Source organism: Alosa alosa, chromosome 15, assembly GCF_017589495.1.
Source record: "Alosa alosa isolate M-15738 ecotype Scorff River chromosome 15, AALO_Geno_1.1, whole genome shotgun sequence".
NCBI classification, from domain to species: domain Eukaryota; kingdom Metazoa; phylum Chordata; class Actinopteri; order Clupeiformes; family Clupeidae; genus Alosa; species Alosa alosa.
The window spans coordinates 30,474,920-30,547,008 of NC_063203.1; the positions used below are offsets into that span (position 1 = coordinate 30,474,920).

A 72,089-nucleotide genomic window follows, 5' to 3' on the forward strand; every position below is an offset into this window, starting at 1 on the left:
TATGTGTAGAGATGACAGGTGATATCTGTAGAGATGACAGGTGATATGTGTAGAGCATGACAAGTGATATGTGTAGAGATGACAGGTGATATCTGTAGAGCATGACAGGTGATATGTGTAGAGATGACAGGTGATGTCATATCTGTAGAGCATGACAGGTGATATGTGTAGAGATGACAGGTGATATCTGTAGAGCATGACAGGTGATATGTGTAGAGATGACAGGTGATATGTGTAGAGATGACAGGTGATGTCATATCTTTAGAGATGGCAGGTGATATGTGTAGAGATGACAGGTGATATGTGTAGAGATAACAGGTGATATATCTTTAGAGATGACAGGTGATATGTGTAGAGATGACAGGTGATGTCATATCTTTAGAGATGACAGGTGATATGTGTAGAGATGACAGGTGATATGTGTAGAGATGACAGGTGATATCATATCTTTAGAGATGACAGGTGATATGTGTAGAGATGACAGGTGATATGTGTAGAGCATGACAGGTGATATCTGTAGAGATGACAGGTGATGTGTGTAGAGATGACAGGTGATATCATATCTTTAGAGATGACAGGTGATATGTGTAGAGATGACAGGTGATGTCATATCTTTAGAGATGGCAGGTGATATGTGTAGAGATGACAGGTGATATCTATAGAGATGACAGGTGATATGTGTAGAGCATGACAAGTGATATGTGTAGAGATGACAGGTGATATCTGTAGAGCATGACAGGTGATATGTGTAGAGATGACAGGTGATATCTGTAGAGCATGACAGGTGATATGTGTAGAGATGACAGGTGATATGTGTAGAGATGACAGGTGATATCTGTAGAGCATGACAGGTGATATGTGTAGAGATGACAGGTGATATGTGTAGAGATGACAGGTGAGATGACAGGTGATATGTGTAGAGATGACAGGTGATGTGTGTAGAGATGACAGGTGATATGTGTAGAGATGACAGGTGAGATGACAGGTGATATGTGTAGAGATGACAGGTGATGTGTGTAGAGATGACAGGTGATATGTGTAGAGATGACAGGTGATATCTGTAGAGATGACAGGTGATTTGTGTAGAGCATGACAGGTGATTTGTGTAGAGATGAATGTAGAGATGAAAGGTGATGAAAGGTGATATCTGTAGAGCATGACAGGGGATATGTGTAGAGATGACAGGTGATATCTGTAAAGATGACAGGTGATACGTGTAGAGATGACAGGTGATATGTGTAGAGATGACAGGTGATGTCATATCTTTAGAGATGACAGGTGATATGTGTAGAGATGACAGGTGATATGTGTAGAGATGACAGGTGATATCTGTAGAGATGACAGGTGATATGTGTAGAGCATGACAAGTGATATGTGTAGAGATGACAGGTGATATCTGTAGAGCATGACAGGTGATATGTGTAGAGATGACAGGTGATGTCATATCTGTAGAGCATGACAGGTGATATGTGTAGAGATGACAGGTGATATCTGTAGAGCATGACAGGTGATATGTGTAGAGATGACAGGTGATATGTGTAGAGATGACAGGTGATGTCATATCTTTAGAGATGGCAGGTGATATGTGTAGAGATGACAGGTGATATGTGTAGAGATGACAGGTGATATCATATCTTTAGAGATGACAGGTGATATGTGTAGAGATGACAGGTGATGTCATATCTTTAGAGATGACAGGTGATGTGTGTAGAGATGACAGGTGATATGTGTAGAGCATGACAGGTGATATCTGTAGAGATGACAGGTGATGTGTGTAGAGATGACAGGTGATATCATATCTTTAGAGATGACAGGTGATATGTGTAGAGATGACAGGTGATGTCATATCTTTAGAGATGACAGGTGATATGTGTAGAGATGACAGGTGATATCTATAGAGATGACAGGTGATATGTGTAGAGCATGACAAGTGATATGTGTAGAGATGACAGGTGATATCTGTAGAGCATGACAGGTGATATGTGTAGAGATGACAGGTGATATCTGTAGAGCATGACAGGTGATATGTGTAGAGATGACAGGTGATATGTGTAGAGATGACAGGTGAGATTACAGGTGATATGTGTAGAGATGACAGGTGATGTGTGTAGAGATGACAGGTGATATGTGTAGAGATGACAGGTGAGATGACAGGTGATATGTGTAGAGATGACAGGTGATGTGTGTAGAGATGACAGGTGATATGTGTAGAGATGACAGGTGATATCTGTAGAGATGACAGGTGATTTGTGTAGAGCATGACAGGTGATTTGTGTAGAGATGAATGTAGAGATGAAAGGTGATGAAAGGTGATATCTGTAGAGCATGACAGGGGATATGTGTAGAGATGACAGGTGATATCTGTAAAGATGACAGGTGATACGTGTAGAGCATGACAGGTGATATCTGTAGAGATGACAGGTGATGTGTGTAGAGATGACAGGTGATATCTGTAGAGCTTGACAGGTTATATGTGTAGAGATGACAGGTGATATCTGTAAAGATGACAGGTGATGTGTGTAGAGATGACAGGTGATATGTGTAGAGATGACAGGTGATATCTGTAGAGATGACAGGTGATTTGTGTAGAGCATGACAGGTGATATGTGTAGAGCATGACAGGTGATGTCATATCTTTAGAGATGACAGGTGATATGTGTAGAGATGACAGGTGATATCATATCTTTAGAGATGACAGGTGATATGTGTAGAGATGACAGGTGATGTCATATCTTTAGAGATGACAGGTGATATGTGTAGAGATGACAGGTGATATGTGTAGAGATGACAGGTGATATCTGTAGAGATGACAGGTGATATGTGTAGAGCATGACAAGTGATATGTGTAGAGATGACAGGTGATATCTGTAGAGCATGACAGGTGATATGTGTAGAGATGACAGGTGATATCTGTAGAGCATGACAGGTGATATGTGTAGAGATGACAGGTGATATGTGTATAGATGACAGGTGATGTCATATCTTTAGAGATGACAGGTGATATGTGTAGAGATGACAGGTGATATGTGTAGAGATGACAGGTGAGATGACAGGTGATATGTGTAGAGATGACAGGTGATATGTGTAGAGATGACAGGTGATTTGTGTAGAGATGACAGGTGATATGTGTAGAGATGACAGGTGATGTCATATCTTTAGAGATGACAGGTGATATGTGTAGAGATGACAGGTGATATCTGTAGAGCATGACAGGTGATATGTGTAGAGATGGCAGGTGATATGTGTAGAGATGACAGGTGATGTCATATCTTTAGAGATGACAGGTGATATGTGTAGAGATGACAGGTGATATGTGTAGAGCATGACAGGTGATATGTGTAGAGATGACAGGTGAGATGACAGGTGAGATGACAGGTGAGATGACAGGTGATGTGTGTAGAGATGACAGGTGATGTGTGTAGAGATGACAGGTGAGATGTGTAGAGCATGACAGGTGATATGTGTAGAGATGACAGGTGATATTACAGGTGATATGACAGGTGAGATGACAGGTGAGATGACAGGTGAGATGACAGGTGATATGTGTAGAGATGACAGGTGATATGTGTAGAGATGACAGGTGATATGTGTAGAGATGACAGGTGATATGACAGGTGACATCCGCGTGTGACGAGTGTTTTTCTCCCTCCGGTTGGTACAGGGTGTGACCTCACCCATGACGCTGCAGAGGCAGCAGAGTTTCGCCCCGTGCATCACGGACAGAGATCCGCTCCCTGACCCCCCCCTGGACGCCTCCCTGGACAAGGACTCGCCCACCTCCTCCCCCCGCCTCAGCGACAGGCCCCCGGCCTCCCCTCGGCTGCCCAGCAGGGACAACTCCTTCAGGGAAAAGAAAGGTCAGTGTGGGACTTTGAGGGAGAGAGTGTGTGTACGTGTGTGATGTGTGTGTGTGTGTGTGTGTGTGTGAGAGAGAGAGAGACAGAGAGAGAGAAAGACTTAGAGAGGCTTTAAAGGAGCTATGTAGAACTCGGTAGGCTTTCATTTGTCTTGAGCTGCCACACATACACTCTTCAATTTGTTTGCATTGTATTTAACACTTGTAAGAGAGTCAGATGTTTATGTATATTTTAACATTCAACAGCACCTTTAGTAGTAAAGTTTTGTACTGTACACTGGGTCTTGAGCCCATGGCTGTGAGTACAGACTTACACTGTAGGTCAGAGAGTGTGCAGTTCATAAAGGGCCATTCACGCCAAGAACGATAACTAAAACGATAATGGCAAAAAGATATCGCCCTAGCTGATATGAATGACGACGACCACACATAAACTATAACAACATGAAGAATGAAATCGTTGGGGATCACTTTTCAGAAAGATTTTGAGAATGATTGAATGATGAATCATTTTAACCATCACATTCATCAACACTAGAAGATGCTTTCATTATTGTTGGTCAGTGTGGACGCTTTTATCGTTATGGTTAGTTATCTTTACAGTTATTGTTCCTGGTGGGAACTGCCCTTAAGATGCTTTTATCGTTATAGTTAGTTATCTGTATAGTTATTGTGCCTGGTGGGAACTGCCCTTAAGACGCTTTTATCGTTATAGTTAGTTATCTGTATAGTTATTGTGCCTGGTGGGAACTGCCCTTAAGACGCGTTAATCGTTATAGTTAGTTATCTGTATAGTTATTGTGCCTGGTGTGGACTGCCCGTAACACATGTCCTCCCGTCCCCCAGGTCCAGTGCGCACTCTGCCCGTAACACGTGTCCTCCCGTCCCCCAGGTCCAGTGCGCACTCTGCCCGTAACACGTGTCCTCCCGTCCCCCAGGTCCAGTGCGCACTCTGCCCGTAACACGTGTCCTCCCGTCCCCCAGGTCCAGTGCGCACTCTGCCCGTAACACGTGTCCTCCCGTCTCCCAGGTCTAGTGCGCACTCTGCCCGTAACACGTGTCCTCCCGTCCCCCAGGTCCAGTGCGCACTCTCTCGGTCCGCAGCGGCTCCGTGGCTCCACCGCATCGCTCTGCCGACTGCCTTCGCCACGGCAACAGCAGCGATGCGCGGGCGGTGCGTGCCGTCTGCCTCCTGATGGGTGGGGCGGCCGCCACCTCCGCGCTGGGCTACCTCAACTCCTGCGCCGTGGCCGGACAGGCCTCCACAGGTGCCACTGGAGCCGGGCACGCCGGCGCCGAGCTCGGACACTCCGCCGGCTTCTCCGAGCTGGGTGGGGCCGGCTCGGGATACCACGCCTGCGGTCAGGCAGCCGACGGACCCCACTTCAACAGCTTCGACTTTGAGGGTGACTCCGACTTTGATGCGTTCGACTGCGGAGGGTTCGCTTTTTAGTCTGTTCTGTGTATGAGTCCTTTGTGTGTCTGTGGGTGTGTGGGTGTGTATGTGTGTGTGTGTGAGAGAGAGAGCAGTTGTATACATGTGTGTGGCTGTGTTTATGTGCACATGTTGGTGTGTGTGTGTGTGTGTGTGTGTGTGTGTGTCTGTGTGTATAGATATAAGTAGACTAAATATTATTATTTACAATCAGTAGTGCAGTGTTGAGGGAAACAAAAAGTTTTGTTGCAAAATCCTGAATGTTTCTGTAATGTATATATATGGTTATCCTCTATACATTAGGTTGAATTTATGTCAGTGGAGACTTGTCAATGATTCAATGGAGACTTGTTTAACCACCTTGTGAGAACTTTATACAGTTTTGTACAAGCCTCAGGTAGCTCTGTGTTCCTTTTGGCTATTCAGAAATCCTGGTGTTGACAGGTTAGTTGTATATTTTAACCCCAGTTTTCAGTGTCCAAATCTCCCATGTGTGTACCAGAAATTACAGTGACTGTGTATCATGTTTTGTCATACAGTTCAGTGCATTTGTCAATCTCCTGTAACAGCACAATTATTCTGCTCACAACCTCAACACCCCCCATACACCCCCAGGTCTATTTAGATAGGAATCGTCGTGTGTTACTCCTTGTTTCTCAGGTGTGCTAACATGAGTAGATGCACTGTGTCCCAGGGTACCCCCAGGGTGTTCCAGTGTAGTTATTTGTATTCGTAGTTATGTTATGAGGAATGCCACATCAGTCTTTGGAGAGTATAATTTCTTACATTAAAAGTAAATATTGTGTTAAAGTAAATATTGTGTATTATTGAAAAATAGATCATTCCCTTTGCTTCTTGGCATGTGATATGCACACTCTATATTATTGTAGAAAGGATGCATGTTTTGGAGGTCAGTACTCTATATTATTGTAGAAAAGATGCATGTTTTTTGAGGTCAGTACTCTATAATATTGTAGAAAGGATGCATAATTTGGAGTTCAGTCTCTCGCTGTCATTGCCGGTTCTCTTTTTCATATCATCACTGCATTCTGTATTCTGACCTGTTTGTTTGGCATCATCATCTGAGTGTGTTTAAGTGTGTTTACTTGCTCTGTGCATTAAACAAAGGGTTCAAAGGTAAAAAAAAATAAAAAATAAAGCTGCCAACACAATGACTTTGTCTCTAACTGCACTCTGCCATCTGTTGTTTACAATCACCACCCCGCTCACAGCCAGAGCGTGTGTTACAGGGGGATATGAGAGAGAGAGAGAGAGAGAGAGAGAGAGAGAGAGAGAGAGAGAGAGAAGGAGAGAGAGATAGATGGGCAGAAAGATATTAACCAGATTTTGATCTTCTACTCTCTTAGTTTAGGGTGCTTACAGAATGTGATTTTGAATGTAAAAAATGTGCCTGTCAGTGTATTCATGTGTGTATATTTGTGTGTGTGTGTGTGTGTGTGTGTGTGTGTGTGTGTGTGTGTGTGTGTGTGTGTGTATGTGTGTGATATGATGTGTGCATGCATGAGTGTGCTGTAAGTGCGTGTGCTAGGGCATTAGTGCATGGGTGTAAGTGTGTGTGCTAGGGCATTAGTGCATGGGTTCGGCCTGAGATCTTTACATGGTGACTCTGAAGGCCTGGCCATGTGACTCTGTCTCTGTGACATCAAATCCAGATGTTAATCTGAACAGATTATGGCTGCTTTTCACATGCACCCTAATCCTAAACTCCCTCTCTCTCTCTCTCTCTTTCTCTCTCTCTCTCTCTCTCCTCATCCCTCCTGTCCCTGGTGAACTATGCCACTGTGTCCAGGGGTTGTGAGGCTTACAGTTTTTCACAATTGCTAAAACACTAAACCCCATTCTCTGATTTCTTAAATCAATCACTCTTTTGGCAAAACCATAAACAGTTTTCACATATAAAACACAATTTCTTGACTCCTTTTGCAAAGCTCTTAACACAACATCATGCAATACAACACATTTTGCATTGTGATGCACGTGTGATGCATAATGGTAACCTCAAGTAGATGAACACAGATGTCATACAGAATCAGTGAGGCATTCAGAGTACATTGTGGATTGTAGACGCAATGACAAGTGCAAAGCACTTGTCATTTACACTGAAATATCTGTCTTTTCCAGTTATCAGTTTTTCACAATTGCTAAAAAGCATTTTTGGAAACCTGCCACCCTTTTCTCAAAACTGTAAACACAAACACCCTTATTCTCAATACTTTATTGTTACTGGAATTTTTACAAAAATATATATTTTTTGCTTTGTTTTGTTTAATTTTATGTTTTTACATGCAACATGCATTTACTCTATTTTAAACAAGTGAACATTTCTCCTGGAGCTATATGCTACATCGAGCTATATGCCCTACCCTATCCATTTTTTGATAAGTTTGTGTAATGACTACTGTTTTCATTTTGACTGCTTTGTGAATGATTTGAAGACGATCTGAATTTACAACAATTAAAACGAGAGCACAATTTAGTAAAATGAGTGCACTATTTAGTAAATGAGCGCACTATTTAGTAAATGAGCGCACTATTTAGTCAAATGTGCACACGACTTAGTACAACGAGCACACAACTTAGTAAAATGTGCACACAATTTAGTTAAATCAGCGCACAAATTCTGGATATATACCAAAAATATCTTTCTAGGGTCCTGTACAAGACCTGTAGGAAGAAAAATTCCATGGCTTCCTTGTCTGGTATCGTCAAATCAGCGCTGCGCAGATAGTCACACTCACATACTAAATGGAGTTTACAAACGGAAGTTCAGGAGTAGCGTGACTGAAATCAGCGCTGAGCAGATAGTCACACTCACATACTAAATGGAGTTTACAAATGGAAGTTCAGGAGGAGCGTGACTGAATTTGCCATGCCACCTTCTTCATCTGCCAGGTAACTTATTTCAGTCTACCTGCCGAAACAGCAGCATCGGCTTAACTTTGCTCACAACCCACCACCTACGCAACTAGCACAAACACAATGATTAACCATTATGACTTTCCAAAAAAATGTCAAACTCTATCTCTCACCACTGCTCAGGCTAGTGTCTACTCCCACAATGACAGCAGAGCTCAAGCGTCAATTTAAGACGTTTACCTTCTCCTGTACTGTAGGCTACTTAACCAGCTAGAGTATGTAGGCAGCTAGAGTGTGTAGGCTACTCAACCAGCTACAGTGTCAATTCAAGTCAAATCAACTTTATTTATATATAGCGCATTTCTTTTTTTTTTTTTTTACTTTATTGCCAGTACATAACTTACAGGCAAACATAACCACACAATACACTAAGGGCAACAACAACAACAACAACAACAAAACTAAGATATAATAATAATAATAATGATGATATAAAAACAAAACAAAACCAAAACAAACAACAACAACAACAACAACAGCCACAAAAAAACAGACAAACATACACTCAGCTAGACTGACAAAAAAGACCTTGATCGTGGATCACATAATATTTATAAATTACATGGGCATATCCATCTTTCAATTATCTGTTCACTTTCAACCCATGTATAGAGTAACAAGAGTCCATCTCCTTATAAACAAAGGCAGTTTCAGCTGTAGAATGGCAGTCATATTTTCCATCATTTGGACATGTTTAATTTTCTGTATCCATTCAGATATTGTGGGAGGGTCGGGCTGCATCCAGTGAATGGTTATCATTTTCCTAGCGGTCATCAAAAGGATATGTAAAATATAACATTGGTCTTTGGTCAAATTTTGTTCTGCCATGTTGTCCAATAAGAACAACACAGGGTCCAGAGGTAAATTAATACCCATATTTTTTTCCAATTCGTCTTTAATGTTTCTCCAGAATGTCTGTATTTTGGGGCAATCCCAGAATATATGGGTATGGTCTCAAACCATCCCACAATCTCTCCAACACTTGTTATTACATTTGTTATTAAAAACACTGACTTTTAAAGGGGTCCTAAAAAACCTCATCTTTACTTTCCAGTCAAATTCCTTCCGGAGTTGGCTCCCAATCCCCTTATGACATTCAGAGCATATAGAGCATACATCCTCCCACTTATCATCCTGTATGGTGACATTAAGCTCCATTTCCCATTCCACTTTGATATGTAGAGTGTTATCAGATGTGTCAGCCATTAGCTTTTTATAGATGAGAGACAATTGTTTTTTTGTTGTTAGGAGTTGTATGAAATGCATTTCAATATTAGTGGGGCCTTACTTGATAATGTCCCAGTCAGTGTGTTTTGTGATGTAGTGTCTGATTTGCAGATATCTGTAGAGATCGCTTTGGGGTAAACCAAATTGATCCTGGAGTTGTGAAAATGATTTGAATACATTTCCTTCAAATAGCTGATTCATTATTTTTAATCCACTTTCAGACCATCTTCTATAGACTCTGTCAACTATAGATGGGAGAAACTCTATATTTCCCAATATGGGCATGGCCTCTGACAAAGCCACCCCTCCCCTTAGTTGCTTTTGGACTATATTCCACACTCGAAGTGTGTGCTTAAAATATATGTTGCTTATTTTAGTTTTTTTTTTTAGACTGCTGACTAAGAAATTAGTATTTAATGATATTTCTGATAAGGAATTTCTTTCAATAGACACCCATCCAATCTCTTCATCTCTGGCTACCCAAGCTACCATTGCTCTGAGTTGGGCTGCCCAGTAGTACATTTTGAAATTGGGTAGACCCAAACCTCCTTTCTCCTTACTTTCCATTAATATTTTCAATCTTATTCTTGGTCTTATATTTTGCCAGAATGTGGACTGTGGAACCTTAATAGGTAAGGACTGAAAGAGGGAAAGTAGGCTTTTGGTAGAACATGCATTCTCACTGTCTCTACCCTACCAAACAGTGAAAGCGGTAACATATCCCATCTGCTTATGTCTACATTGATTTCTTTTATCAATTTATTATAATTTGCTGTAAATAGTTGCTCGGACCTTGGAGTGAGCATAACACCCAGGTAGCGAAATCCCTGTTTGGGTCTTCTAAAAGAGACCCTATCATCTAGCTGGGAGGGCCAATCACCTGCTATCATCATGGCTTCAGATTTGTCTGTATTGACTTTGTAGCCTGAGACAGCACTGTACTCGCTAAGGCTATTCAGTAGTGCTGGGATAGAGGTATTAGGGTTCTCTAGAAATAATAAAGTGTTGTCCGCAAATAGCGCTATCTTATGTTGAACTTTTCCTTCATCACATATACCTTGAATGAATGGATTGGTCCCAATCAACTCTGCTAATGGTTCAATGCTTAGTGCAAACAGAGAGGGGGGGCAGAGAGTCTCCTGGTTCCCCTTCCCAGTGGAAAACAATTGGAACAGTGTCCATTCTAACTCTAGATCTAGGATTTCTATAGAACATTTGAATCCACTTAATAAATGTATCATTAAAGCCCATACATCTAAGGGTCTGCTGGAGGAAGAGCCAGTCAACCCTATCAAATGCCTTCTCAGCATCAAGGCTGAGAAGCACTGACAGGGCATTTCTTTTGGCTGCAATTTCCTGTAAATTAAGGGCTCTTCTAATGTTGTCTACTCCTTGTCTATTGTTGATAAATCCTGTCTGATCTGGTTTCACAAGTTTATATATATATTTCTGTATCCTCTTCGCTATTATTGACATAATATCTTAAGGTCTACACACAGGAGACTAATTGGGCGGTAGGATTTGCATTGCGTTGGATCTTTATTGTCTTTATGGATTACACTAATTATTGCTTCTGACCATGAGCCAGGTGGGTCCCCTTCTTTAAGTGCATAGTTATACACTCTGAGCAATAATGGTGTTAATTCATTTATAAATGTTTTATAATATTCTCCTGGAAATCCGTCCACACCTGGTGATTTATTATATTGGATGGAATCCACTATCTTGAAATCTCCTGGCTTCTTCTTCTTCTTATTATTATAACCTTTTCTTTTTACCTTTTCAAGAATAAATGCGACTCTAACCGCTTAACGTACAGACTTGTTGAAATAACCGTTGTGAAGGTCTATTTTTAAAAAAGTTTATACTTTTTGAGAAATAGGGGATTAAAAATGTTAAAAAGCTCATTTTCCCCCCTTAGACTTCAAAGGCTGTGATGTCATAATGGCCTAAAGGCAGCTGCACTTGTTAAGCTCCCAGAGTAGTTCCCGGGCTAATTAGAACACTGACACAGGTGTCACCTGTGAAATCAACTGTCTCAGCTTCTAATGCATACAATCTGGTGCTCCCTAAAACTACACATCCTGTTTAAGTGTTTCCTGTGTGTCAAAATAAAAGTCACAGCCATATCTCATGCTTTGCGCATTATATCTCCAGAACGGTTTGACGTACTGTATATGCTTCAAATTTGGTACAAGTGTTTGTATGGACTCAAAGATGAAGTGAGTTGATGTTGGAGGTCAAAGGTCAAAGGTCAAGTCAATGAACACTCTGAGGGCGATATCAAGAATGCCTTGACATACATGCCTGAAATTTGGTATGAGTATTTGTATGGATTCAAAGATGAAGTGAATTGATGTTGGAGGTCAAAGGTCAAATGTCAAGGTCAAAAACACCTTGAGTGTTATATCCATGGAGGTATTATATATAACTGGAGTGAGTGAAAGTCCCGCCCTCCATACAAATGAATGGCAGAGGCTAGGCTAGTAAATCCGGCCAATTCATAGTCAACGCCATATTGAACAATGGGGCTCGGATCCAGCGCCAGTCGGCTCTGACCCTGCGCCAAGTTCTAAAGCTGGAAATGACGCATGAATCAACGTCGATTTTTATTGGATATTCTGTAAAAAGAGAGTTGTCCTCCAGTAAAAGGGAGGCGATAATGCACATACTTTGCTTGCCACGTAACAAGAAGAAGAAAAAGTTGCTCGGGAACGCGCGTGGAGTCCAGTGGAGTCGCCCTGAAGCGAAATTAATTTCATTGGATAACAGCGGCTCTAACTAAGAGCGGTCTGCCTGACGTCCTGCTGCTGCAAATATGCATTCGAGCATGACGTGAAATATCCGTTGTCGAACTATAAATAAACTATTCGGTTTTTAGTGCCATGTGTAGCGCATTTTTACAGTCTATGATTAGTTTGTTTTTTATTTTATTGTTTGCCAGCATGAGCGGACAATTACGTCCCCAACTCATCTAAAATGTGGTGTCTGGAAATACTTTGGGTTGTACACGCAGATGGTAAAGTAACGTTAAAGAGAATGTAGTCTGCATATACGATAGCCAATCTTCGCGCTCACCTGTCGAGTTATGCTACCATCCAAATGAGGCAGCGGAGTCAGAGGCACAGTAGCCAGGCGTCCAACATCATATGATTGCATACTTTCCGTAAATCATACATTATGTCCGGGGTCTGCTATTTACTTAGGCTTCGCAAAGCACAGGTATTTATTTGGGGTAGGCTTATTCGAGGCAGAACTTTGTTTCTTACATTGTGCGTTTTATTGTGAGTTGTGAGATACATGCGTTTTGTTTGGAGCGGCATACTAGGCTATCAAAAGCAGACGATTTTCGGTTTTGGTATGGGATTTAATTTACTTTTGGACTTTTAATATATAGTTAAATGTTGAGACTGATGGGCACTTAAATCTACAGGGTATTTGATGATCACTGTAAAGTTTCGTGTAGTAGAAAAAGTGTTGGAATTTCCAGCTGTTTATTGTGAGACAAGGCAGTCCCTTTCACTCATTCATTGAACATGCGCTGTGCTCTAATGGAAACCTTATTGCGTAGCGAAGTAGCCTAAATTGAGCTATTTTTTTTAATTATGCATGGTTTACTTTTATTAAATTTGTAGGCTGGAATGCCTCGCGGCAATAATTGTGTTTCAATGTAGTAGCCTACTGATTCAGCCTCTGCACTGGGTGAAAAGGCTCTGAATCAGGGGATATACTGACCGGATATTTTTTATGACATGCAGCATATCAGGAGCATCTTTGATCATATCCTGAGTTTTTAAGAATCAGTGAAAATATTGATTTATTTTTACTCCTGACATGCCAATGAGATATCAGGGGTATGCATACCCAAATCACAAGTCACACACACCATTTCTGGATATCTTTGGGTGGGTCTCCACCCTTGGATAGGCTTAGGCTATCATATTAGATAGCCTAGGCCCAAGATCTGCCTAATTAAGTCACGCATGCCCTACGTCAAAAACGTACCATAAAACATCACTGAGGCTATTTGCCGTTTGATTTCTATCTAATTTCGGGACATTCAAAAATAGACTATTTACAGTGTAAAGACTACCTTTTTCAGGTCAAGGCTAGCCTACTTACCTAATTATTTTGGTTATGGTTCAATTTCAATGATATCTTTGAGATTTTATAGTTGCTATAGTCTGTAGGTCTAGCCTACTTTTTATGTATAATATGCATGAGATCTGTTGGAGGAATAGTCCACATTTTAAATGATCTGCTTTCCCCTTGTCCCCAATGCTGTCTGCCAAAACGAATTCGGTTCAGCTGGAGTTGCCACATAACAACAATACAAAGTTAAATTTAACAGTAGCCTAAACAATTTGAAGTAGGCCTACATTAAGAAGAATAGCAATAATAAACAACAATTCAATCAATAGCCTATAATGAAAATAAATACATACTATATGCTACAAACCATAACACATAAGAAAGGCTTATTAAACTTGTTAAAGTTGAGCATCTATAATTTCATACTATTTTAACATTACAAGCTTCCTTGTGGGCTAACGTAACCATGGATCAATCATTTTGTAACTTGTCTATAAAACGTGGGTGACTGATAAACCAATGTTGATTTAATTAAGGAACAAGGCTTCAAATGAAATTGACGTCAAACTATATGAGAACCAATAATGTTAATCAGAATAGTAGTAATAGCCCACTTGGCTACTATGTTTTGACACTTCTACAAAATCAGTTTGGTAGTCATTTTAATGTAACTAAAATATGCAGGCCACGATTTCTTATGCTTTGCCTCTCGATAAGCGCGCATGCTACACACAGCATACCCATCCCCACCCCTGACTGACTTTTCAACGAACTCCTTGCCACTGGTGGTGACTTCAACCGTCACTTTTCTGTCATGCATCTGATGGCAAGCTGTACAAACTCTGCCGTCATCATATCCAAGGTAAGAACTACAGTACTTTTGTATGCCAATTGAAAACTGGAATTAATTAGGAAAATACTGTTTTTAGCATTAATGTTAACCAAAACCGTTTGTTAACCGTCATGTTAGAATCAGCTAACGTTTGCTAGCTTGCGAGCTAACATCGCTAACGTTAGCTCACACGCTAGCTGTTAATGTTAACTTTTCCAATAACTAACTTTACTATTGTGTGGAATATCTGGAATGGTAGTAATATCATATTCAACAATAAGTCTGTCTGAGATTTCGTTATGGATGTAAAGTTTTAGTTTGAATGAAATGGCCAAGGCTATCAGGCACGAGTAGGTTAGCTAACCTAGCTATAACTTCTAGAAGCTACATTTATAGTGGCTGCTAATAACTATGCAGGCTAACGTGAACAGGGGGTTGAAGTACCTCAATATGATGCCGACAAGTGAAGGGATCTTTAGTTTGTGAAGGGTAACGTATAGTGTTATATTAAGCCATCCTTACACCTGAAGACTTTACCAGATTTGGGTAAGATTATTGAAAGATTGTAGTCTTTTGAGTAAAGCTTGAGAGCCAAATCTTGTCAAAGGTTTCTGATGTATGGGTAGCATTAGGCAAAATGTTCTTCATTTCATAGCCCTTATTTGGTTGTACCTGACTTGTGCCAAGGCATGTGTTTATTTAAGATGCATGTGAGGGCATTAGTGCTTCAGTGATAGTCTTTTCACGTTATGTGTAAGATTATTTTGCAATTTATTAATCTTAATTTCCCTCTGTTCTCTGTTTGCAGGCAGTGAGTTGTGAGGACTGCTTCCCTGAGAACACTGAGTGCATTCTGGAATATTCCAAATGTGTGCCACTAACATACAAAATAAGTTTCAATCCCGCAAGAGAGTTCACTCACCAGGTAGAGACAGACAGACAGACACACACACGTAGAATAGCAAATAACATTATAATGTGTGTGCATGTATTTGTGTCTGTTGCTGTGTTTAGTTTATCCCCTTTTTTCATGTGTCTGTTTGTTGTTATGACTGTAGTGGGCTCCATCAACAGACCAGGGCAAAGTCGGTCTGTCCTGCTACTACTACATGCTACTTGACTATGTCTGGAAGCCATGGCTGCTGCCCTCAACATGCTGTAAGTGTTTGTGTGTTTTGAATGAGGGCTATGTCACTGTGCACACTCTAATTTGTTTGACAAATGTGCAATGTAATGCATTAATACAGGAACTAATCATCATTATTGTCGTTTTTAATAATAGTCTTGAATTTTGAAGTTTAGCCATGTTTACCATTATGTTGGTGGTAATGTAAATAATGTGTTGAATATATGCCAAACTGAGCATAATCATAATTTAGTTAAATCTTATTTTCTATTTACAGAAACTGAAACCCTCACAAATAAACTGATATCAATAATTAACATTGATGGTGATGGTGGCAAGGGTGCCTTCATAAGGTAATTATCATTTTTGTTTGAACACCTGATTGACTTACCAACTTATTTTTTAATGTTTGATTTTTATCTTAATCAACAATAACATAATGTATAGCAATTGCTGTTTTATTTTTTTAGGTGCCATCCAGCAAGTCCCAGCCTGGAGCCAGAGGCTGGCACTGCACGTCAGATGGGGGAGGATCTATGTTAGGCATCAGAAAGGTGGTTTAAGCAAGAAGGAAAGAGCTTCTGCAGACAGTGTTGCAATTAGGTATGATACTTTTGGAAATTGATCTTAATGCCTTAATTAGGAAAAATCCAACCTTTAAGGACAGCAATTTTCTTTGTGAATGAATAATGTATCGTAAATAAACAAGTGTTCCTTAAAGGTTGGATTTTCTCATTTTTTTTTATTAAGACATTAAGATCAGATGATTTTTAAATGTATGTGTATGCTAAGGTTATGTAAACTTACGAGCACAACTGTAATACATATCTCCATTACTTCTAACTACTGCACCTGATGTCTAGGCTGCTATTGTGGGTTTGCTTTTATTTGTCACACAAGCTGAGTTAATTATATTCACGGACAGGGTCAATTGTAACAGATACTTTCTTTCTCTTTTTACAGACACCTGACTTTTACTGCCAAAGGGACCATCAGAGCACCTCTCCCTACCATCTATACCAGAAGAGTACGGACAAGGGCCCAAAATGTTTTAAAGGACGTTGCACGCCCAGACCATTGACTGTTTAAACCACTGTGGTCAAGCAGAAGTCTCTGTTCTCACTCGAGGCAGGTCATTGAGAGGGGGCGAGTGTCACTGCGTAAGCCCCCTACTGCAGGCGAGAAAGCCGTGTTGATTTGAATATTGATTGATAAATACAATAAAGGCCATGTAACAAATGTTATTGCCTGTCGTACATTATATGAATTTTCATGGTAAAGTAACATAAGTCATTGGGATTTAGCAGGTGTAAGTAAATAATGTAATTAAGTGTATGTAAAATTAATGTGAAATATTATTTAAGTTAAAGATGCACAATAAGCTAAGTGATGGTTATGTACTATCTCACATTTAAAACCATTACATAAATCACCATATATAAATCACATGATTAATTTTAAAAATAAAGGCATAAAGCCTATCGAAAAGCAAATAAAGGCATACACATAAATGCCTGCAAAATTAGCTGTGTCTGGCAGTATATGTGTAGTTCCATGTTTGACATATCAGGGGGTATATGGGAACAAGAACAAGAGGTGTCCGGGGTCATATAAGTAGCTAATACTTGAAACATGGATCATATTAGGTGAGAATATGAAGTCTGGATATCTTGCATGTCGTCGCAGTCCCATTCAGGACTTTTGATATGCTCCTGATATGGTAATTGGCACTAAAATATCAGGAGCATATCAACCAATATATTTCCTGATATTACACATATCAGGAAATATATCACTATGAATATTCCCTGATTCAGAGCCTTTTCACCCAGTGCTGGCAAGCTCAAAAGGGGGCGGCTATGGGTTGACAGCAACGTGTGACCATGGTGTAACGAGACAAGGGCTTGATGCCACTGTTGTGTAATTTATTGTATTTAATCATGTTTAGGCTATTTTTGTTCGGGACAAACAACAACGAAACAAGATCAATACACTTTCTTTATTTGTCATATGATGCATAAATAACCATAATATACACGTCTTCTCATAGGCTCCTCAAGAAATACGCGACTGAATAATGTTTGGCTGTAGCTGCCGGATAGGTACCATACCACCAACATGTACTGCTGGCGATGAGAGCTCGTGCCCAACACGGATTTTCGTGCATGGAGCTGGTTCCAAATGCCCCATGCGGCGCCATACTTTAAAATGGCGTATGCTAACATGCCGAAGCTAATCTGCACGCTCTTGACCCCCTGGTTATATCTCAAGAACGCCTTGACACACAAGGTCTTTTGGCACGAGGGTTTGTATGAACTAACATCAGATGATGTTAATTTAGACATTGTAATTGAGTTAAAGAATATTTCCATCTTTTCTTTGGGCATATCTGTGGGCCCCTCTCTTCCTCATATAGCTTTTCATAGTATTTAGCAAATGCCTCTGCAATATCATGTGGTAGCGTTAGCATCTTACCATGATATGGGCACTGTATCTTGTGAACAATTCTACTAGATTGTTCTTTTCGGAGTTGGAAAGCCAATAAACGGCTTGCTCTATTTCCAAATTCATAATATTTTCTTTTGTAAATCTTAATGCTCCTTCTGCTTTAGAAATTAACAGGTCATCCAATTTTTGTCTAGTCTCCTTAAGTACTGTATAAGTAAGTAAGTATATATACTTTTTTGATCCCGTGAGGGAAATTTGGTCTCTGCATTTAACCCAATCGGTGAATTAGTGAAACACAAACAGCACACAGTGAACACACAGTGAGGTGAAGCACACACTAATCCCGGCGCAGTGAGCTGCCTGCTACAACGGCGGCGCTCGGGGAGCAGCCTTGCTCAAGGGCACTTCAGCCGCGGCCCACTGGTCGGGGCTCAAACCGGCAACCCTCCGGTTACAAGTCCAGAGTGCTAACCAGTGGGTCACAGCTGCCCACAAACTGCTAATACTTCCTGGTTATTAGATAGCTTGTGCTCTGTCTCTAGTTCCTTAATTTCTTTCTCTAATTTATCTTGTTGAGCTAATCTTTGCTTTTTCAGTCTTGAAGAAATTGCAATAATTTTGCCCCCCATCACCACTTCGGCTCCCTCCCACAGGATAGAGGGAGATACAGCTCCATTATCATTTAATGTTATGTATTCTATTAAATCTTTTTTTATTTCTTGTTTAATTAAGTCATCATTTAACAAGGAAACATTCAGTCTCCAGTATTTAAACTGTTTACTAGGCCCTATCCTCACCTCCAAAGTCACTGGTGCATGGTCCGATATAGTGATGGGTTCAATACTGCAGTTCCTAGTCCTAAAGAGTTCTGTTCCAGATATCAAAAACATATCTAATCTCAAATAGCTCCCATGCACTTGAGACATAAAAGTGAAGTCTTTCTCCCTAGGGTGTAGGTGGCGCCATACATCCACCAACCCCAATTCACACATCATTGCCTGAAGAGTAGTGGATTTTTTTGGACAAAGGCCCCACTGCTACTGGGAGTCTATCCATATTCTGTTTCAGGACACAGTTGAAGTCCCCTCCTATTAAAATAAACCCTTCTGCTTTATCCGCTAATTTAGCTCCAACATTTTTGAAAAATTGTGTGTCATCCTCATTGGAAGCATATATATTCAGCAGAGTAACCTTTGTACCCCCAATGGTTCCCACTACCATAACATATCTCCCTTCTTTATCTTTAATAGTCTGTGTGTGGTTAAAGTTAAAACTGATTTGCTCAGTAAAATGCCCCCCCCCCCTTTTTTCTCCCGCTCTCAAAGGAAGAGCGAAATCCCTGGTCCACCCATTCTCTTTTTCATTTTAGGTGTTCTAGAGCTAAATACCTGGTCCACCCATTCTCTTTTTCATTTTAGGTGTTCTAGAGCTAAATCCCTGGTCCACCCATTCTCTTTTTCATTTTAGGTGTTCTAGAGCTAAATCCCTGGTCCACCCATTCTCTTTTTCATTTTAGGTGTTCTAGAGCTAAATACCTGGTCCACCCATTCTCTTTTTCATTTTAGGTGTTCTAGAGCTAAATCCCTGGTCCACCCATTCTCTTTTTAATTTTAGGTGTTCTTTTTCCGACAGATGAGTCTCTTAAATCATTGCTACAGAACAATGTAATTTCTTAAGTTGATTAAATATCTTTTTTCTCTTGATTGGATTGCCCAAACCCTTCACATTGTAACTAACACAGATTAACCTGTCCATATCTCAGCCTGTATGTCACTGCATCTCTATGTACCCTATCTTTTATCTCCACAAAAGTTTCACACAATACATAATGACAGCCCCGCATTTAACTCAAGGTGAAAAAAGCAAATTAAAAATAAAATAGAACAATTACCTATACCTAACCTAAGAACAAAGTTATGAACCATAGACTTCCACATACCCAGCTGGTAATCAAAAACTTGACAAAATTGTTTGGTCGTTAGACTGAACAAACCAGCTCCTGGTGTTGCCTAGGCGAAGGGTGGCGACAGCTCCTCCGCGGGTGACACACTCAGTGTGTTTGGGCTGCTGTCGTCCGTCTCGTAGAACGATTGCAGTACAGTCTGCACAGCCTCGCGTTTCAAAAGTTCCGTCCAATATTGCAAAAACGATTAATGTCCTAACGTTGTAGCCTTTAACATATCCAATTTGTAGAAGAAAACTCGGCGTAATCAATGTCACTCTGCTTCCTCAAAGAAGGCCCTTATATCCGCATTCGCCAGCGTCGCTGAATCTCTCCTTTCTCCTTCCTGCGCTTTTCCACCTGTAGCGTCCCATCATCTCCCCTTCCATCTGCTTCATCTATCTGAGGTTGGACATTACAGTTTTTTTCTGATTGCTTAAGCACATTTTTTGTAACTATGGCTTTTTTTTGCAAAACTCTACACACAAATGGTAAAACCTCTCACCCAATCAGCAAAACATTGTAGTTCTCTTGCAAAAGCTAACACACCTTGCTTAACTCTTCACACCTTTGTAAAAATGGTGTTTTCGTATCTAACAGTAAACACAAGCCATCACAATAGTAAGCACACAATGTGCCAACAACACACTGATGGTATGAATAAAAAACACATCTGGCTTTTGCTTTCTCTGTGCACAAGGTAGACTATGTCAGTCTGAGGTCATACTTTTGTCATAGTTCTGTAAACATACAGGGATCCCAACTTCAAGTACTAGTGTTTATTTACACACATCAAAAACAAACACAAAGTGTGTTTTTTCCAAGTCAAAACACAAAATAGCATTTCACTGAGACAAAACAAATCAGTCTACATCGGGTCGTCTCTCTCAAAATTTCGTCTACATCACATGCAATGTCCTAGTCCAAGGCACCGGGGAAAATATATTCTGGAATGACGTATCCAGGCCTGACATGACAATATCCCCACATGTAGACTGTTTTTTTGTCTGTTTTTTTCTCTTCTCACTCTTCCTGCTCACTCCATCGTGCCCATTGTACATTACCTGTGGCTTATTTATAGTGCTTAGGCTGATTGCAAAGTGAACTAATTATCTAAAACAGTTTTCACATGAGAAAGTGTGCCAGAGAGTTGGCAAAATAGTGTAAATAATAGCCATTGTGCCTACAGTTGTGCAAAGTGTGTGTTACAAAATTGCAAACTGAGTGCAAAGCAGTGTTTGTGCTTTTAGTTTTGCTTAAACTCAGTGAGTGGTTTTGCCATTTGTGTGTAGAGTTTTGCAAAAAAAGCCATAGTTACATAAAATGTGTTTAAGCATTCAGAAAAAACTGTAAGTTCCCGAAGTGTCGGGAGTGCTTCTGTTAGCGTCGGATAGAACTTCTCACCAGATTCCATGAAGACTTTCAGCTGTGCTGGGTAGATGCATTTAGCTTTGATGTTTTTCTCTTTTAAACTTTTGATGACCTCTCTAACCTGCGTTCTCTTCTTTTGTAACTCTGGGGAGTAGTCATGGTCAACGTATATCTGTTCTCCTTTGAAAACAAGTTTTTGGCCCCATGCTTGTCTGAGAATCTTTTCTTTCACGGAATAGTCCACAAATCTTATGATGAGAGATCTCGGAGTGGCATTGGGACTCGTCGGCTTGGTTGTTAAAGACCGATGGGCTCACTCAATTTCTAGGCTCACTTCAGGCATTGGGTCGAGGACGGACTGTATCAACTCCTTTGCAAACTCCCTAACATCTCTGCCCTCACTCCCCTCAGGCACCTTATATATTCTCAAATTATTATATATACTCATCCTATTCTGCAGGTCTTCACATCTGGCTGTTAAGTCCATATCACGGCGCAGCAGATATCTCATTGCTCTCTCATACCTTTTCCCATTAGATAGATAGATAGATAGATAGATAGATACTTTATTGATCCCCAGGGGAAATTCAAGGTCTCAGCAGCAGCATACATACAACACAAACACATTCTTTAACAGCAGAAAGAGTAATTAAAGTATATAATATAAAAACACAACTAAGCAGTAAGGACAGTAGAAGATAAAGAATATGCTAAATATACTAAAAATACAAATTATACTAACACTTAATACAATATATAAAAAATATACTAAAAAATACAAATTACAAAAATACAAATTATACTAACACTTAATCTACATCAATTCTAAAAACAGTATCCACATAGTGGTGATTAATAAATCAGAGGCGCTTGCAATGACTGAGGCAGGGACTAAGCCTGTGATTCTCTGTGCATAGTAAGGTATGGTAAGGTGCTCTAAGGTGCTCTGTGTGAATGAGTGTCATGGTGGTAGTGCAATGGTGATAGTGGTCATGGTGATAGTGCAAATGAGTAAAATTGTCTTCTGCCGCACTAATGCGATCTTCCACCTCTGTTGTTGTTGTCTCCAGCCTTCTTATTTCAGTTTTCAGTTCCTGACGATCCCAATTTTGTAAGCGAGGCCAGTCTGTTCATGTCCATTACAGTTTTCCGCCCGTAGCTTTTCTAGCTCGGCTAATACCCTGGATTCCATGTGGTGAATGTTAGCACTAGCCTTATCGTCTTCTCCCTTTTGGTTTTGCTTCGGATTTTCATTCGGATCCGTCAAGTTCTGCTGTTTGCCAGCACCTCTGCCTCTAGATGAAGTTGACATCACGCAAATATATTATATCGCCTAGTTTTCAGTCAGTTGTTAGGATTTTTAATAATCAAATAGACGGAGCTCCGTTTTTAGGCTTATGCCTTAGACATGGCGTCACCGGAAGTCCTATAAAGCGCATTTCATACACAGAAGTCATTCAATGTGCTTTACATAAACACAAGCAAATAGGAATAGCTAATAAAAACATAGAAGGGCAATAGTCAAAGAATAGTTAAAAAAAAAACACACACCAAGTCATACATAGTACATAAAAGCATAAAAAGGGCAATAGTTTAAAAGTGTTTTATATAAAAACACATTAAAAAAAAAAAACAGCATCATAGAATGATTACTAGTCAAGCACTCAGTGAACAGCAACACTTTATGAAGATTGTTGAAGTAGCCCCACACTTGGTTAGACAACTACTTCACAGAATCCCCCTTTGCCCAACTAAGGACAGCAATAGTACTACAAGGAACAATAGTACTCACCCTGAAGAGTGCTCTATGAACTGAGGCTACGTTTAAACGTGGCCTGCTATATTCATAAATGGGCATTTCACCCTCTCTGTTTTCAAAAATAACATTGTGTACACCTGGTGGCAGTGTAACGATAAGCTCAAGCCCACGGTAGGCAATCAGAATCCCAAAAATAGCAACAACAGCAACAAATCACTTCCATTAAACTGTTTTTGCAAATGCAAACAGACAAAAAGAGTTTGCACCAACATAAATGTGACTGCTACTCTGAAAGCATCCATGATCACCATAGCCAAATGAAAATGTAAACATAGGTCGCACTTTTGGTGCAGGTCCAAGATCTGACGCATACTGTGACGTTTGCTGCCTAAAACTCAATTTTTCTCAGTTTATATGCAAACATGCTGGCTGAAGTTTTTAGAAAGAATCGTTTTCAGAGGTGAATTCTCCGTTTGCATGTAAATGAAGGCCACAAACAATGGGAAATATCTCAGTTTTTTTAAATAACAATGTATGTGTAAATAGGATCATCTGAGTAATGAGGACTTTACCACAAACCGCACTCAGAGATGTTACAAAGATGGCCTTTAACAGACAAAGCACAAAGCAGTACAAAATTACATTCAGGATGACGTGACACACAAACACATTTTAGCAAACAAACAAAACAAACAAAAGTCAAGTATTGGAGTAATATGGTCAGTTCTTTTAGTTTTCGTGAGAACCCTAGTCGCTGAATTTTGTATCATTTTAAGCTGTTTGATAGTCTTTTTTGGAAGTACCAGATGAAAACTTAATGTGGGTTCTTACAATTTACATTCACAGCAAATTTACATTTAGAAACATTTACATTCATTTAAAGATTTTATATGAGCATAAATTAATGTTGAAGAATGTGCTGTTTGTTCCTAGCCTTGACCCTTTTAAATCATTTTCATTTTTCAAATATACAACAGTTTGCAAGGCATTCGAGAGATGAAGTGGTTGTTGGAGGCTTTGTGGTTATGGGCTGCAGTACCACTGTTGGTCAGCGGGGGGTGATAATGAGCTGGTATTTGTGAGGCAGGTTGGTGAAGCTGCTGAGTTCTGGGCTGATGTTAATGCTGTATGGTCCTCCAGGGGGCTGAGGTGGAACTGCTGCACTATGGACACCAGGAAGATCAGGAGCTCCATCCGCGCTAATGACTCACCTGCACACACCCGTTTACCTGAGAATACACACACACACATGCACGCACACACACACACACACACACACACACACACACACACACACACATGCATACACACATACACACACACAAACAGACATGCATGCACACACAGACACATGCACACACACACACACACACACATGCATGCACACATATACACACACACAGATATCATTTAGTCATGATTGACCACCTGTAGACTTGGATGGATACATTGAATGAAGAGAGTTTCTCTCTCTCTAATGTGTGTTCAAGATTAAAAATTCACTCCATCCTCCTGCCTGCAGAGAAGGGAAGGAATGCTGGGTTCTTTTTGAAGTTCCCATTTTTGTCCAGGAAGTGGTCAGGGTTAAAGGTCCAGGGCTTCTCCCATTGGTCCTCGTCCCGGAGCACAGAGTGCAGCATGGGAATGATCACAGTGTCCTGCAAGGGGTCAGAGGTCAGGGATCAGGAAATATGTGAACACTAGGCCAAAGATGGTTGATTACGAAGATACTTCCTGAGAGGCCATTTCCTGTCCCCGGAAATGTATGCAAATAGGGCAGCAGTAGTACACGCCCCGCACAAGGGGGGGCCACTATCCCCCATTTATGCAGTGATCAGGCTCCCTTTTTAACATTGAGGTCTATGGCAGAATCCAAGAATTTCCCAGAATTTGTCAAAGCCTTATTTTTCTGAGCAATGGATCCACATTTCGGACACGGTATCATGATCTCCAAACCCTCCTCCCCATTTCAGGAGAATGTCGTGATAGTATGACCCTCCAGTCGGGAGAAAATTCACCAAGTTTGTTTTGTACTCCAGCTTCTGTCTGGCGTGGAACCGAGGCCTTCAAACGTCAGTGACACACCCCTGTGCAGGCGGGGACTGAACCAGAGCCCGTCTCTGACTGAACTCCACTTTGCTCTCATAGACATGAACTAGGATGACCCATCTTGCTACGCATTAATTATCTTTGACTGGGCTGTTTTAGAGGAACCCCAGCGCTGCTGCTAACACCCAACACTAAGCGGCTACTGAGTGCTGCCTTTAACACCCAACACTAAGCGGCTAAACAGCGCTGCTGCTAACACCCAACACTAAGGGGCTAAACAGTGCTGCTGCTAGCACCCAACACTAAGGGGCTGCTAATAGCCAACACTAAGTGGCTAAACAGCGATGCTGCTAACAACACTAAGCGGCTAAACAGCGCTGCTGCTAACACCCAACACTAAGCGGCTAAACAACGCTGCTGCTAACACCCAACGCTAAGGGGCTACTGAGTGTTGCTGCTAACACCCAACACTAAGCGGCTAAACAGCGCTGCCTTTAACACCCAACACTAAGCGGCTAAACAATGCTGCCTTTAACACCCAACACTAACTACCCAGATCAGATGTATAACGTTATTTGATGGGCAGACTCTCTCAAAGCACTAGGCAGATATCATGAACATCATCAGATAGCTTTGTGAGATATTTTCTAACATTAGTGTTCAAAACTCGACAGTCCTTTGGATATGCATCAAATTAACATATTCCAACATATTTTGAAATTTTAACATGCTTATTTGCGAAAATATATGAACAATGCAATTGTTCCTTTCCAGCGGTGTCCGCCATCTTGGTTGAAAAATTTGGCCCTAGAGTTTGCAAGGTATCCTGGGTAATTTCATCTCCCACTTCGCTTTAAGCCTGCATCGGACCGCAATGTGTTTTAAGAGTTGATTTTAAATGAATAATAGCACTCCCCCTTGCTCCCTAAAGCAATGGGATACCCTACATCTACACGAGAATGTGCAAAATTTAAGGTTAGGGCAAAAATCTAGGGGAAGGGGCGCTACCTTAGGAATGGTGTAGCCCTTGAATGAGATGTCCTTGATGGCTAAGTGTGGGAGATTGAGGGGTACGAGGTCCATATAGCGCTGAACTTCATGGATGACAGCATCAGTGAAGGGGAGGGACTTCCTGTCTTCCATTCGTGGGACGCCATGTTGGCCAAGCACTGAATCAATCTCCTTTTGTACACGTTCTGCAGGAAAGAGGAAAAACAGATCAAACTCATCCTGCATTATATAGTTTTATTACACGGCTCTTCACAATGCTAGTAGAATGCTCCATTGGCTTGAATGGGATTTCCCAAAGTTCTACGGTAAAATATTTTCATGTAATTACTGCTGTCAATGGCAACGGGTTTTGTGCTTCTGGTCTTTTATATCACTACGCGAGGACTGGAACTACATTCAAAAGTGAAAGCAGACGGTTGATCCGCTGTGTTCTAAAGAATGTTTGATTCAAGTTCAGCGTGTGTTGTTGTGAACTATTTGTTTTTTCAGCAAATGCCACGATGAACAGTAACAAATAGGCTAGGCTATGTAGGCTAAAGTCATATCGTGGGGAGTTTATTATTTCGTTTTGGTAAGTAGACGTGTAATAAGCGGGATAATGTATAGAACGCCGGTCATTATTAGGAAAATAAGTCCCTTCAGGGCGGAACAAGACCCCTTTGTGCGCGTCAGGGTCCGGTTCGCCCTGTCTTCATCCGGACTTCTTTTCCCAATAATGACCGGCGTTCTATCCATTATCCCTTAAGTATGGATTGGACCCAAATGCATTTCAACCTGTAATATATATGTTTCACTATCCCTCAGTGTGCGTGGGCTGTGGTCCTACCTTGAATGTCTGGATGCTTTATGAGTATCATGAAGGCAAATCTGATGGTGCTGGTGGTTTCAGTCCCAGCTAGGAAAAGGTTAAAAACTGTTGCTGCCAGGTTATCATAGTGGAACTCTGTGTTTGGGATGTCTTTCTCCTAGTTAGACAAAACTGGTAATGCTTTAGAATAACATGTGCTTATTAGGTATTAACAGTGCATAATAAGCAGTTAACAATTCATTACTAAATTCATTAATTAACTGTTGTTATCCTTTAATAACATTAACTAACTGTTAACATGCAGCTTGTGTGTGATAATAAGCAGTCGTTTAAGTTACTTACAAGCATATTTGTTAACAGTTGTAAGTGTTAACAAGCAGCTTGTTAATGCTTGTTAATGGTGTATAAGACAAAGAAGTGGATAACTAAGATGCTGTACAGCTGGGGGGAGGAAAGTGGACGGGTTTACATGGTGTACTGGTATCTCTACAAATCATCTACTAAATATATAAAAACAAGACTGATTTGATAGGCTGATGAGGAAGGAGGACCAACCACTTCCTGTCTTTCATTTTCTTTTCCCTTTTTATCCTTTCATCTTTTTATCCTTTCATCTTTTTATCCTTTCATCTTTTTATCCTTTCATCTTTATCAGCCCGACAGGCTCATCCCTCTCTACCCTCTGTGGGGAGGCCAATCCCCTCCCATTCCCTCTGCTTTCTCTCTTTTCCTCTGTTACTCTCTGTCTCTGTCCATCCTCTCTTTCCTTGTTCTCATTTTTATCTTGTCCATACCGGTCCCCAGGGGCTGCTCCCAACGCAAACTGTATCAGAGATGATCTGCAGCAGACGCAGGAAGTCGACGTCGTCGTAGCTGAAGCTCCGTCCGAACACCAGAGAACAGATCACGTTGGACACGGCACGGCTCAGGAAGAACGTGGGATCAAACGGAGCTGCTGAAGGAGAGAGAGAGAGAGAGAAAGAGATGTAGAGAAAGTATGGTGGCCCTGTAGAGCCAAGCAACACACACACACACACACACACACACTTCATCCTCACGGTAGAGGAGCATGAGGTGAGGCGTACGCTGCGGGCAGTCAACCCGCCGAAGGCGGCCGGTCCTGATGGCATCTGCGGACGTGTACTGAAGGTCTGTGCAGACCAGCTGGTGGGGGTCTTTACTAGGATCTTTGACCGGTCACTCTCCCAGTTCACTGTCCCATCCTGCTTGAAGTCTTCCACCATAGTACCCCTGCCCAAAAAAACAAACATCTCCACCCTCAATGACGTAGCACTAGCCCCTGTGGTGATGAAGTGCTTCAAAAAGCTGATCCGTAGTCACATCATGTCATTATCCTATCACATCATGTCATATCCTCCCACCTTTGATCCACACCAGTTTGCCTACAGGGCAAATAGATCTACTGAGGATGCCGTGGCCACAGTCCTCCATGCTGCACTGTCCCACCTGGAGCAGCAGGGAGAGCTATGCTATGCTCGGCTGCTCTTCACAGACTTTAGCTCTGCTTTTAACACCATCCTCCCACACACGGGGGTGTCCAAAACTCTCCAACATTTGAATACCACACTCCACCTGCCTCTCTGACAGACCACACTCAGAGGGTAAGAGTGGGCCCCCATACATCCACGGCCCTCAGACTCAGCACTGGCTCCCCGCAGGGCTGCGTGCTGAGTCCCCTGCTCTGTTCCCCCTACACCCACGACTGCACCCCCGTTCACCACAGCACCACCTTCATCAAATTTGTCCATGACACCACGGTAGTGGGGCTCATCTCGAGGGGGGGTGAGTCCAACTACAGAGACGAGGTGGAGTGATTGGCGGTGTGGTGCAGAGTTAACAACTTGCTCCTCAACGCATCAAAGACCAAGGAGCTCATTGTGGACCTCAGGAGGAAGAAATTGGACCTCCAGGGCCTCTGAGTTCCGCTTCCTGGGAGTCAACATCATGGAGGACCTGACCTGGAGCGCCCACATCATGGCGCTTGTGAAGAAGGCCCAGCAGAGACTCTACTTCCTGAGAGTTCTCGGGAGGAACAACATCCCCAAAAAACTTCTGGTGTCCTTCTATTGAGAGCATCGTGTCATACTGTCTCTGTGTGTGGTTTTCGAGCTGTACTGTACTGTGGCACACAGGAAAAAGCTCCATGGGGTCACAAAGGCAGCACAGAATATCATTGGCTGCCCTCTCCTCTCTCTGGAAGAACTTCACAGCTCCTGCTGCCTCAAAAAGGCCTAAACCATCCAACAGGACTCATCACACCCCGGCCACACACTGTTCAAACTACTGCTGTCAGGCAGGAGATACAGGCATGAAAACAAGAACAAAACAAAACAGACTACAAAACAGTTTTTATCCAACAGCCATAAGTGTATTGAATAGTGCTACAAAAGCATACAGTAGATCCAGTATGTGCCAGTTTTAGATGTCTTGTTGCACTTCACAAGGAATGCACTTAATTTTGTTGTATCTGTTACAATGACAAATGAAGATATTATATATTCTATATTCTACAACACACACACACACACAAAGACATTTGGTCTGTCTCAGGCTCTCCAGCAGGTGTCTGCTCTCCTCCTCACTCTCACACACACACACACACACACACACACACACACACACACACACACACAAGACTCACATTTGGTTTGTCTCAGGCTCTCCAGCAGGTGTCTGCTCTCCTCCTGGATCCACTGCTCCATCCTCTTGCTCCATCCATTTTTGGGGGGTACTCATGACTTTACTCAAGTACATTTATGAGGCAAATATTGTACTCTTTACTCCACTACATTTCTATTCATAACCGTGAGTACCCGTTACTTCTTCTAACAAAAGGAAAAAAGAAAAATCTCGGAAACCCTCAATTTGTTGTTTCCTCAAACGTGATTGGATTGTGCAGGCCACTGATTGGGACAGCCTATCAGCAATCACCTTCAGCTTTCCGCCAAAGTCAACTCTATGGTCAGATTTAGATAAGAGATGAAACCATGGACGAAACAATGGATGAAGACGCAGCAGGTCCATCCCGGGAATGTGCCAACCTGTGACTATTTCAATTTTCTGAACAAGTTAATGATAGTTTTCACTTCTTGTGTTTCAATTAAAAAATAGTATTTTGTATTTGAAATACGTATTTTAAATACATGTATTAGAAATACTGCCCCATCCCTGGCAACATGGTAAAAAGATGAAAATGACTTGATTTTACTTTCAATTCCTTTTACATTCTCCAAGGTATCAACATTAACATTTTTCATAACTCCATGTAGGACGTTTCTGTAAATGTAAGCACTGTGGCAGTAGTAATACAATATTTAGAAAATGTAGGCTACTCTTGTACTCTTGATACCCAAGTACTTTTAAAAACAAGTACTTTAGTACTTTTACTTAAGTAGACATCTGACTGTTGTACTTTTACTTGTACTTGAGTAAAATTTAGGGTATCTGTACTTTTACTCAAGTAATGAAGCTGTGTACTCTGTTCGCCGCTGGCATTAACACATCATCAGCATACACAGGTAAATTCACAGGTAAAACAGCACGGGACTGCATTAACACATCATCAGCATACACAGGTAAATTCACAGGCTGGCATTAACACATCATCAGCATACACAGGTAAATTCACAGGTAAAACAGCATGGGACTGCATTAACACATCATTAGCATACACAGGTAAATTCACAGGTAAGTTCACAGGTAAATACACAGGTAAATTCACAGGATCACCTTCAGCTTTCAACCAAAGTCAACTCTATGGTCAGATTTAGATAAGAGATGAAACCATGGACTAAACAATGGATGAAGACGCTAGCAGGTCCATCCCGGAATGTACCAACCTGTGACTATTTCAATTTTTCTGAACAAGTTAATGATAGTTTTCACTTCTTGTGTTTCAATTAAAAAAATAGTATTTTGTATTTGAAATAATGTATTTTAAATACATGTATTAGAAATACTGCCCATCCCTGGCAACATGGTAAAAAGATGAAAATGACTTGATTTTACTTTCAATTCCTTTTACATTCTCCAAGGTATCAACATTAACATTTTTCATAACTCCATGTAGGACGTTTCTGTAAATGTAAGCACTGTGGCAGTAGTAATACAATATTTAGAAAATGTAGGCTACTCTTGTACTCTTGATACCCAAGTACTTTTAAAAACAAGTACTTTAGTACTTTTACTTAAGTAGACATCTGACTGTTGTACTTTTACTTGTACTTGAGTAAAATTTAGGGTATCTGTACTTTTACTCAAGTAATGAAGCTGTGTACTCTGTTCGCCGCTGGCATTAACACATCATCAGCATACACAGGTAAATTCACAGGTAAAACAGCACGGGACTGCATTAACACATCATCAGCATACACAGGTAAATTCACAGGCTGGCATTAACACATCATCAGCATACACAGGTAAATTCACAGGTAAAACAGCATGGGACTGCATTAACACATCATTAGCATACACAGGTAAATTCACAGGTAAGTTCACAGGTAAATACACAGGTAAATTCACAGGTAAAACAGCACAGTACTGCATTAACATCAGCATCAGTGGCGTTCTGCCCATTAACGGAAAGGGGGCATGCCCCCTGATTTTTGTTTTAAATCACAACTTTTTTTCCTATTTAACTTTTGAGCCCCATTATATGTTCATAATAATATGACTCAAATGTATTATTCTGGATGTGAAATAAATCACACCCACATAGTCAAAGATTGGTCAAAAAGCGAAACCGTAGTAACGTTCAACATTTCGGATGAAACGCTGCTAAATGAATACATGTAAACACACATAACCAGAGGACTCCAAAGTAAGACAGCTCACCATATATATAGATTGTGCCCTTCATGCAAAGTCATCGGCCTGATCCACCAGGGCCTCCTTGACAGTCTGGTACCCACTCAGATTGACTGAGATGACCGGCCCATTCTGTTTACTCCACTGGGATGAGGGAGAAAGAACCACATGGTTACACCGCCGATGTTTATTTTAAACTGATTGCCCCTGTTATGAAGTAACACAACCCTGAGTGGTTAAACCAGCTAAGTCCAGACACTGCTAAGTACAACACTGCAAAAAGTGATATCTTTCTAAGTGTTATAATCTTATATTAAGATAAAAAAAATCTAGTTAATATTGTTTTTGTTTTGGATACCTACTTTTAGCTTTCTTGTAAGATTATTTCACTTAAAATAAGGCAAAAACAAAGATTTTGACTTATTTTCAAATAATCTTACAAGAAAACTCAAAGTAAGTAACTTTATACTAAAAACAATACTAACTAGACTAGAATACTCATAAGATTATAACACTTGGTAAGATATCACTTTTTGTAGTGAAGTATCTGTCCCTTGCAAACTATACAGTGCTAATACCTGATCCACAGATGTGTCGATCTCCATATTACATTCATGCGTGGATCCACAGGGTGGCAAAGGGTGGCAACTGCCACCCCTGTTGCCACCCCATTTATAAATCAGATAATATTTTTTTAAGTATATTTTATGTTCATACATGTTGGACTGTGAGAAGGTGTGAAACCCCCAAACTCCTCTCAAACAGAAATCGCCGATTTAGAATCCCCCGCCCCCTCACAATGGTTTCACCCATCACCATCAGCGCAGTGACCCCCGCGAAATTTCACCATTGGCAGCAGATTGCACAGTGCATGCAACTATGTGTCAACTGTCTGTAGGTCTACAACGGCGGGTAAGTTTGACCACCAAGTCGAAAAGTCCATAATCAGACCCATGGTCAGTCCATCAGTTAACCCGCAACAACCTCACTGTTAGTCTACGCCATTTACATCCATAAGACTTTGTCTCATCGAATTTTTGATGATGGTCAGGTCAGATAATAAGGGCATGCTCATGCGTAGCTTAACGCTTAACGCTTTAAAGTCTATTTGTGTGTGTCGCTAGTTTATAACATTTGATTGTAGCCTAAATACTGCTGTCAATGTCAACCCATACACGTGATGATTCAACACGGGTCCTCAAAATTGTCATGCATCCAATTTCCCAGCATCTATGACTATCCAAATATGGTCGACATGTCAAATCAAACTAGAAAATCTAATCGCTGTCAAGCTGGTGGCGGTTGCGTTTTTTTTTACCCTTTCTTTTCATATATAGTGTGTAAAAGTATAGTAAAAGTAGCCTACAGTTCCATGACTGAAATTCTACTCAATCACAATAAGTAAAAGTAGCCTACTATTTTCAAACAAACCCTACTCAGAGTAGGCTACTAGACTAGACGTTTGAAAGCACATCACATATGAAGCGTTGTGCATGAGATGTAATTGCTTAGATTCCAGTTAAATCTTCATTGGGTTTCATTGGGTGATAGATTTCAATAATTTGCTGGTAGATGAACCAACAAGCTGAGGCCAGCACAGGAGTTTGTGTCCTCAAGAAATTAACATGTTGCTTGTTCACTCGTGTTTGAGGTCGTTTTAATAGGATATTTATAAAGGTACTTTAATACAGTATACATGCACTTCCTTATTCACCACTTTGTGAGTGAGTGAGTAGCCTAAATTGTGAATGGCAAAACGTAACATTTGGCACTAAAGATCAGGGACTGAGGGGGACTGATTTCCATTTAGGTTCGTTCTGAGCAAAAACATTATTTGATATCATGATATTATAATATCTATATAATATTAGGTCTTAAAAATAATAGCCTAACTTAAAGACACAGAAAATGTCCTTGCTTTAAGCCTTGCAATAGCCTAACCTATGTATGGTGCTACCAACTGCATGACAGGCCTATAAATATTTGCCTAGTGTCTCTGGTATCTTATTTCACTTATTTCAGTGATTTAGACTACATACTTGGAAAAGGCAGTTAGATAGTGTTGGATATTAATATTCTTGTATGACTAAATTTGTCCATATTCCCTCAAAACTCATTTTGAGGGGTCATGTTTTAAAAATACCCCCAAATCATCAGAATCTTGTTTCAATCCACATAACCTAAATCTATTTATGGCTTATTTTATAAATGTATCCATATTCCCACAAAACTAACTAGAAGAAATCATTTGAGGGGTCATTTTTTAAAAGAATTCTCTGGGGAAACATACCTCCAAACCCCCCTAGAATTGCTTTTTGACACTGTATAATTTAAGTACAGACTACACAGACTGTATAGTGATTACACAGAGAAAGAAATTCACATATTAAGACCCACATCATCCAAAACGCCAGCTACATCTCCGATTTGCCTCCCACCTCGTGTAATGTAATGTAGATAAAACTTATTCAATGAAATCCGTAGAATTTTAAGTTTTGAATAATGTCCATGGCCCCCCTCCTGGAACCTCATGCCACCCCTTCGCCACCCCAGGAAAAAATCTCTAGATCCGCCCCTGATTACATTAGACTAAAAGTTAAAAGTTAAAGTTGACTTTATATTTAGCTGATGCTTTCATACAAAGTAAAATAGACTCACAACGGTCCAAGGTTCTTCAGGGACTCCTGGAAGGACCGATTGTCAGGCAGTGGCATTACCAGTGCTCTACCACACCCATATACAACTAAGAGCATCCACCATCAAACTCATGTACAATAATAATCTATGGGCAGAATGCAGTATGTGCATACACCTCACCTTCAACAGTCTTATAGGGCGCTCTCTTGTCCACTTGGGGTAAGTTTCCCTGGAGGGGCAGTCCAGTGGGTCCTGGGGGCAGTGGAAGCCCCCGTTAGGGGCAGCCGTGGCCTACTGGTTAGCACTTCGGACCTGTAACCGGAGGCTTGCCGGTTCGAACCCCGACCAGTAGGCACGGCTGAAGTGCCCTTGAGCAAGGCACCCAACCCCTCACTGCTCCCCGAGCGCCGCTGTTGATGCAGGCAGCTCACTGTGCCGGGATTAGTGTGTGCTTCACCTCACTGTGTGTACGCTGTGTGTGTTTCACTAATTCATGGATTGGGATAAATGCAGAGACCAAATTTCCCTCATGGGATCAAAAGAGTATATATACTTATACTTATACTGTCCTCCTCCTCCTCCAGGCCAGCAGCAGCAGAAGCAGCACAGCATGTTGGACTCAGACATGACGCACACACACACACACACACACACACACACACACGTCCTCTACAGCCAGTGGCTGCTGTTAACAGGATGTAGATGCTGTTCGTCTAAGATTATAATAGCAAATTTGTGATGAGAATGTTGTGCACTGCACATTCAATTGGATGGCACAATAAAGGATGCATGGAACATGGTTAGATAGCTGTCCAAAACATACTAGACCACCACTGTGTAATTATGGATTTGCAATCTAACTCACTCCGCAAAGGGTCAAGGCACCTTCCTCTACCTGAAGGGGTGATTTCCCACACTATCTGGGTCGATGCTTCAACCTAATTAATTACTCTCTATTTCTCTCTCTCTCCTCTCTCTTTGTCTGTCTATTTCTCCTTTTTCTTCAATGCCTCTGGGTGTCTGTCTCTCACTCTCGTACCCTCTCTAAGTTTTTATTGTGGACTGAGAGGTTTTATGTGCTCTGTGACGGATAGAGCCAGTAAGTAAGTACCTTAATCTCTGGAATAATGCGGCCAATGTGCATCTCCAAAGCTAGAAGCATGGTTGAATGAGAAATCATGTCAGATCTCAAATGGATGCACACAGGGAAAAATGTATGAAACCAACTGACATTCTAAAGACATTTCTAGGCAACCATGTGGCACCCTTGTTCAACACTCACCTTATCATTTCACTGTGAAAGACAATTTACATGTTTATTCATATTGTCAGTGCCTTGGAATAGAAAATAGCATTGCCATATGTTTTAGTTCATTTGTACAGACCAAAACAAAATGCAGCTGGTTTAATCTGACAGACACATAAGAATGTCAGAAATCCTGTTCCCAATGCTACCTTCCTGCAATGTTGACAGCTGTAGTGATCTTTGTGCAGAGGCAATATTCACCTTTGCATTAAAGGGAGGACTGTTCACCTGGGGTTCTCTTACCTCTGAACACACTGGGGCATTAAAGGGAGGAGTGTTCACCTGGGGTTCTCTTATCAGGACCACAATGGAAATAAGCCCTGTGGCTTTATTGTGTTTATCCTTTTGACTGATAAGAGTACAAAGTCATTTTATTTATTTATTTATTCATATAAGCATCATCCTTTGTACAAAATTCATCATGTCAATAAAGATTTTCAATCAAGCAATCACCTCTGAACACACTGGGGCATTAAAGGGAGGAAGGTTCACCCCTCTGAACACACTGGGGCATTAAAGGCAATACAAGACTGCTTGGTGCATATCTATATCTTCACTATGTGCAAATCCATAGGTGCATATCTATATCTTCACTATGTGCAAATCCATAGGTTAACAAAAGCGGCCCTAAATTTGTCTCTGGATAATATTCATCTGTGTTATATCTTCACAATAATGTCCAAGTTGGACAGGGTTTCTCCTGCATTGTGGCTATTCATGGTAAGCTATATAATATATTCAGTCTAAAATGATCTTGTCGTACAGCTGGGTTAGCAAAGTAGGCCTACAATATGACAGCTCATCTAGATTACGTATTATTGATTTATTGATTGATTAATTATTGACTGATCTGTAATACACTAAGGAACAGTTTAGTAGACAGTAGACTGATCTTTACTACACTAAGAAACAGTTTAGTAGGCTGATCTTTAATTCACTAAGGAACAGTTTAATAGACTGATCTTTAATACACTAACGAACAGTCTAGTAGACTGATCTATAATACACTAAGGAACAGTTTAGTAGACTGATTTTAATGCACTAAGGAACAGTTTAGTAGACTGATCTTTACTACACTAAGGAACAGTTTAGTAGACAGTAGACTGATCTTTAATACACTAAGGAACAGTTTAGTAGACAGTAGACTGATCTTTAATACACTAAGGAACAGTCTAGTAGACTAATCTTTAATACACTAACAACCAGTCTAGTAGACTGATCTATAATACACTAAGGAACAGTTTAGTAGACTGATTTTAATGCACTAAGGAACAGTTTAGTAGACTGATTTTAATGCACTAAGGAACAGTTTAGTAGACAGTAGACTGATCTTTAATACACTAAGGAACAGTGTAGTAGACTGATCTTTAATACACTAAGGAACAGTTTAGTAGACAGTAGACTGATCTTTACTATACTAAGGAACAGTTTAGTAGGCTGATCTTTAATGCACTAAGGAACAGTTTAGTAGACTGATAGAACCACTGCAAAAAAGAGGGCCTTAGACACAAAAGTCCTGACATTCTAGGTACTGTCCTGTAGTACCATGGCTGGTCAACAGGGGGTGGCGATGAGCTCGTATCGACGGGGTATGTTCCCAAAGCTACTGAACTCAGGCTTTATGTCCAGACTGGATGGTCCTCCAGGGGTGCTGAGGTGGAACTGCTGCACTATGGACACCAGGAAGATCAGGAGCTCCATCCGCGCTAATGACTCACCCACACATGCCCGTTTACCTGAGAATACACATACACACACACACACACACACACACACACACACACACAAAATACATACATATTGCATCAGTACACACACACTTTAATCAGAAAGAAAAATGAAGAAAAGAAATGCATTCCCATGTACTGTATAGCCCATCCCTGTGTGTAAACCTTATAGGGGTAGACATTTTGATGAATCAATCAATGTAAATACTGTAACATTATGGTACTGTGCAAATGTATAACCCTGTAAATAGCCTCCCATGCTGCCTTGATGTGACACTATTGTTAGAGTGTCAGGGTGGCGTTAAGTGACATACCGCTTTCTATGAACCATATAACAAGCAAAAACATATTCTAGTAGCCAAATATATATGTCTGCCGTTAATGTTATCTATACAGTAATAGCCTACATTTGCCAATATAGATAATTAGATCGATAGATAGATAGATAGATAGATAGACAGATAGATAGATAGATGGATACATAGATAGATAGATACTTTCTTGATCCCCAAGGGATCAATATAATGCCTAACAAAGGTAGAATGAAACCTGTCTTTGCAGACTTCTTTTTTAAACAGCACACACACAAACTCTCCATACCTGCCGAGAAGGCATAAAAGGCTGGGTTCTTCTTGAAGTTCCCATTTTTGTCCAGGAAGTGGTCAGGGTTAAAGGTCCAGGGCTTCTCCCATTGGTCCTCGTCCCGGAGTACAGAGTGCAGCATGGGAATGATCACGGTGTCCTGCAAGGAGTCAGAGGTCAGGGATCAGGAAGTAGTATAACAAACAAAGTTTTATCTCCACAGCTGTCTGTAGTCAGGCTTAAATGACTTTTATCATACACACTGTAATCACATTAGCATTTCTGTTTACAGATCTTTTCTGACGTTAAAGCAGAGCCGAATGATTCATTCATTCATAGTATTTTTTTCATTTAGTAGATGCTTTTATCCAAAGCGGCTTACATTTGTCAATTTTATTACAAGGGCCTTTGTGCCCAGAGCAACTCGGGGTTAAAGCGCAACACTTGCCAAAATGCAATCTACAGTAGGGTCTTTTTGTGAATGTTACGACGGAGTATTAGGGCCACACATGAAGGTTTAGAACATGAAGATTAAACTCGACATGTCGATTTTAAAGTCGCCATGTCGACATTAAACGCGACTTTTCGAGAAAAGAATTGAAATGTAAGATCGACTTTAATCTCGACGTATCGACTTTAATGGCGCCATGTCGACATTAAACTCAACATTTCGAGAATAAAGTTGAAATATCATGTCGATTTTAATCTCGACGTGTCGACATTAAACTCAACATTTTGAGAATAAAGTTAGTTTGGAGAGAGAACGACCGCTGAAAGGGAGGACGAATGAAACAATGCAACTAGTGCAAGAATGATTCAGAGTGTTCGAGTGCAACAATGATTAGACATAGGCCTATATCATGTGGACAAAACATAGAACATATTAACCTACGTTGCTCAGCCAAATAGGCTACTTTGCTGTTAGGTCCTATCACGGAGTTACAGGCGATAAATGCGATGGTCAAAAGTAGCCTAAACGTCATTAGCGATTTATTTATTTATTGTAGGCCCATTATTAAAGTGTTGTTTTTCATCTAAAGGTTCAACTGCATACTAGGCGCTCTCCCCAATCCTAGACTTTCACGTTGCTTGTTTGTAATGGATGCAAAACAGCCCATTGCTGAATGTCTATGGAGGGACGAATGAAGCTGTCCTCCCGACCACCCCATGTAGGCTAGCCTAAATAAAGTGCATGAACACATATTCCCTCACGGGATCAAAAGAGTATAGGCCTATATACTTATACATATCTGTGTTTATAGCCTTCTATATGTATTGCAGGTGAGACATGGAAAAGCAGTTTTAGAAAAAATAGTTTTGCCATGTTAACCTATGGAGAGTGACGGCCTGTGGGTCATGAGGGCAGTTATTTGGATGTGTGGTGGCCTTACCCACATAAAACAGAGTGAAATAACATTTTGTAGCCTACTATAGAAACATTATATCATTGGAAACATGTATTATTCTAGCTATATAATAGTGCATGGTATAATCGCGAGATACATCGCTTCATGATGACGGCAATGAGAAGACGCAATCTATCTGAATATCTGCAATCTAGCAATCTATCTGAAATAAACCTACAATAACACGTAGGCTACATAGCTTAAACTGTAGGCTATGTTTAAACTTTATTTCGAGTTTAATGTCAGCATGTTGACTTTAAAGTCGACACGTCGAGTAGATATGATATTTCAACTTTATTCTCGAAATGTCGAGTTTAATGTCGACATGGCGAGTTTAATCTCGTCATGGCAAAAATATTTTTTCCTTCATGTGTGGCCCTAATACTCCGTCGTAGAATGTACCTAAGTCAATCTTTCGTTTAAAAGCATAATTATGCCGGAAGCGCCACTTTTAAGTGTGTCAGTGTTGTCAAATGACCTTCTGAATGGGAATCCTAGGGGCACTACTATTTTGATGCATGATCGCATCAAAAATCACTATTTTTAAAACACTAAGAAGGCTCGACACAACATGAAACTTTGATAGAAGTATCATCAGTGTCTCTATACATGAACATTGAGCATTGAGAACATTGTTTGTGTACACATAGTTAACTAAACAGAAAGGTTTTGGACAACTCACTCCTTGACTGACAAGATGGTGGCGTGCAGAAAAACCAAGTGAGTTGTTCAAAACCTTTCTTTTAGAATCAGAGAGTGAGAGTCGTGAGTCTTGAGATGTTTTTGAGGTGGTAGAAGGCAGATTGGTGATGAGTTTCAGGTGGTAGAAGGCATATTTGGTGATGTTTATGAGGTGGGAGAAGGCATATTTGGTGATGTGTTTGATATGTGACTGGAATGAAAGAGTAGAATCCAAGATGACGCCCAGGTTGCGGACTTCTGGGGAAGGAGAGCAGCCATTCACTTCCACGAGGAGGTCAGCGACCTTCTTTAGTTGTGCTGCAGGAGCCACCACCATGAGCTCAGTTTTGTTGCTGTTTAGTTTGAGAAGGTTTGTGGACGTCCAGGATTTTATTTCTTGCAGGCAGTTGACAAGTGATGTGGGTGGGAGCTGGGTAGAGGGTTTGGTGCTGATGTACAGCTGAGTGTCATCAGCATAGCAGTGGAAGCTGAGTCCATGTTGACGGATAATCGGATTGACGAGCTCCTCACATACCCAAAGACTTCCAATTTGGCGAGCCCTATTTATCAGTCAGCTCATATTAGACTTCCCCTCATTGCCCAGGCATGGGTGTCAGTGTATGAGTAGGGGGGTCAAAGTATGAGTCAGACTAGCACCAGTACATCATTCAATTCTGTGTAATTAAGTGATTGGCAGATATGGGGTTTATCAGTAGACAATGCACAAATGAATGGGGCTGCAAGTGTTCAAAGGTTTTTTGTCGGCCTTGTGAGCACGTTTACTCTGCCAGTGACGATTATGACACATTACGGCATTAATCAGCCTGGTTGTTCAGCCTTACAGCCAATCAATCAGTCTATCACTAGTGTAATGAAAGCACTAGATAGACACTGTTATTATATGTGTGTGGTGTTGTCACATGTATAGGCTGTGTAGTATAATGGCAGAGCAGAGCAAGAGGTGTTCCACTGGACAGACCTTGGGAATGGTGTAGCCCCTGAAAGAGATGTCCTTGGTGGCGTAGTGGGGGATATTGAGGGGCACAATGTCCAGGTAGCGCTGGGCCTCATGAATGACAGCATCAGTGTAGGGGAGGGACTTCCTGTCTTCCATTTGTGGAATGTGATGTGCGCCAATCACTGTCTCAATCTCCTTATGCATTTGCTCTTGAATTCAGACAGAACAGAAATACAACATAATTTGTTTAAAGTGTTATAGATATAGTATGATAATGTATCTTAGAAACTGACATAAGACTCTATAACTGTTAATAAATGAACATGACTGCACTTCTAAAGCATTAAGCTGTTCTAGTATGATCCCTTATTACGATCCCTTATCCCTTAAACTTATTACGAAAGCATAGAGGCATATTAGGGGCATAAATAGCATTTGACAGCGTTTGTGTGTGTGTGTGTGTGTGTGTGTGTGTGTGTGTGTGTGTGTGTGTGTGTGTGTGTGTGTGTGTGTGTTCGTTCGATCAAGCCTTACCCTGTATCTCTGGATGTTTGATAAGTAGCATCATAGCATATCTCATAGTTGTGCTGGTGGTCTCTGTGCCAGCAAAAAAAAGGTTCATGACAGTGGAGACTAGATTATCGTAGAAGAACTCCGTGGTAGGAAGATCGCTCTCCTGAGACAGTAAAGAGAATGGTGGGGTCCACTGATGTGGTTAGCTTGTAGCATACAGCAGGTCTGTCTGTTCTGCGCACTTTGTAAAGTTTGACTATGCGGGTAACACTTTACAATAAAGGTACACCATTAAGCATTAGTTAAGTATTATTTAAGCATTAAGCAAACTAGATGTACCGCAGAGCGGTACAAAATATGACCGCCGCTCAGTCCAGCACATTTTTTCCACAAAAATAAGTCACGCTTGTCAAATTGTGTTCATTGTGTACATATATCTATTGTGTATGTATGTATGATGGCTCCCACACACAGCTGCGTTCCGTCAACGCATTCCAGTGGGTGTTCCCGACGGTAGCTATGCAAATGACTTGAAGTAAAACCGTAATGTGATTGGTTGGTGCCGTCCGTAGATTGGCTTGATTGGCCGGTGCCGTCTGTCGGTGCAGCAACAGCTGAACTCCTCAATGCGAGCAGCGGGAGAAACGCGACACGACGGACCCACAATTCAGTTCGGCAACGGATCACGTGAGCCCATTTAAAGTGAATGGGATGCCTCTCCAGCAATGCGATGCACGCAGCTGTGTATGGGAGCCGTCATACGTATGATTACTGTGAATGTATGTGTGTGTGTGAATGTCTGTTAATGCACAGACATTCACACACACACATGTGTGCATATGGAATTGGTCAACATGACCCCTGGAGGCAAACATATGCAAAAAATTGGTCATCCTAGGCCCTATGGTTCTCAAGATATTCACAGAAAACTCTGTTGGTGTACGGTCACTAAATGTACACATAAATTAATTTATTGTATGGCTCCCCATAAACGAAAGTCCACGAAACTTGGCATGCATTCAGAGAGTGTCATAATGATCCTACACCTTCAATTTTGTGCAGTTTTGACCATGTCAGCCAGAAATATTGTGATTACAACACCTAATTTTTTGCTTTTTAATTTTTAACTAGGTGGCGCTATACATGAATTGAGTGGTAATGGGATGGGTTGACATGGCCTCTTAAGACCAACATACACAAAAAAGTTGGTCCTCCTAGGCTCTACGGTTCTCAAGATATTCACAGAAAACTGTGTCCGGCCACCTACAGGCCAGTTGGTACACAGTAACATAAATTAATTTATTGTATGGCCCCCCCATGAACAGAATTCCACAAAACTTGGCGTGCATTCAGAGGGTGTCATAATGATCCTACACTTCCAATTTCGTGCAGTTTTGACCATGTTAGGTCACAGATACCTGCGATTACAACACCTCATTTTTACTTTTTTGTTTTTAACTAGGTGGCGCTATACATGAAATGAGTGGTTATGGAACGGGTTGACATGGCCCCTTAAGATCAACATACAAAAAAAAGGTGGTCCTCCTAAACCCTACGGTTCTCAAGATATTCACAGAAACCCCGCCCTACCCTCCTTTCGGGGGGGTCCAGTCCAGCGGGGGGGCTACAGATCAAAACGAAAAACAATGGTTCCATACTATCCTTGTGGGGCTACATACCGACCAAGATTCGTGCACCCCGGTCTTTCAGTGTCCCGGGAATCCTTGACGGAAAATTGGCCATGTGAAAAAGAAAAAAGAAATCTGACTAAACGCTGCGCGGCGGTCATAACAATAAGCAACACTTAATTCATCATTATTAATTATGTTTTCAACATTACTTAAGGATTAACAAATATCCTTTTCCTCATTAAAAGAGTCTTGTTTGTCTTTTCCATATGGGTCTACTCAGCAAGCCCACTGTTCATGATATCAGCTGCCTCCTGCCTACCTGCTCAAATCTGATGAGGAAACAGTCGATGTAGTCGCGAGGAAACTGCCTACCTGCTCGAGTCTTATGAGGAAACAATCGATGTAGTCACGAGGGTTGTCTGGGTCCAGAGTGTCTTTGTGCTGGTGGATCTTCGCCGTTACAAACTCCCGCAGTTCGTCCATGTGCCGGAAGACTTTTTGGTGGGGGCCAGGTGTGTAAGTCATCAGACGGGGGAAGATGTTGTACAGCTGTGTAAATATGAACATAAACACAAACAAAGGTGGGGATGTTATCTGGATTAGAAGCCAGTGGTGTAGTCTACGTGATACTCAGGACTATGCAGTATACCCACCTGTGGGGACGGGGGATGCTCTCTGGATTAGAAGCATACAGTAGTCCGGCACTGGGACACACAAGGGCTTGAGTAGTGCTATTGAAGCACAGTGAGCATGGGCCCACACAGATTTTCTTTTAAAGGCGCAGTCAGGGATTTTTCAAACCCATAAAAATTTTTTGTCACATTCATCATTTCTTCAAGAGCGCTAGCTGCTCATTCTGTGAGCACACTCTAAAGAAATTCCTGTCTCTGTAGGCAGCCCAGGCTCCAGAAACTGCTTATCTAATAAAATATACAGAAAATCCTGTCTCTGTAGGCAGCCCAGGCTCCAGAAACTGCTTATCTAATAAAATCCTGTCTCTGTAGGCAGCCCAGGCTCCAGAAACTGCTTATCCAATAACATCTCACCAAGTGTTATTCATCTCATATCAACTTATATCATCTCACTTGGTTAATGTAGGTCAAAGTCAAAGTCAAAGTCAAAGTCAGCTTTATTGTCAATTTCTTCACATGTTCCAGACATACAAAGAGATCGAAATTACGTTTCTCACTATCCCACGGTGAAGACAAGACATATTTTTCCAATTTAAGTCCACAGACAAACATAACATTCAAGTAAACAAAAAAGTAAGTAAATAAGTAAATAAGAGGGCACATTTGAGGACACAATGAAAAAATAAGAGCAGCAAAATTTGGTTGAAATTGTGCATAGACAGTCAATAAAATACTAGTGCAAAGTCAGGCCAATAAAAGGCTTGGGTAGTTCTGTTTGACCTAAGTAATAAAGAAAGTGGCATAGTGGTGCAAGTTATGTAAGAGCAGCAGAAGTGTTGTGTTTTCAGGACAACAACACCAAGTTGTAAAGTGTACAAGTGTGCAAGTGTGCAAGTGGAGTAGTGCAGGCGGCCATTGTGGGTCCAATGTCCAGGATGTTATGTAGCTGAGGGTGGAGGGGGGAGAGGAGGGAGAGAGTTCAGCATCCTTACAGCTTGGTGTATGAAGCTGTTGGTGAGTCTGGTAGTGCGGGAGCGCAGGCTTCTGTACCTCTTCCCAGAGGGCAGTAGATCAAACAGATTGTGAGCGGGGTGACTTGCATCACTCACAATTTTGGTCGCCTTACTGGGGTGAGGTGGGTGGTGTAAATGTCCTTCAGGGAGGGGAGTGAAGCACCAATGATCCTTCCAGCTGTGTTCACTATGCGCTGCAGGGCTTTCCTGTTGTATTCAGTGCAGCTTCCGCCCCACACAGCGATACAGCTGGAGAGGATGCTCTCAATGGTGCCTCGGTAGAATGTGGTCATGATGGCTGGTGGAGCACTTGCTCGCCTGAGTTTCCGCAGGGAAGTACAGGCGGCGCTGAGCTCTCTTCGCCAGTGATGCAGTGTTGGTGGTCCAGGAGAGGTCTTCACTGATGTGCACCCCCAGGAATTTGGTGCTGCTCGCTCTCTCCACCACAGCACCGTCGATGGTCAGTGGCAGGTGTTGGGTGTGACCTCTCCGGAAGTCAACAACAATCTCTTTGGTCTTGCTGACGTTCAGCAGGAGGTTGTTGTCCCTGCACCACGTGGTCAGATGGTCGACCTCCAACCTGTATTGAGTCTCGTCGCCCTTGGTGATGAGACCCACCAGAGTTGTGTCGTCAGCAAATTTCACTATGTGATTGTTGCTGTAGGTTGCAGTGCAGTCATGCGTCAGCAGGGTGAAGAGCAGCGGACTGAGCACGCAGCCTTGGGGGGCCCCTGTGCTCAGTGTGATGCTGCTTGAGGTATTGTTGCCAACACGTACTACTTGGGGCCTCTGACAGGGGCCTCTAGGTTTTAGTTTTGCAGCGTGGGAGCAGCCTGTCCCCCAAACAAAAATGAAACCCTGTGTAAATATAAACACAAGGGGAAGCCGTGGCCTACTGGTCAGCGCTTCCGACAACCGGAGGGTTGCCGGTTTGAACCCCGACCAGTAGGCACGGCTGAGGTGCCCTTGAGCAAGGCACCTAACCCCTCACTGCTCCCTGAGCGCCGCTGTTGTTGCAGGCAGCTCACTGCGCCGGGATTAGTGTGTGCTTCTCTTCACTGTGTGCTGAGTGTGTTTCACTAATTCACGGATTGGGATAAATGCAGAGACCAAATTTCCCTCACGGGATCAAAAGAGTATATATACTTATACTTACTTATAAACACAAATGTGTCTTCCTGCACAATCCCTAACTGCACCTTTAATATTTGGATCTTTTAAGTTTTAAACAAATTCTTCCAAAGTCTTTGAATACACCCCTTTGAAGATAATGGTGTATTTGTTTTTTGAGGAAGGACCTCATGCCCCTCAACCTAATTGTGTAATTGTGCAAAATGTTGTCTTGCACAACAGGATGACAGAGAAATGTTTTAGACAGAAGTATTAAATGCATCAGTGCAGGCATATACTCTAATGCTGTTTAGATGTTGAGAAAAATGGGGAAACAGTTATATTAAAAGTTATAAGAGTTGTTTTCGTTTGTGTTTGTTTTTGTACCTGTCCCCATGGTTTGCTTCCGAAGCGAAACGTATCTGAGATGATCTGCAGCAGACGCAGGAAGTTGACGTCATCATAGCTGAAGCGCTGTCCGAACACCAGAGAACAGATCACGTTGGACACGGCACGGCTCAGGAAGAACGTGGGATCAAACGGAGCTGCTGAAAGAGAGAGAGAGAGAGAAAGAGATGTAGAGAAAGTATGGTGGCCCTGTAGAGCCAAGCAACACACACACACACACACACACACACCACACACACTTCATCCTCACGGTAGAGGAGCATATGGTGGCCCTGTAGAGCCAAGCAAGGCCATGTTTGTGACACCCTGGTATATGAAACTGCCTGCTTTTGTCCCTACTTAAAGGTGCTCTAAGCGATGCCACATGTTTTATAGGCTAAAACATTTTATGTCACTTACTGTAAACATCACCTAACCAACCGCTAGCTGTCTGTGTCCTGAATACGCTGTAAAAAACGCATCTCTGTGGACAGCCCAGGCTCCAAAAAAGGCAACAAAAACAACCTGGGCAAACCTAGCCCATAAAAACATAACAAACTGTTCCAGCAAATCAGAGACAAGATGCACGTTTAGGGGAGTTTCAATTGCACGGGAGCAGCACGGGAGGGAGGGGGAGGAAGTAGCGAGCTAGCTCTCTGTTTTGTTTGAAAGTAAACAGAAGTGACGTTACCCAGCATCGCTTAGATCACCTTTAACAATCAAATGCACATATTTGTTTGTCACAGACTATGGTCCAAACACACAAACACACACTCACACTCTCTCTCTCTCACATTTGGTTTGTCTCAGGCTCTCCAGCAGGTGTCTGCTCTCCTCCTCACTCACACACACACACACACACACACACACACACACACACATAGACTCACATTTGGTTTGTCTCATGCTCTCCAGCAGGTGTCTGCTCTCCTCCTGGATCCACTGCTCCATCCTCTTGCGGCCCATCCCAAAGTCTCTGAGCGTGCTCAGTGTGAAGCGTCTCAGCTGGCGCCAGCGCTCACCATTACTGATGGCCAGACCTGACGAAGAAAATCAACAGACTGCACAGATCAATACGGAATTGAATTTCCCCTGGGGATCAATAAAGTATCTATCTATCTATCTATCTATCTGGATGGTCTGATCAGTAACCGCCCGATTGGTAATCAATAGCCACAGATCTTTTAATGGACAACCTGATCAGGAAGGAATGTTGTATTTCTGATCTTACCGTATCCCTTGACGACCCGGTTCAAGAACGGAACTGGTGCCCTTCCTGTGAAGTCATCGGCCTGGTCCACTAGGGCCTCCTTCACTGTCTGGTACCCACTGAGGGCCACTATCCGCACAGGCCCAAGGGTCACAGTCATGACCGGCCCGTACTGCTCACTCCACTTAGAAAGAAAAAACAGAATTATGTGAGTTCCATAACGGGGAGTCAGTCTGTAAATACCTATAAGCTGGTGTCCTGTAAATACCTATATGGGCTGGTGTCCTGTAAATACCTACTGTATGGGCTGGTGTCCTGTAAATACCTATAAGCTGGTGTCCTGTAAATACCTTGTCAGACACCAAACAGGACGAGGACCACAAAAGCGTCACGTTAGAATGTTTATTTAAGGGTTGGGGGTTACAGGGGTTTCAGGGGTTCCGGGAGTTCCAAGAGTCTGCGTGTGTGTGTTCCCCCAATAGCCGAGCAGCAATGGCAGGAGCTGGATGATCCGGGAAGTCCTGGGGAAAACACACACAACAGCAATTGAAACGAAGCAGCAGTACAGTCAAGGGCTAGGCTGTATTCATAGAAGAGAGACGGAAGGCAGGTCAAGATTACCGGGGCTGGAGATCAAAGAAGTAGTCGAGCGGGTCTGGGTTCACAGGCAAAGAGTCAGAGTCGTTTTCCAAGACAGGCAGGTAACTGGTGCGGGTTTGCAGACGATCTGACAAGTGTGGACTGAAAAGCAAGGCTTTATATACCGGGCATGATGAGTGGTGAATGCAGTGCAGCTGGTAGGTAAACGAGGGTGAGGCAGAGCAGAGCAGGAACAGGTGGAGGTCATCAGACTTTAATCAGCCCTGCGTTACCAGGCAGAGAGAGAGTTCATGACAGAACCCCCTAGGGGACGGCCCCAGAAGTCCCCAAGAGTGACACCACGCCGGGAGGGCGGAGGGGAGCCGGTGGAGGGCTAGAATTCCTCCGAAGGTCCGAGTGAACATCCTCATCCTCGGAGGGGAGCTGGAGGGTCGGGACAGAAGACGGGACAGGTACCGAGACAGGGTCAGGGTCAGGCACAGGACAGGAAGCCGGGCGGGCAGGACGGTTAGGGGACCCCCTCTGGGGCGGCCCCTCACGGATTGCAGGTTGATCAGGATGCAGACGGTGGAAGTCGGCGATGAGTGTCCGGTCCACAATCCGACTGGCTGGCACCCAGGTTCTCTCCTCAGGCCCATAGCCCTCCCAGTCGACGAGATACTGGAGGCCCCTACCTCGCCGTCTGGACCGAAGCAGGCGTCGAACGGTGTACACCAGCCCACCGTCAACGAGGCGAGGAGGAGGAGGAGGAAGCGGCACGGGGACCAGCGGGCTTTCATGCGTCGGCTTGACTTTCGAAACATGGAAAGTAGGGTGCACCCTCATGGAGGTTGGCAACTGGAGCCGGACTGCGGTTGGGCTGATGACCCTCTGGATAGGGAACGGGCCGAGGAATCGAGGTGCCAGTTTACGCGATTCCACCCGCAGTGGGAGATCCTTGGCTGACAGCCACACCTTCTGGCCAACACGGTGGCCGGGTGCCGGGCGATCTTCGGGCGGTTAGCCCCAGTGGCATAGCTGACAGCTGACTTGAGTAGCGGGCACGAGCTTGTGACCAGGCACGACGGCAACGGGCGGCATAGGCGAGGGCAGACGGGCAGGACACATCTCCCTCCTGGCTGGGGAACAGGGGGCTGGTAGCCATACACACACTGGAAAGGTGACATACCAGTGGCAGAGCAGGTGAGGGAGTTGTGAGCATACTCTATCCACGCCAGTTGTTGTGCCCAAGCCTGGGGTTTGCGAGAAACCATGCACCGCAGCCCTTCTCCAGCTCCTGGTTTGCCCGCCCGGATTGACCATTGGACTGGGGGTGGAACCCAGAGGTGAGACTCACTGTGGCCCCTAGAAGACAGCAGAACTCCTTCCAGAATGTGGAGGTGAATTGCGGACCTCGGTCAGAGACAACATCCCTGGGCAGCCCGTAGACGGAAGACATGATCAAGAACAGCCTGGGCAGTCTCTCTGGCAGATGGCAGTTTAGGGAGGGGAATGAAGTGTGCCATCTTGCTGAACCGTCAACCACAGTGAGAATGACCGGCCATCCCACCTGATGGTGGGAGGCCAGTTACAAAGTCCAAGGAGACGTGGGACCAGGGTTGTGTGGGCACAGGCAAGGGCTGGAGTAAACCAGCGGGGGGCCGAGTGGAGGACTTGTTCTGATTGCAGGTGGGGCAGGCACGGACGAATTCTCGGACATCCCTTCTCAAAGCAGACCACCAGAAGCGCTGGGCAAGGAGATGGAAGGTGCGGGGAGCCCGGGTGGCAGGCAAGGCGGGGAGTTGTGTCCCCACTGTATGACCCGGGACCTCAAATTCTCTGGGACAAAGAGACGACCGCCTGGGCATGCACTGGGACTGGGATGGTCACGGAGGGCCTCCTGAATTTCCTCCTCGATATCCCAGGTCAGGGCTGCTACGACGCAGGGATCGGGCAGAATTGATGCAGGTTCCTGGGAAGGGGCGTCATCCTTATGAAACTGACGGGAGAGAGCGTCCGGCTTGGTGTTCCGAGAACCTGGGCGGTATGACAGGGTGAAGTTGAATCTGGTGAAAAACAAGGCCCAGCGGGACTGTCTGGGGTTAAGACGTTTGGCGTTGCGGATGTATTCGAGGTTTTTGTGATCGGTCCAGACCAGGAACGGAACTGTGGACCCCTCCAGCCAGTGACGCCACTCCTCCAGGGCAAGCTTGACTGCCAACAGCTCGCGGTCTCCAACATCATAATTGCGCTCTGCAGGTGAAAGCCGGTGAGAGAAAAATGCACAGGGGTGCAACTTGTTGTCCTCCTCTGCCTGTTGAGAGAGTATGGCCCCGACTCCCACGTCTGAGGCATCCACCTCGACAACGAACTGCCGGGTCTGAATCCGCATCTGGAGGATGGGGGCAGTGGTGAACCGGGCCTTGAGGGTATGAAAGGCTGTGTTGGCCTCTGGGGTCCAGGAAAAGGGGTGTTTGATGCTGGTCAGAGCTGTGAGGGGAGCGGCGACGGAGCTGTAGTTCCGATGAATCTCAGAAATTGGCAAACCCGAGGAATTGCTGCAACTTCTTCCTATTCCCCGAACTGGCCAGGAGATAACTGCCGAGACCTTTGCGGGGTCCATCTGGATATTGCCTTCAGCGACAATGTATCCCAGGAACGACACAGTCTGAGCGTGGAACTCGCATTTCTCCGCTTTGACATAAAGGGAGTTCTCCAGGAGCCGTTGAAGAACCAGCTGGACATGACGAGTGTGTTCGGACAGAGTTCTGGAGAAAATTAAGATGTCGTCCAGGTACACGGCGACAATTTATTCAGCATGTCCCGCAGCACATCATTCACCAGCGCCTGGAATACCTGGGGGGCTGGTGAGGCCAAATGGCATTACCAGGTACTCATAATGGCCGTGTGGGTGTTGAATGCAGTCTTCCACTCGTCACCCTCCCCTTACTCGGACTAGGTGGTAAGCATTTCTAAGGTCCAGTTTGGTGAAAATAGTGGATCCCTGGAGCAACTCAAAAGCAGAGGTGAGTAAAGGCAGAGGGTACCGGTTCTTCACTGTGACATCGCTCAGACCTCGATAATCAATGCAGGGGCTTAAGAGAACCATCTTTCTTTCCCACAAAGAAAGAACCCGCACCAGCAGGAGAGGAAGACGGGCGGATGAGTCCAGCTGCCAGGGAGTCCCTGATGTAAACCTCCATAGTTTTTTCTTTCAGGAGGGATAGTGAGTAGAGGTGACCTTTGGGTGGAGCAGTCCCAGGGAGGAGATCAATGGCACAGTCGTGCATCGGACGGTGTGGGGCAGAGATGTGGCTTTGGTCTTGATGAACACCTCTCGGAGGCCATGGTAACATTCAGGGACATTAGAAATGTCGGGGCAGTGCTGGGGGTACTGAGCCGGGGGCAGCGGGGCAGCACGCAAACAGGTCAGGTGGCAGGCATTTCCCCACTCTTTCACAGTTCCGGAGGCCCAATCGAGGTGAGGATTGTGGAGACGGAGCCAAGGGTAGCCCAGGATTAGGGGTTGGCCTGGGGAGCTGAGCAGGTGGAAGCGGATGGTCTCTCGGTGGTTTCCCTGACACCATCATCGAGATGGGGGCTGTGATGCTGGTAACTGTGCCAATTACGCGACCGGCCCAGGGCCCGGCTGGAACAGGAGTGGACAAGCGATGGCTTTCCAAGCCCAGCTGACGAGCAAGTCCTGTGTCAATAATGTTTGCTTCTGCGCCAGAGTCCACCAGGGCTGCCAGGGTGTGGGTGGAATCAGACAGGTAAAGACAGACTTGGATGAGGGGTTTACGGCTGATGGAGGGCGGAATGTTCATTGAGCTCATCCGATTCCTCCTACATCTGGTGAGCTCCGCCTTTTGCTGGACAGGTGGCGACTTCGATGACCATCACCACCACAGTACAGGCACAAGTTGAGGTGATGCGTCGCTGGCGCTGCAGGGGTTAGGGAGGCACGGCCGATCTCCATCGGTTCAGACTGGTCCGGCTGGTTAGACGGTGTGGCAGGTGCGACAGAAGGGCAGTTGGGACACCTCGTGTGCTGGTGGATGGACTCTGGCTTCCCTCTCTCTCGACGACGGACCTGGATCCTGCGGTCGATGCGACAGCCAGAGCAATGGCTTCATCAAGAGTGGGGTTGACCATGGGAAACCAGCTCGTCCTTTATGTAGTCCGCCAGGCTGTGGAGGAAGGCATCCACCAATGCTTCCATGTTCCAGGAGCTCCGACTTGCCACAGTTCGAAGTCAATGGAGTAATCCGCAACAGTCCTTCTGCCTTGGCTAATACTCATCAGGGTCCCGAGATGCCTCGGCTGTGGTGGATTCCAAATCGAATACCTTGAGCATCTCCTCTGCGAATAGGTTGAAGGTTGCACATGCTGGGGTCTGGCGCCAACTCCGCCGTTCCCAGAGTCGAGCTCGCCCGCCAGGTGAGTGATCACGAACCCACCATCGCCCCTTCAGTGGCAAAAGTCCTGGGTTGCAGGGTAAACTGGACACGGCAGCTCGTCAGGAACGCCCGTACCTGGGTTGGGTCGCCGCTGAACCGCTCTGGGTTGCCGATCCTGGGTTCTGGGGCTCCGGCAGCCACGGCAGCAGTGGACTGGGCAGGAGACTCGGGTGCTGGGCCGGTGAGCAGGCTGGCTGGGGCTGGGCGGTGGGAGCAGGCAGAGGAGAAAGGTTGGTGAGAAGTTGAATGATCATTGCAAGTTGTTGCTGTTGCTGCTGGAACTGCTGAAGCTGTTGGTAGGCGGCTTGAAGTAGGGAGGCAGTGTCAGCAGTGTTGCGGTTTGCCTCTCTCTCAGTCTCTTCCAGGCGCTGCATGGCGGTGGGTGGTTCTGGTTCGCCGGTTTCCATGCTGGTTCGACCGCGGCGCTGGGTCCATGTTTGGTCAGATCGTACTGTCAGACACCAAACAGGACGAGGACCACAAAAGCGTCCACGCTAGAATGTTTATTTAAGGGTTGGGGTTACAGGGGTTTCAGGGGGTTCGGGAGTTCCAAGAGTCTGCGGTGTGTGTTCCCCCCATAGCCGAGCAGCAATGGCAGGAGCTGGATGATCCGGGAAGTCCTGGGGAAACACACACAACAGCAATTGAAACGAAGCAGCAGTACAGTCAAGGGCTAGGCTGTATTCAGAGAAGAGAGACTGAAGGCAGGTCAAGATTACCGGGCTGGAGATCAAAGAAGTAGTCGAGCCGGGTCTGGGTTCACAGGCAAAGAGTCAGAGTCATTTTCCAAGACAGGCAGGTAACTGGTGCGGGTTTGCAGACGATCTGACAAGTGTGGACTGAAAAGCAAGGCTTTATATACCGGGCATGATGAGTGGTGAATGCAGTGCAGCTGGTAGGTAAACGAGGGTGAGGCAGAGCAGAGCAGGAACAGGTGGAGGTCATCAGACTTTAATCAGCGCGTGTTACCAGGCAGAGAGAGAGCTCATGACATACCTATATGGGCTGGTGTCCTGTAAATACCTACTGTATGGGCTGGTGTCCTGTAAATACCTATGGGCTGGTGTCCTGCACAGGAATAAATGCTTGTCCTAAATTAAAGCTTTTTGTCAATGGAATTCCCTATTGAAGTTCTATTTTAGTCGAAGACGAAGCCTAATCCATGTATTGGAAACTGGTCCCTTAATGTTTACGGTCCGTTTGGAAGATTGTGCGCTCGCGGTGAAAGGACAACTTTCTAACACAACAAGCAGAGTCACATTCTTTTCTTCCATGCACTTGTGAGCACAGCTCTGGTTGGATAACTTTGCAGGCAAACCCAAAGTGTTGCGTTTGCTCACCTTCATGAAGGTCTTGAAGGGCGCTGTCTTGTCCACTTGGGGCAGGTTTCCCAGCAGGGGCAGTCCAGTGGGTCCTGGGGGCAGTGGAAGCCCACGTGTCCCCCTCCTCCTCCAGGCCAGCAGCAGCAGGAGCAGCACCAGGGTGGCCAGCAGCAGCATGCTGGACTCAGACATGACACACACACACTCACTCACTCACTCACTCACTCACTCACTCACACACACACACACACACACACACACACACACACACACACACACACACACACACACACACGTCCTCTACAGCCAGTGGCTGCTGTTAACAGAGCTCCTTTCCTCTACCTGTTTCTGCTAGCTTCACGCTCTGGTTACTCCTCGTGCACTCTGTTGTTATTTCTCTCTCGCTATCTCTCTCTCTCTCCCTCGCTCTCTCTCTCTCCTACTCCCTCTCTCTCTCCTTCCCTTCTCTCTATTTCTCTATCACAATAACTATATGTCCTTTTCTTTTTGTCACAATGTTTGGCTTCTGTCTGTCTGTCTGTCTGTCTGTTTGTCTCTCTGTCTGTCTGTCTGTCTGTCTGTTTGTCTCTCTGTCTGTCAGTCTGTCTGTCTGTTTGTCTCTTTCTCTGTCTTCCTGTCTGTGACTTGTTTTTGCTCGTTCTGAGTGTTTCCCACAGACTGAGGGAATTTCTGTGTTGCAGAGGGGAAGAGGAGGCGTTAACTGACAGAGCAGTCATTGGAGAGCGGGAAGTCAAGTGACTGCCTGTTGTGCACTTTAACCTGGATAACTAACGCTCATCATGCTTATCTTGTAGTCAGCATGCTCATTTTAATACATATTACTTTTTTGTATTATATTTATTATTTGTAATATTACTCAATATTTAATACAACATTTTAATTACATTCAAATCTACTTGAGGGAGGAATCGTTGTACTTTCTGGTTTCCGTTTTTATGTCAGAGTGTTGTCTGAGGTTCCTGACTGTACACTGTAGTTGTTGTCCCCATGGCTCTGCGGGTGTTGTACAATGCAGGAGACAATATAACAAAGCCTAATAAACTCTCTTTGGGTGCTCAAATCAATGAACCAGGTAGGCCAAAATATGTGGCCTGGGTGCCAGCCAAACTTAGTCCCGGTCTGACATTGCTCCGTTGTGGAGCAACTACGCTCGCCTCAAATCTGGCAGACCAATCAAACCTCAAATCTGGCAGACCAATCAAATCAAAAAACAAATATTTCTCAAAACTTTGGCCAAAGTTGAGATGTGGGAAAACTGGTGGTTTCACTTTCATCAAGGGAAAACAGCGTGTTGCATTGCGACATGTTCCCTTGTTTGTTTGAAATCTCTGATTGACCACCTGTTTGAGGGATTTGCGACAGCCTTTCCCAGCTGTTTATGTGTTCAACAGAATTATTTTTAAAAACGGAGGGGATATAGGCTATCAGTTTTTTCCTAATAGCCTACCCTACTATGTATCTCTTAGATTTCGCTAATGAGTGTTGTAGGAGATATTGACGGCACAATAACACACACACATACACACACACACACACACACACACACACACACAAAGCTAATGTAATAAATAGTGGCCTTGTATGGGAATGTTGGAAATGGAAATGATCATTTTTGTCTCTCCTCGGTCCACGGTCCGCCAGCTCATGCCAGCTCGTTCAAAGCCCGACGTCATCAAGGACATCTCATTCATCTAATTGCAACCAGAGGACGCGGAAGTGTTTTCAGTCAGAATTGTGCGATCATTCCAAGGTAAAAGGTTCCCTCTCACGTCTGTCAACTTTCGGTTTCAAAGAAGTTTGTAGGGATTTAGTTTCATCAACAAATTAGTAGATAGTCCAAAAAAGGACCTTTATATGCTGGAATTATCACGAACTACCATGCAAACTTTAAGTCCATGCCTGTTTTGTTCACACATTGTATAATAAGTGTTCATTCATGCCTTGAGAACTATCAAACATTACCTCATTATCAGGTTCAATAAGTGGGAAGAGTCCATGTTCATATGACATCTTTAGGCTTTGGTATAAGCTCATATTCTCTGCAATTTGCGTGTCTGTTTATTCTAGCCTAAGAGGTGATGTGCCGTATCATCAGTAATTGACGTCTCTTACTGTAGGCCTGTTTCACACCAGGAATATCTTTGCATACCAGATGTGTGTGTGATGCGGCGCTGCAGCGGCCTCTCTGCCAATTAAAACGTCTCTTCCATCCTCCTATCATTCCTTCCTTCCTAGGAGGAAGGGAGGAAGGGAGGGAGGGAGGGAGGATAGACAAAAAGACAGATGAGAAAACCCCTGGGTCTGCTGCTGCCTCTTTTTAGTTACGGAGGTGTGACGACCCCAAGTGCCCCCTTCAGGTCCTGGTCTATCAGTGCACGGCCAGGGCTGGGCCTGGTTAGGCTAATTATATGATTGTGTGCATATGATTGTGTCTTGGCTATAAAATGGTCTCTCCCGCTCCCCCACTTCTTGGCTATAAAATGGTCTCTCCCGCTCCCCCACTTCTTGGCTATAAAATGGTCTCTCCCCACCCACTATGCCACTAACTCTCTTTCTCTCTTTTGCTCTCTCAAATAACTAGCATACCAACACAGTCATTGCATCCATGCAGGTACGGTACTACACTACACACCACATGTTCATTCCCCTGCTCATGCATGGCTTTTCTCTCATGCAGCACACATGAGATGGTTATCAACGAGTTTATTCCAGGTTATTTCCAGGTTTTGGACTCCTAGTCACAGCGACTTCATCTTGCACAGTGTTCTTGAATGCCTGCCAAAGCAGATCCGAACCCTCACCTGGATGAGTGAGGTGGTAAACATTCCTAAACACCTGGCCAAGTTTACCTGCTGGCACCGTTGTTTCACTGAACTCTGTACAGTATGTTACGTTCTCACCCTTATACACACAAGAAGGTCACACGCAACACACCAATATGCCTCACAACCTCTGGGCACAGTAACGAGAGAGAGAGAGAGAGGGAGAGGGAGGGAGGGAGAGAGAAAGATTAGTTATGACCATACAGTAGTTTTGGCATCTATGGACATATTTTACTTAGTCCCTTACTGTGCCCCTGTGTCCCTTATGCAGTCTATGCTGATCACACTAGCCAGGCTGATTTCACTCTATGCTGATCACACTAGCCAGGCTGATTTCACTCTATGCTGATCACACTAGCCAGGCTGATTTCACTCTATGCTGTGCACTAGCCAGGCTGATTTCACTCTATGCTGCAGTGTTTCCGATACATTGACTTATTTGTGGCGGCCCACCACAATATCAACATTGACCACCACACAATGATTTTCCAGGTTGTACTAAATTGTGCTTAAATCTGATTAGCATCATAACCACACTGTGCTAATTTGTTAAAGGGAAACTTGGCAGGATTTCCCCCTCTGCTGGAGAAATTGTGCATTATGCTATTTCAAACTGTGGGAAAAGGTAACGATAAAGCACATGGATTTGTTTACAAGCTAGCGAACCGTTGGCATAGGTTTGGCAGAACTATATGGATGTTACAAGGTAAGAAACACGATTTAAAACGAGTTTCTTGTTTCTCACTTCTCTTTCCGGTGAAGCACCCGATTGGGTTCCCCCGGAATTCCTGTTTCCTTTACGCCGTTGTTGCGTTGTTCTTGTTCTTGCGTTGTTGCTAGGTTACCGTGCGTATTCACAGTGCTGTATTGCGTTTTCCGTGTTTTCAGCTACGGTAACCGACTAGAGCTTCCGTGTAAAGACCTAGAGGGGAAACATGAATTGCATGGGGAACCAAATCGGGTGCTTCACCGGGATGGTAGTCTCAATGTTTCAAGGTTGGTTTACTGCCTGGGGATGCTAGACGCAGCGGGGAAAGTCACCATTTACACCTCAACAGGTCATTTAACCTTCCAAATGATTTCTAAACGGGTTTATTACGTTGAAATAGTTGCCAAGTTCCTATTTCCAATTCCAATTTTAGCAAAACTTACCTTAATCATGCAGGTTGAGAGTCGTGATGGTTCTACAACACTTTTTGGGTCGTTTGGTGGGTGCTTCGTCTCCAACCTATAGTGCTTCTCCGCGGAAAAAACGAATATGCAACTTTCTGGTCGCGGTCCGAACACATCTGGATGTAACTCGGCGGAAATACTCGAAAATGTAGTCAGATTGTAGTTTCTAAGACTGCAAAACGGACTCCGACTTGGCTTTTTTGCTGTTGAAATTGTAAGTAGCCTACCCTTGGGTGAACTTCGTTTTTGTAATGTGATTTGATAGTCTCTTGAACAATGTGTTTGCTCGACCGTTTTATTGTGAGCCCTATGAATTTAGCTTGGTTTATTGATGGCTAGCTCATTAGCTAGTGGGGGTTTAGGGTAGCAGTCACTTGCTACCGAAGCTTCAGGGGGAGCTATGTTGTGAAAAATGCGAGCCCAAATCAGGTGAAAACCCAGAAACAGCGAAGGAATAACCAGACCTGCATAGGGCTTCTTTAAAGCTTCATTTAAGCTACATTTTAGAGGTAGCTTGCCCATCACTGTGAAACGTTTGTGAGCATTTTTGCTCAGGTGTGTACAGAGGTGAGACGCTCGTTTCACCTCTCTCTGCACAAAGATCATCAGTGCAGTGGTACAGTAGTCCACGACAACCCCTGGTGCCCTCTCACCAGACAGGTAGTCCAAGTCCGTGTGTGAGAGAGAGAGAAAGAGAAATTACAGTTTTTTCTGATTGCTTAAGCACATTTTTTTGTAACTATGGCTTTTTTTTGCAAAACTCTACACACAAATAGGAAAACCTTTCACCCAATCAGCAAAACATTGTAGTTCTCTTGCAAAAGCTAACACACCTTGCTTAACTCTTCACACCTTCGTAAAAATGATGTTTTCGTATCAAACAGTAAACACAAGCCATCACAATAATAAGCACACAATGTGCCAACTACACACTGATGGTATGAATAAAAAACACATCTGGCTTTTGCTTTCTCTGTGCACAAGGTAGACTATGTCAGTTTGAGGTCATACTTGTGTCATAGTTCTGTAAACATACAGGGATCCAAACTAGTATTATTGTTTATTTACACATATCAAAACAAACACAAGTGTGTTTTTCCAAGTCAAAACACAAAATAGCAATTTCACTGAGACAAAACAAATCAGTCTACATCGGGTCGTCTCCCTCAAAATTTCGCCTACATCACATGCAATGTCCTAGTCCAAGGCACCGGGAAAATAATACTGTATCCAGGCCTGACATGACAATATCCCCACATGTAGACTGTTTTTTGTCTGTCTGTAAAAGGGCTATTTCTTTCTCTTCTTACATCCTCTTCCCTGCCTCCCTCCATTGTCCTTGTATCCCATTGTACATTTCCTGCTCCCTCCATTGTACCTTGTGTGCTTATTTATAGTGCTTAGGCTGATTGTAAAGTGAACTAATTATCTAAAACAGTTTTCACATGAGAAAGTGTGCCAGAGAGTTGGCAAAGTAGTGTAAATAATAGCCATACATGTGTATAGATTTTCTAGGAGTTTGTTGATCATTTGGAAATTGAGTGTAAAGTGAGGTGTGTACAGTTCCGCAAAAAGAGTGCTGTGCAGTGAATTGTGCCTACAGTTGTGCAAAGTGTGTGATACAAAATTGCAAACTGAGTGCAAAGCAGTGTTTGTGCTTTTAGTTTTGCTAACTCAGTGAGTGGTTTTGCTATAAGTATTAATAGTTTTAGAAATTGTGCTATAAGAATCACAGGGTTGTGGTTAAAACATTCAGAAAAAAGAATGTATGATTTAAAATTGGGATTTTACCCATCTCTAGAACAAAATCAGCAGACTCTGACACTAAATGGCAACATTTGCAATACTCCTGTGCATGGAAATGTTTCCAGTGGTGCTGTGGTGATGTCTGGGACTTGGAGAGACAGGAGAGATAAGGTTATACATTGTTGGCTCTAACTCAGCATTTACAAAGACAAACCTCTTCAGAACTTCCTGGAGTCAAAACAGTGACTTCCAAATGGACATGTGTGTGTATGATTGTCTGTGTGTGTGTGGTGTGTGTGACTTCAAAATGGATCCAGCTCTCCTACCCTCCTCTGCCAGTATGAACATGGTTGATATACCAGCCACAACTAGCAGGGCCCATGAGACTTGTGCTGCACCTATTTTTCATTGTTTAATTGTTTTACTAAACATTGAATATTAAGCTTTATTAGTGTTTATACGTTTTGCCAGCTAAGTCAATGTGTGATTAATCATGGACCAAAAGTGTGTGTTTCCCAGGTAAGCAGGGCGGATGGGTGAATCATGGCTCAAAAGTGTGTGTGTGTGTGTGTGTGCCAAGTAAGCAGGGTGGATGGGTGAATCAGTGCCGTTGAATGATGAAGAATAAAGACTGTAAATGTCTTTAAATTAGAGTCCAGGCACGATTTTGCAAATAATTGTGAAGCATAGTGTGTATTTTCTAAAAAGTTTATTTGAATTGTTAGCAAAATCTTATAAACAAATGTTCAACGTATTCACTGTTCAACTTCTTTTTCACTATCAGTGCAATTTATAGGTATTTTCAATCATTTTTTATTTTTTCATTGTCTGACAGTAACACTTTTAGCTCCAGCTCATTGAATCAGATTAGACCGTTAGCTTGTAGCAGTGGCGAAGTGGGTCCTCCTCATTGAACTAACCATCCCCTGGGAGAAGAGTATGACAGCAGCCCACGAAAGGAAGCAGCTGAAGTACTCCGAGCTGGCAGCGGAGTGCCAAGATGCTGGCTGGAAAGCAACTGTTCACCCTGTGGAGGTCGGCTGTCGGGGCTTCGTGGGCAAAGCAACAGTCCAGCTGCTACACGGAGTGGGCGTAACAGGCTCAAGGCTGAGGAGAGGAAGTGGAGAAAGGGAGCTACTGGCTTTGGTTGAGGAGGAAAGACGTGGGGTGGGGAGCAACACCCCAGTGAGGGCAGCTGCAGGGGGTGGCGGGGGGAGACGTCCCCAGCATGCCCCCCCCCGCCTGGAGATGTACTGGTCTTGGGGGCGAAACATCTGTGAACGGCGGTGTCCAGCTGATGACCCTGCAGCTGACCTAATGGCACCGGCGGAGGTGCGACAGGCTGGAAAGCCAAAGCAGGAAATACTACCTCACCTGTACAACAATCTAGCAGAGATGCTAACTAATCTCTGTCTAATCTGTAGCAGGTCATGCTACAAATGCAGGTATAGTCTAGTTTATAATGCAGGTGTACTCAGGTCTTTGAGCAGGTGGGGCTCCTCCTGCAGTAGAACTCCATAGAAGGCTGCTTTCCCCTCAGCTACAGCTGAGCGCAGACACTCCTAGATCTCTCGCATCTTTGCCTCATTGGTGGGAGCTGCTTGGATCTCTGAATACTTCTCAGGGTGGACAAGTCCCTTGGAGAGCAGCACATCTGCGATGGGCATCACATTACTCACCCTGCCAATGAGCTCTGCTCTGTGCCTGTCCACAAACGCTGCTGCCTCTGAGATGAAGAAACACAACAAAGGAAATTAAGTGCTGCTACTGTGAATTATAATTTCACCAACTTTTGAATTCATGACTTAATACATTATGAATATGGCTGGACAGTTCTGTAGAAGTTACTTGAATGAATGTCGGAATATTCTACAATCATTCATTCACTTAGACCAATACGCCGAGCGATTTGTGTATGCCGCCATCTTGTGGCGCTGCAATTACTTCGGTTTAACCCTTTGCAGACCACACACTCTAATTTTGGTACCACAGTACCGATGACGTTCAGTCTAATAACTCCGCCATAGGGAGGGAAAGTAATCTCATCGCCCCCTACTGGTTGTGTTACTAGCGGAGTGGATAGGATTTCTTTTTAGAAAAAATATATCTCGGTTCACATTGGGAACTTAGTTGAATGCCTTCCATATGATATGCATTGGGGTCACCTATATTGCTTCTAGTGGTCATGCTTTATTTTTAGGATCAGTTGAATTGTTTTGAGGTTATAACGAAACACAGTTGCATGTGACGTCACCGGTTTGGGCGCTTCACCTCTAAATGATCAAAACGGCAATTTGCTTGATGGATTAACATATTTTTGTAATGACGCAGAGCGATGTAATTACCTTTATGTTAGAGTAACTGGTGTTGTGCTCCTACTCACATGAGGGGCTGGCAGTAAGTGTTAAGTGTCAACACTAACCAGGCTAATAAACAAACCATGCTACGGTGAGTAATGTTGAAGGATAAAGTCACGTGACTTCTAGTTGTAGTCGTTTATGAAATGAACAGAGGAATTTTGTTTTTTTGTGAATACTGTATGTACACAGTGTATGTGTCTGATCTCTATGGTAACATCTGTATGTGTCTGGTCTCTGTGGTAACATCTGTATGTGTCTGTATGAGTGAAGACACTCAGAAATAAAAACAAAACATGAGAAACACTGATGTCTGTAATCATGACTATACACCTGTACACCTGTAGCCATGGAAACAGTGATGTCTGTAATCATGACTATACACCTGTAGCCATGGAAACCGTGATGTATGTAATCATGACTATACACCTCTAGCCATGGTATATTCACAATAAACCACATCCCCTCGCGTATCCACTGCTGAAACTGATATCACATATTATCAGAGCAACATCTATTTTTCATCTGTTGAAATTAAACCTTGAAAGAAAACCCCAGTCTAATATAAACTATCAAAAGTTATCAGTCGGGGAAGGCCTGGCCACATCCATCAGGCTTGATTCACTCAACGTCTTCATCTCCTGGGTTTGGCCACTTGAGGAGGGCCTGGCCACATCCATCAGGCTTGAGTCACTCAACGTCTTCATCTCCTGAGTTTGGCCACCAGGCTCCTGCGCTACCTGGGTTGGGATGGGCGAGTCAGCTTTTCTGAAGAAGTCAGGGGGAGGAAACTGTTGGAGGGAAGGAGAGAGTGTGTGTGTTGGGGGGGAGTTGATACTCAATCTATATCAGAATTGAGCTCGGATTTCCCATATTCGTTTCTAAAAAAATACACCTTTGTCATTGCCGAGCCACCATGGTAGCATGCAACTTTGACTCAAACAACAATCTACCTAGGCATCTAGGCATGTAGAGGGTCAATATGACCAAACTACAGTAATGCAATGAAAACACTGACAACAGCAAATATCCATGAACAACTCTTCTAACTATTGCTCTCGAGCGGTCCTTCCAAGCACTAAGCTCTGCTTCCAAGCACTAAGCTTTCCAACCATGATTTATCGCTAGAACTACCCTTTCTAGAAACCAAGGCTTTGAACCGGTTCATGGAACGAAAACGAAAACCAGAAACTTTTGATGTTTTGCTAGGAACATAAACGAAACAAGAAACTTTAAATTTGTTTATGTTCCGGAACAGAAACATTTATCTAAAATAATGGTAACCGGTTAATGCCGTTATCTTTTTCGTTCTTTGACAAGATTTCTGTGCAGGTGTTAATCCAAATTGCAGTTACAGTTTTTCTAGATTGCTTTGACCTGCTTAAAGAAACTGGGATCCACTTGGTTTTCATTACAGTTTTTGCCCATTGCTTGAACACTATAGACACATGCGTAGACAAAAGTAACAAAACTTGAAGCTTTTGTTACTATACATTAAACAGTGTAACCATACCTTAAACACAGTGTATCCATACCTTAAACACAATGTATCCTTACCTTAAACACAGTGTCATACCTTAAACACAGTGTAACCATACCTTAAACACAGTGTATCCATACCTTAAACACAGTGTATCCATACCCTAAACACAGTGTAACCTTAAACACAGTGTATCCATACCTTAAACACAGTGTATCCTTACCTTAAACACAGTGTATCCATACCTTAAACACAGTGTCATACCTTAAACACAGTGTATCCATACCCTAAACACAGTGTCATACCTTAAACACAGTGTATCCTTACCTTAAACACAGTGTATCCTTGGTGTTTCTAGGAAGGGTAGTTCCAATGCTCAATTGCAAATACATGTGTGGGTGGAAAGTTTGGTGGGTTTTGCAGTTGTCAATGTTTTGATTTCATTAGTTTGACTAGATTGACCCTCCAACATGCTTCAACAGAGTATTTCACTTATCATTCCATTTTTAATTAACATTCATTCATCTTTAAGTGCAGGGGTGGAATGATGGATGTTGCGATGGTGTTCAGACACATCTGCAACCACAACATCCACTCACATACACACACACAAACACACACACACCATACACCGCACACACCCACATACACACACACACACACACACACACACCATACACCACACACACACACACATACACACACAAACACACACACACACACACACACCATACACCACACACACACATACACACACATACACACACACACACACACACATAAACACCATACACCACACACACACACACACACACACACACACCATTCACCACACACACACACTGCGTGCACAACATCCACTCATTCACGCCTCCGCCTGAGCAGAGGCTGTAATTAAGAAAATATTGGGACACTTCCATTGTTATGAGTTGGTTGTGCAATATGGTCTCAATAAGTTCTATGTGTGCTGCAGCTCCGTCGATGCTCTAGAAAATGTGCGGAACTCATTTTTACCCTCAACATCATTAACACTGCGGTGTTTGAACAACGGAACAACATCACCGCTTTCTAGACACAGGTGTTACAAGGTTGTTGTTTGAGCGAAAGTTGCGTCGTACCATGGTGGTTTAGCAACGATGCAGCTAACTTCTAAAAAACGCAACTAAGCAATAAGGACAGTAGAAGATAAAGAATACACTAAATATACTAAAATACTAATTACACTAAATAACACTTAATCTAAATCAATTCTAAAAACAGTATCCACATAGTGGGTGATTAATCAAGAGGCGCTTGCAATGACTGAGGCAGGGACTGAGCCTGTGATTCTCTGTGCATAGTAAGGTATGGTAAGGTGCTCTAAGGTGCTCTGTGTGAATGAGTGTCATGGTGGTAGTGCAATGGTAATAGTGGTCATGGTGATAGTGCAAATGAGTGAGTCCAACAGTGCAACAATGCAGAAATAAAGTAAAGTAAAGTCTATATATCTATATATTTAACTATTTAAAAGAAAATGTATAGAAAGTGTGGCCACAGTTCGGCTGTGGCATGGAGGGGGGGGGTTATGCATATGTGCTAATGTGCTAATATAGCATGCAAACAGTGAGGCATAAAGACAGTGGTAAAAAGTGGCTAGTGGACACACAGTAAGGTGCTCTCTGTGCTCTGTGAGGTGTCATGCAAATGAGTAAGTCCAACAGTGCAACAGTGCAAGAATAAAGTCTAGAGACCAGCATAAAATAAATATGGACATATCAGAGAGTAGGCAAGGTAATATAAAAAACTATATCTATATCTATATATCTATATCGATATATATATATATATATATATATATATATATATATATATATCTATATATAATATCTATATATATATAATATATAATAAAATATAATAAATATATATGAATGTATATATATATATTAAGTAAAGGTATAAGTGTGGCCACAATCCGGCTGTGGCATGAAGGGAGGGGTTATGCATATGTGCTAATATAGCACGCAAACAGTGAGGCAGAAAGACAGTGGTAAAAAGTGGCTAGTGGACAGACAGTTCAAAACATGGAGGGGGTGAAGAGGCAGACAGACTATGCAGAGAAGTCTATCTCTCCTCTTCCCTTAAGTGAAGCATTGAACAGTGCAATGGCCCTGGGGACAAATGACTTCCTCAGTCTGTCTTTTGTGCAAGGCAGGGAGCGAAGTCTCCAGCTGATCAGGCTCTTCTGCTTAACAATAGTGCTGTGGAGTGGATGACACTCATTGTCCAAGATGTTGATCAGTTTGTTCAGGGTCCTTTTGTCAGATATTGAAGTGATGCACTCCAGTTCATCTCCCACTACAGAGCCAGCTTTCCTTACCAGCCTGTCAATTCGCCCAGCATCCTTCTTCTTTGTGCTTCCTCCCCAGCATACCACTGCATAGAAGAGGACGCTGGCAACAACAGACTGGCAGAACATCCTGAGGAGCTTGCTGCACACATTGAAGGACCGCAGCCTCCTCAGGAAGTACAGCCTGCTCTGCCTTTTCTTGTAGAGTGCGTTAGTGTTGGCTGACCAGTCCAGTTTATTGTCCAGGTGGAGACCCAGATACTTGTAGGTGCTTACCACCTCCACATTGACCCCATCAATGGAGACTGGTAGCAGAGCGGGCTTAGACCTGCGGAAATCCACCACCATCTCCTTGGTCTTTGAAGTGTTGAGTTGGAGATGATTGAGTTTGCACCATTGCACAAAGTCCTCCACCAGGCTCCTGTACTCATCCTCCTGCTCATCCCTGATACACCCTACAATTGCAGTATCATCAGAAAACTTCTGCATGTGGCATGACTCAGTGTTGTAGCAGAAGTCAGATGTGTACAGGGTGAACAGGACTGGAGAGAGCACAGTTCCCTGTGGCACTCCGGTGCTGCTGATCACAGTGTCAGAGAGACAGTTCTTAAGTCTGACGAACTGTGGCCGCTCGGTCAAGTAATCTGTAATCCAGGTTACCAGGTGAGCGTCCACACCCATCTGCAAGAGCTTGTCTCCCAGTCTGAGTGGTTGGATGGTGTTAAAAGCACTTGAGAAATAAAGAAGAACATGATTCTCACAGCACTTGTCCCCTTGTCCAGGTGAGAATGTGTCCTGTGTAGAAGATACGCCCAGGCATGGACTGGCCATCGGGCGTACCGGGCTTGCCCGGTGGGCCGACACACATTTTTGGGCCGGGGCTGTCATAATTTAATAATAATTTTAAAAATATCCACCGCGACGGTATTTCAGACACGAAACATGGCCCATGGCCCATTGGTTGATTTTCTTGACGGACATTGGGCTAGTCCAATGACATCTCTCAGCCCTCCCCCTCCCCTGCCAGGGTTATCAAATTTTACCATTTGATCTGTCTGACCGCGGAGAGAAGTGAGTTTCCGTCTGTGAAATTATGAAAATGGATAGTAGGCCTAATAAACCACAAAAGCGTAAGAGGGGCGTCAGAAGCTGCGAGACAAAAGTCTACTAAAAAGCCTACAAGTGGACGCAGCAAAATGATCGTTGAGCGTTTCTCTGCAACATGCATCAGTAGCAAAGAAGCCATCTGCATTTTACATTGCGCTATTCGATTGACGTCGACGCGGAGAGGAGAAAAAATAAAATAAGTTATCCACAACAAATCAACGAGTGGTTGGCCTCAGAACGCACTCAACTTTTTGAGATCTGAAGTCAGTCATGATTGGTCGAAATTGTTGTCAATCTTGACGCAGTAGGCCTACAACAAGCAAACCTATCACATTTCTGTGCGCATACAGGCAGGTACACACACATAGGCCTAGGCTACACACACACGCACTCAGAAAGACACTAGAATGACACAGAAATTATGATAGCCCGTAACAATGAAAATGTTTTGGGATGTGTGTATCTTCACTTAATAGTATCTGGGGAGATTGTAGGCTAAAAGCGTGTAAATGCTCAACATAGGAAATAATTACAAGACTCATTTTAGTCAGTCAGACTTAAAACATGCATAATAATAGTAGCCTATAGAGTTTTGTGCACAACCTCGTCCTTGCTGGTTTGGAGGTGGTCACCCTACTGGGTGTGTGTGTGTGTGTGTGTTTTAATAGCCTTTGTTTTCAAATAATGCTATGAGTAGACTCGGTGTCCAACTTACAGTGTTATTTTAGCTTGCCATAAAGTTATAGTTTGCAGGTGTTACAGCTTACAGTTATTATTATCATGTAATATTAGTGAAACATTGCTTTCCCGAAATGGATGATAAATGTGCGCATATATCCTCTGGTATGTCGTGTGCCTCAGCATATCGTATAAATAATCATGAAGGCAAGTGTGTGTGTGTGTGTGTGTGTGTGTGTATGTGTGTGTGTGTGTGTGTGTGTGTTCCTAGGACACAAATGAACACTTGCTAAATGTGATATGTGATAATGTAGACCTACTAGATGAAGAGGAATTCTCAACTAGACTGCATTTCCGTACCAACCAAAAACCAACATGAATGACGCATTCAAAATGGGTGGGTGTGTTGTTAATTCACACAAACTATGGCTATGTCACGATAGAAGGCTTGCTGATTGGTTAGTCTAATGAGGGGTGGGCTATGTCACATCAGGAAGATTGCTGATTGGTTAGGAGGAAGAGTGTCATCACTGTTTTCTAGCACGGATGGCACTTATGGTGCCGTCATGGCATCTGGGAATATTAGGGACCGCCCCCCATGATGATGTTTTTCCGACTGCGAGCGTTCATGTGCTTTGCAGTCGGAATGTGTGAAGAACATGGACGGTACAACAAAGGTTTAAACATATGCTTATTAATACAACCCCAAAACAGAAAAAGTTGGGACATTGTGTAAAATGTGAATAAAAACAGAATGTAATAATCTGCAAATGTCTTAAACTCATATTTTATTCCAAAAAGGACACAGAAAACATATCAAATGTTGAAAATTACAAATTTGACTATTTCATGGAAAATATATGTTAATTTTGACTAATACCAGCAACATGTTTCAAAAAAAGTTTGGACAGGGTAACAAAATGCTGGAAAAGTTGTGTAATGATAAAGAAAACAAAAGGAAGAATGTTTCACAACTAATTAGGGAACTGGCAACATGATTGGGTATGAAAAAGAGCATCCCAGAGAGGCAGGGTCTCTTAGAAGTAAAGATGTAGGGGTATTCATCACTCTGCGTAAACTTGTGCATACAAATGATGAAACAATGTCATTTTAATGCTTCTTAACATGAAAATGTGACGTATTTGGGGAGTTGATCATCTACAGGACATAATATTATTAAAACATTCAGAGAAACCAGAGAAATTTTTGCAAACAAGGGAAAGAGCTGAAAAACAACTTGGATGGCCGTGGTCTTTTGGACCTCAGATAGCACTGCATCAATACCAGACCTGTTTCCAGACCTGTCATTGTATGGGCTCAGAAAAACCTCTGATAACCATTGTCTAAGTGCACAGTTTGATACTCAATTCAAACACTGCAGCCAAAATTGTAACAGCTAAAATTGTATTGAGACATGATACAGTAAATACCACCCTCTTATCAGGGCCTGAGCTTGTTTAAAATGGACTGAGGTAACGTAGAAAAAGGTCCTGTGGTTAGACCAATCAAAGTTTGCCATTCTTTTTGGAAATCATGGACTCATCTGGGCTAAAGAGGAGAGGGCCTATCCATGTATCCAACCTATCCAACTTGTTTTAGTGCTCAGTTCCACACCCAACATCTATGATGATGTGGAGGAGCATTGGTGCCTACAGCATGGGCATCTTGCACTTTGGCAAAGCACAATCAATTCTGAATGATGTATATAGGTTTTGAGCAACATATACTGCCATCCAGGCAATGTCTTTTCCAGGGACTACCTTGAATATTTCAGGAAAACAATGCCAAAATGAATTCTGCACATATTTAAATAGTATTTCTCCATAGAGGAAGAGTCCAGGTGCTAAGATGGACTGTCTGGAGTCCAGATTTATCAAATTAGGTGCATAATGGAATGAAAAGCATGACTAAGAATACCCCATACTGTTGAGCAACTGAAATCCTATATCGGGGAGTAATGGGACAACATTTCATACTCAACTGTAGCAAATGGTCTCCTCAGTTCATAAACATTTACAGAACTTTTGTTAAATGAAAAGGTGAAGCAGCACAGTGGTAAACATGCTCCCGTCCCAACTTTTTTTGAAACATGTTGCTGGCACCAAATTCAAAATTAACATATACTTTCCATGAAATAGTACAAATTTTTGTTTTCAACATTTGATATGTTGTCTATTTCCTTTTTGCTGCTCAATATGGGTTTACGAGACTTATATGTTATCCCATTCTGTATTTATTTACATTTTACACAACGTCCCAACTTTTTCTGTTTTAGGGTTGTACATTTGCTTAAAAGCATGGCATGGATACTTGTGAAAGAGGGATTATGCTGCTTTCAAGTGACTGAAACGGTAAATTCCCGAGTTCACATTAAAATAGTTATAGACATGAAGGTCCACATGGACTACAACTGAACTACAAAGTGCTGACAAGCCCACACCTGGCCAACTCTGTTAGCAAACTCTTCCCCCAGGTTCCCACCAGTTATTCCCACATGAGATGATGTTTACGTTGTCGTTTTCACAAGCAAAAGTTATTTTTCTCTCTGAACCTGATGGTGCACTTTCTCTAGCTGATATGTATTCCGCCAGGGTGCATTCACACAGCTGCATGGCTATGTACCCAAAGTTATCGTCTTCTGCAGAGTCTACATACTGCACAACATGACGACTGGTAAACCTGTGTTTCAGTAAAATCTCTAACTCCTGTTCGACCTTTTTGAAGCCGAGTCTGCGCATCCTTTTTATGGCGACTTCTGTGCCATCATCCCGGAGTCCCAAGAGGACCTCAGTCTTTTCCGTCTGGAAGATCATGAATCTCTTCTCATCAGGGACAAACGTCAGCCCCCCCACTTTCGTCACCTCACTCTCCTCCAGATGAGCAAGCTCTTCCATTTCCTTCTGCCATCTATGACTACACTGGATCCATTGGCAATGTTGCACTGTGAAGGCTTGTCTGAACATGATCATGTTATGCTCCGTCCCATCCTGAACCCTAGAACTACACTAGTTCATAACCTAGACAGCTAGCGGTGTGTAAATATGTACTTCATATGACCATATACCATCAACATTCATTTGAAAAATTATGCAAAAAGTAATTTCTTCTCAATCACATCACATACATGATAAAGTAGTTGCCTATAAGGTATCAAAATAGTTGCTTATAATAAGGTATCAAAGTAGTTGCTTATAATAAGGTATCAAAATAGTTGCTTATAATAAGGTATCAAAGTAGTTGCCTATAAGGTATCAAAATAGTTGCTTATAATAAGGTATCAAAATAGTTGCTTATAATAAGGTATCAAAGTAGTTGCTTTCCTCTTAGATAGATAGATAGATAGACAGATAGATACTTTATTGATCCCCAAGGGATCTTCTAGCACCGCTAACAGAATGTGCTTTGTTTATAGCACAACCTTCTTATCTGTCTATCGTCTTCTTCCTGTGACTTAACTTTGCTTACCTGTCCTTCCTATGCGAGTAGTACATGTGTGACTTACTTTCCCCTCTGGCAAGTGAAACTTACTTATACTAATACTTATTGCTGCACTAGCTTCTCCTGGTTGCTTCTACTGAGACTTATTGCTGCACTAGCTTCTCCTGGTTGCACTGTGCCTTGACCTTGATAGTTCCCTTCGCTTTAGATAAAACCGTCAGCTAGATGACTAAATGTAAATATTATAAATCATGTAACCTACCATTGTAAACTTGAGTCTTAATGGTCGTTGTCTGGAGAAGTGAGGAACCAATACAGGATGTACAAAAGTAGGAAGTAGGTTAGTCTCTCAGAGTGTTGAATTCCAGATGTGGGCAGTACAACTTCCCACAACTAGCAGTGCTGGAAGAGGAAAGCAACTACTTTCATACCTCATTATAAGCAACTACTTTGATACACACACCCACACACACAGGGAGGCGTATAGAAGTTAATGATGGAGAGGAAAGGGCTGTTGAGGAGAGAGATTAAGCCTGAAGACAAAGAAAGAGACTGAAAGAGGAACAGAGAAAGAGAGAGCATGCACATTAAAGGAGAAAGAGAGAGCATGCACATTAAAGGAGAAAGAGAGAGCATGCACATTAAAGGAGAAAGAGAGAGAGAGAGCATGCACATTAAAGGAGAAAGAGAAAGAGAGAGCATGCACATTAAAGGAGAAAGAGAGAGCATGCACATTAAAGGAGAAAGAGAGAGCATGCACATTAAAGGAGAAAGAGAGAGCATGCACATTAAAGGAGAAAGAGAAAGAGAGAGCATGCACATTAAAGGAGAAAGAGAGAGCATGCACATTAAAGGAGAAAGAGAGAGCATGCACATTAAAGGAGAAGGAGAGAGCATGCACATTAAAGGAGAAAGAGAAAGAGAGAGCATGCACATTAAAGGAGAAAGAGAGAGCATGCACATTAAAGGAGAAGGAGAGAGCATGCACATTAAAGGAGAAAGAGAAAGAGAGAGCATGCACAAAGGAGAAAGAGAGAGCATGCACATTAAAGGAGAAAGAGAGA

At 43.0% G+C, this 72,089-nt stretch overlaps 3 protein-coding genes and 1 long non-coding RNA gene across 6 annotated transcripts in view; 2 read left to right on the forward strand and 2 right to left on the reverse strand.

Moving 5' to 3' along the window:
- The window catches only part of si:ch1073-83n3.2, a 16,439-nt gene extending 10,457 nt beyond the window's left edge, over nt 1-5,982 (forward strand). Inside the window, exons 4-5 of the mRNA XM_048265018.1 lie at nt 3,662-3,857; nt 4,933-5,982. Of these exons, the coding sequence (XP_048120975.1) occupies nt 3,662-3,857; nt 4,933-5,309 (573 nt within the window). The 3' untranslated portion in view covers nt 5,310-5,982. The remainder of the gene's footprint in view (nt 1-3,661; nt 3,858-4,932) is intronic.
- Nucleotides 5,983-14,323: 8,341 nt separating this feature from the next.
- Nucleotides 14,324-16,701, forward strand: LOC125308522. Its single transcript, XR_007195902.1, has 6 exons — nt 14,324-14,409; nt 15,188-15,304; nt 15,438-15,537; nt 15,783-15,858; nt 15,976-16,108; nt 16,469-16,701. It is a non-coding gene; the product is annotated as an uncharacterized LOC125308522 (long non-coding RNA).
- Nucleotides 16,702-24,073: 7,372 nt separating this feature from the next.
- Nucleotides 24,074-29,616, reverse strand: LOC125307939 (cytochrome P450 2G1-like). Its single transcript, XM_048264070.1, is given in 7 exon segments — nt 24,074-24,168; nt 24,171-24,254; nt 24,542-24,683; nt 26,083-26,270; nt 26,912-27,053; nt 27,688-27,845; nt 29,556-29,616. Coding segments are annotated over 7 exon segments (870 nt in total).
- A 6,413-nt stretch (nt 29,617-36,029) lies between these two features.
- Nucleotides 36,030-54,537, reverse strand: LOC125308188 (cytochrome P450 2F3-like). 3 transcript variants are annotated; one of them, XM_048264520.1, is made up of 9 exons: nt 53,893-54,537; nt 47,535-47,697; nt 47,194-47,343; nt 46,304-46,461; nt 43,534-43,710; nt 41,552-41,693; nt 41,039-41,226; nt 37,991-38,132; nt 36,030-37,399 (listed from the first exon to the last, which is right to left on the reverse strand). In XM_048264520.1, exons 1-9 carry the CDS (start codon nt 54,064-54,066, stop codon nt 37,218-37,220), a joined length of 1,476 nt encoding a protein of 491 aa, XP_048120477.1. In that variant the 5' UTR covers nt 54,067-54,537; the 3' UTR covers nt 36,030-37,217. The 3 variants fall into 3 exon arrangements, with proteins under 3 accessions (XP_048120477.1, XP_048120476.1, XP_048120478.1); XM_048264519.1 differs by having other exon boundaries at nt 46,304-46,464; XM_048264521.1 differs by lacking the exon at nt 53,893-54,537 and adding an exon at nt 53,606-53,882 and having other exon boundaries at nt 46,304-46,464; nt 47,535-47,838.
- Nucleotides 54,538-72,089: the final 17,552 nt, after the last annotated feature.

Excerpts from the sequence above, each read along its gene's own strand:
- LOC125308188 (XM_048264519.1), bottom strand. The coding sequence starts at position 54,066 with ATGTCTGAGTCCAGCATGCTGCTGCTGGCCACCCTGGTGCTGCTCCTG. Across the intron at positions 41,227-41,551 it reads CAAACATCCAGAGATACAGG|AGCAAATGCATAAGGAGATT; the intron begins GTAAGGCTTGAT and ends TCTGAATTCAAG. Across the intron at positions 37,400-37,990 it reads CTTTTATGCCTTCTCGGCAG|GTAAACGGGCATGTGTGGGT; the intron begins GTATGGAGAGTT and ends GTGTATTCTCAG.